General features: G+C 40.4%; 2 protein-coding genes across 4 annotated transcripts; one reads left to right on the plus strand and one right to left on the minus strand.

Moving 5' to 3' along the window:
* Nucleotides 1-23384: 23384 nt before the first annotated feature.
* macroh2a1 (macroH2A.1 histone) lies at nt 23385-48967 on the minus strand. Of its 3 annotated transcripts, XM_030745684.1 has the most exons (10): nt 48934-48967; nt 46739-46830; nt 42277-42477; nt 41846-41952; nt 41555-41746; nt 40673-40780; nt 36611-36710; nt 32491-32580; nt 27015-27189; nt 23385-24991 (listed from the first exon to the last, which is right to left on the minus strand). In XM_030745684.1, exons 3-10 carry the CDS (start codon nt 42446-42448, stop codon nt 24826-24828), a joined length of 1110 nt encoding a protein of 369 aa, XP_030601544.1. In that variant the 5' UTR covers nt 42449-42477; nt 46739-46830; nt 48934-48967; the 3' UTR covers nt 23385-24825. The 3 variants fall into 3 exon arrangements, with proteins under 3 accessions (XP_030601544.1, XP_030601545.1, XP_030601543.1); XM_030745685.1 differs by lacking the exons at nt 36611-36710; nt 46739-46830; nt 48934-48967 and adding exons at nt 34562-34652; nt 43713-43864; XM_030745683.1 differs by lacking the exons at nt 46739-46830; nt 48934-48967 and adding an exon at nt 43714-43846.
* A 101-nt stretch (nt 48968-49068) lies between these two features.
* On the plus strand, nt 49069-59584 carry faxdc2 (fatty acid hydroxylase domain containing 2). Its single transcript, XM_030746066.1, has 9 exons — nt 49069-49161; nt 50143-50186; nt 51853-51950; nt 52639-52742; nt 53673-53794; nt 55298-55503; nt 55949-56054; nt 56600-56766; nt 58388-59584. The coding sequence occupies exons 1-9, from the start codon at nt 49137-49139 to the stop codon at nt 58542-58544; spliced, it is 1029 nt and encodes a 342-aa protein (XP_030601926.1). The 5' UTR covers nt 49069-49136; the 3' UTR covers nt 58545-59584.
* Nucleotides 59585-60978: the final 1394 nt, after the last annotated feature.

The following is a 60978-nucleotide window of genomic DNA, read 5'->3' on the forward strand; positions in this document are numbered from 1 at the left end:
AAAGCACTGTTTTTAAGTGCTTTTTCTCACATAGTGCCTCCATAGTGCAGTGATTTACACTTTCACCTAACAAGTGAAAGATCCCTGGTTTAACCCTGGGAGACACGAGTTGATTGAAACTGATTGATTCCTCTATCGAATAACATGAAGTTCTGTGTCCATTTCAAGTGCATATGATGCTCTATTTTTAATACTGGATTTTGTATTATATCTTTAGTTACTTTTTCAGCAGGCAGCTGAAAGGTTTTACAGAGATTAATTAAGACTGAATATGAAGAAACAGACATTTGCTGGCTAGTGCAAATGTTTTACCAAAACTTGAAGCTGCTTATGATTTCCCACCTCCTTCTTATTAGATTGATTTTGAGATAGAGTGGGGGGTGGGGTGGGGTGGGCAAGTCTGAGGAAATGAGAAAAGTATGAATTGATGGTTTGGGGGCTGAAGGAAGGAGGATGGGGTGGGGGTGGGGGTTGGGGGTGGGGGCTGTGTTGGTTTATCTTGACCAGCTTTGAGTGGTTGCCCCCTCAGTCAAATATACATGTCTGACCCAGATGCTTTCATCTCCCCTCACAGAGTTGGAGTCACGCTGCTGGCCCAGATTATACAGTGAAAAACAAGCTGTCCTCAGCTAAAATATGCAGGGATCACTGGCTGACACGAGAGGGGTAAATGGGAGGGTGTCATAGTGTAAACACAACTCAATCCTCAGAGGCCATCAGCAGAGGGAAGTCAAAGTCGGGGTAGCATGCCGCCATTTACAACATTAATGTGATCATCTCTCACTAGGTGAACAGAGAAACACAATAAAGCTGGCATTGGTTAAATCAGTGGGCGATTATTGTTGCTCCTGTGATGGAAAACAACACGATTATACTGAGATGTCTCCATCCGTTCCATTCTCAGTGTTTCCAACAATCACAACTGTGTGTTCCAGTATGGCATGTCTGCAATTCACAAAGAAAAACAGGGCACACCTATCACACTTATGGAAGACTCTGAGCATTACATCTTTTAAAATAGAGAAAATTAGTACAAGTCTGATCCACACACACATTCATACAGTGCTTCTAACTATGCCCAAGTGCTTTCTAATATTTGCGGACACACTCTGATTGCTGCATGGGGAGCAACAGTATCTGGCCCAAGGGTACTACAACATGCAGCCTGGAGGAGTCATGGATCGATCCATCGACCTTCTGATTAGTAGATGACGCACTCTACCCCACAAGCCACAGCTGCCCCAAAAACAAGTATTTGTTTTAGCTGGCCCTGAAAATGGTGGCCATTACAATTATGACTTGTTTGTGGGAGCAAAGGAGAAAGTAAGGTAACATATGTTAGAACAACAATGTAAGAATGGGTGGTTTTCAAGCATGCAAATGAAGCACCCCAACCACAATGTTTTCTGTATACCAAATAATACAATAATATAAATGTAACAGTGAACGACGTTTGGAAAGGCACAGATAAACTGGACATTGTCTTGATGGATTTTATCACATTCATCTTCATGAACTGGAACAATATTGGCACAAAATCAATTCAAGTTTCCCCAGCAGTGACTTTATGTGTTCCCTCTAATGTTTCTTCTTGCACCACCAGTTCAGCTTTGCATGAGCACTTTAGCAGAGCAGCAACTAGTCATTTCCCCCCCCCCTGTTTGGAAACACTTCAGAATTGTAATGTAAAGTTTTTGTGTTTCAGAGCCTTCATTGACTTGGGTTTTCATTTGCTTTTGATTTGATCGATGATGCGGTTTCCAAACAGGCCTGCTTTGTCACAACACAAAACTTTCTCTGTCTGTCTACAGCGTTTGTTTACATTATGGCTGGCAACAGGCAGACATGTCACAAACAAAACCACAAGGCCTTTTTACTGAGCAGATGCAGCGTATTATAATGTTTGCTGCTTCTGCAGAGCAGGTGTTTTTGTAAAAAAATAAAATAAGGTGATGAATGTGACTTTTGCTGCTTTTCTGTTGTTTCTGCTTCTTAATTGTGGAATACATCTCAGAATAACACATCACTTCATAGACCATGCAGCCCATGGTAAGGCATATCAGAAAAATATTGTTGACACAGTACTCTAGCATCAGTTGTTATAGAATGACCCACTGTGTGTTTACCTTCAAGTCACAAAGCCATCTGTTGGTGATGGGATTTATGACTTTTGTCCATTAAGACCAAAGCTGAATATAGGGTGACTTTGCTTTCTCTGTTTCGCTTTTTTAATTCCTAATCCCAACCTAAATATGACTCTGTAACATTACTGGCCTCCAAAAAAAGCAATCTATTGTACCTGTTCATCTACTGTTTATTTCTAAGGACAAAACAAATGTGAATTTGTTATAAAGCCAAAAGAGACACAGTGGTTGAATCGGTCAACAAATGACTGCTTTCCACCTCTAATGCAGCAATGGTTTCTTTTAACCATGACTGAGAGTGCCATCCACAGTCCACTCCAGCTGTCTGTTGTACTTCTTTTGTAAGTTATTTGTGGGTTTCCGAAAACAATCCAGCGATGGTATTCACACGAAACTTGCCGTTGAATTTGATCTGAACATGCACTATATTGCCAAAAGTATTCACTCACCCATCCAAATCATTAAATTCAGGTGAACCGATCACTTCCACAGCCACAGGTGTATAAAATCAAGCACCTAAGCATGCAAACATTTGTGAAAGAATAGGTCGCTCTCAGGAGCTCAATGAATTCCAGTGTGGTACTGTGATAGGATGCCACCTGTGCACCAAGTCCACTCATGAAATTTCCTCACTACTAAATATTCCACAGTCAACTGCTAGCGGTATTATAGCAAAGTGGAAGTCATTGGGAATGACAGCAGCAAGGATGCTGGGATAGACTGAGATGGAGGCAGATGATCCACTGTGGTGACCTCTAAAGGGAGCAGCCAAAAGAAGAAGACTGATCAGATATAAGTGGGGAAAAGTATAACTGTACAGCTTAGTTATTTGGGGGTGGGGGTGGGGTGGTATCAGACTGTTGTGAATCTGCAAATACTCAAAGTTGTGATAGTATCACTACTGGGAAATGTATTTTCAAGGTGGACAATGCACTGCATATTAAAAAAAATAATAACAGAAGGCATGTTTTCTTTTTCTTATTTTTAGTCTCCCTTTTGTAGAAATGAAATTATTCTAGACATTTCTTTCTATGCCGCAGCATGTGGCTCCAAGGTTTTGGTTATACATTAATGATCTTCCCTTGATTCATCCTTATGCAGAAACTTAACAACAAAGCTCAGAAAGCAAAAAAAAACCAAAGACAAATAACACGTGTTAGTTACATGGCCATAATGGAGTGTCATTTCACCATCATCCCTCAACGTTGTGCTGTAGAATGAGTTAGAGCGTGGATGTAAAGATGATCTGAGGTCTTGAGATGTAGATATCGCTGACATTCTCACTGGTCACCTGTCACCTCCTCACCATGTGTTTCTGCTCATCAACATTTTTCTCCCATTCTGCTGCTCTGATTGCATCTCATTATTGATTATTGGTTTCTGCTTTGAAGTGACAAAATCAGTTGTCACAAGTATCTGACGTAGTACAATCTGCCCATCATGGCTCCAGTTATTCTTCCACAAGACATTCCAGTGTCCGGGAGAGATTTTTTATGTTGCTCTCGTGTGGTTTTTGTTTTATTTTGTTTTGTATTTTTTGTTTTTCTACAAATCAAATGTGTGGCTTGTTTTTTTTTTGAAAACCTTGCATATAGTTTTATTTACTGAATGTCAGCTCATTAGTCTGGTCAGTAAAATTTAGTGAATTTTAGAACTTGATAAATACTCAATGAACAGTTATTTATTTAACAGCTGTTAATGCATTTTGAACTAAATCGATAGCCTAACAGATGCATCCAAGTACATTTAAAAACATGATTGGTGAAGTATCTGTGTTGCAAATACTTCAGTCAAAATTGCAGTTAATTGGGTCCTACGCCCCTGCTTCAATTCCTATTACTGCTGCTTTGTTAATGTAACTAACACATGTACAACTAGCCATGCTACCACAACTTAAACCAGTACATCAGGCTAGTCCTGGTGCAGCTATGACGGCCTGTCTGCTGGTAGATGTCTGTTATTTGTATGTTTGTCCTCACAATGGTTGTTTGTGTTGTTGGGCTGCTAACAGAGGTGACAGCAGCGCTCTGGTTTCAGATTGATTCAGCTGCATGTTTCTGAGGATTAGAGGTAGTAGCCAGCCAGTCTAGACTGGGCTCCAGTTACAGTGGACGCACACAATGACTGGGATGCCGACAGTGGGGACACCATGGACAATGTGCTTAATGGGTGGAGGAGGGTTTTGTGTGTGTGTGTGTGTGTGTGTGTGTGTGTGTGTGTGTGTGTGTGTGTGTGTGTGTGTGTGTGTGTGTGTGTGTGTGTGAGAGAGAGAGACAGAAAAAACAATTATTACCTTCTACCAGCTTCCTCAATGTGAGTATTTACTGCACTTCTATTTTTTGCAAATTGAGTATCTTAAAATTAAAAAAATTTTTTTATAAATATAATAGAATATGGGGTATTCAAAAGTTGGGGTCTGGGAACTGGATGTTTATCAACTTTTTGAAGTTTTATCAACAAATCAAAGCAGTGGGAAAATAATTGTCTCCTGTAGCTGAGCTGAGCCAGTGGTCATCAAGGCAGGAACACAACATACTTGAGCTCAATACAACCTGAATAAAGTTAGTTACATTTTACCATGACAAGCTCATGAAAGCTTATGTTAGTAGCATACATTTTGTTTGTCCTGATTAGACTTTAATGACATCAAAAAAATGTTTTTTAACACAAATACATTTACACTCCATAATAACATGATAACATGAATCCATTTCCTCTGAGACTTTAAAATGATGTTAATGGTAATTAGTGAAGACTCCGGATCTTTGCCAGTCTACAAAATGACAACATTTGTCTTAAGTCTGTGCTCCTCTGTCAGTATTTGTTAACTCAGCAGCAAAAGGCCCAGATCCACCCAGTAAGCTCCTAATTGTGCCTCATTGTTCTGCTGGACTTTGAACTCTAAGGGGTAATAGATGACACCCAGGGCTGCTGTTTGACTCCTGCACACACTGTGTGTGTGTGTGTGTGTGTGTGTGTGTGTGTGTGTGTGTGTGTGTGTGTGTGTGTGTGTGTGTGTGTGTGTGTGTGTGTGTGTGTATCCCTTAACCCATCCACCCATTGTGTGGATGGGTTAAGGCCTCAGATCCTGAAGGTACAAAAGGCAGAGGCTTAAAGCGTCAAGACCCTGACACCCAAGACACACAGACAAAGACGTACATATGTGGCCCGAGAAAGCACCAAAACCTGACACATAATTATATATAGAGATTCAAAACTCCCATGTAAAAATAAACACACAGCTACATGGATCTAGAGGTACAACTGTCATGCCCAAAGGCTTTTTGATTTAGAGTCTCTCAGCATCCATCCTGGCTGAAGACCACCAGGTTGGCTCCACCTGACCATCTTCCTGTCTCCAGGGTCATTTTCTTACCTATCTTACCTCTTACAGTTGAGTGAAGGGGCTGAAATATCTATGGCACAGGTTTGCTTCAGCAATATAGGAGGGTTTTTTAAAAGTATAATATAATTACGAAAATAGGTGGAGTTTCTAGTGTAACATTTATTTCAATTCTTTAGCAATTAAATACAACCATATCCTCACTGGGATGATTTAATTCCTCAGAATTCTACACGACTCCCTGTCGCTGTGCATCGGAGCTCACATAAACTCTTGTGGTCGTTTATGTGAGCCCAGATGCATCCCAGGATGTCTGAGGATCAGTGAGCAGACAGGTCATGACTAAAGCCAGCCTGAGATGTTCTGCATTGAAAAATTCTTTTGTACCCACAGGGTCAGATTTATTTTCCACACGTGGGAGTGCAGATATGGAAGAAGCAGTGCTTGGTGCAGCATCTCTATGTGTGAACATCATCTGTTGTGTGTTTGAGTCAAGTGATCTGGAGTAAATCCACCCTGGTGTCTTGGTTACTGTTTGTTGTGGCACAGTCTCTGGACGTGTGTGATTGTCTGAGTGTTGGAAAAGAAGATGGTGTATTGTGATGGAGACGTAGAGTACTGGCACAGGAAGTTTTCATTAAATTTTAGCGCAAATCATTTTCTTTCTTTCTCTTTGCCAAAAGATGTGCGCTCTGCAGATCACCTGATAGGTAGTTTCTGTAGGCTGTTACAACAATATACAGCTGCGTTTTGAAACTATGTGACCTAGAGTGACCTTGTGAATATAGTATTTGCACATAAAATGTGATCAGGTGTCATCAGCTTTACACTGGGTGGATTTTACTGCCCTGAAATCCTAAAGAATGGAAATTTGTAGCATATTTGATGTGTTAAATGGGTGTAAATTTAACGCAAACCATGATCTTAGTTTTCTGAAATGCAGGTAAAAACAAAAGTAAATAGCAAGTGAAAATCAACTTGAAAGTGGCAATTATGCTGCCTTCAGCCAAGGTTACAGTTTGTCAAACCTTTTAGTTGAAAATGATCCTATATCTCATTAAAGGACTGGCATAGTTGTGTTGTTACAGTTGATAGAAACAGCACCCAAGTTCTTTCTGCAGTTCATGATTATACCAGCTTTGCTTTATAAAACAAGTGATTCAGAAAGGGAGGATCACAAAGACCTCTGATCTTTGGCCTAAAACCAAAAGTAAAATCAAATACAGACAACTTCCTATTGGTACCTCAAGGATGATCAAGTAAGCTAGCATGTGTACACTTAATTGCATTTTCCATCTGTGCATGTGCTGTTGTCTGTTAGTGCCAGTAGACTTGGATATTTATTTGTAGATGCCAGATGTAACTGCTTTGGATCCAGATTAAGCTCATTATAGATCTTTGATTTGATACATGTGGAAATAAATCTGACACCACTTTGATCCCAGTAATATATTTTTTCAAAAGTCTTCATGTAGTTTTGTGGTTTTAACAATGGTGTAAGGCCATAAACACAGAGAAGGGCATTCCAGCACTCCAGCCTGAAATGTCACTGTTTTAACGTTGATGGATTAAAAATTTTTCAAGGAGCCCTTTGGTGTGTGGACCTACTCTTTTTTCATAAACACGGCGCACAGATCACCTGCTGTGTGATCATAAGCAGTTGTTCTTTGATTTCTACTTAACTTTTTACTATTTTACCTTGTGGCTAGAGACACGTACGTTAGAGGTAGAGGAGAAGAGAATTTGAAGGTATGCGTATGGAATGGAGGGAAATTTTAATTCATGTCTGCACCTTGAGGCTCAAAATATTAAGGATCATACCTATTTTTCATCATCTGAGAACAGGTGCCCTTCACCAAAGAAGCAAAAATGCAAAGGACAGAGACAACATGACCAGCATCTGAATAAAACCTCATCCTCTTCCTCCTCACCTCAAGCCTCAATATTGTGACAATATCCCTGATATTGTCACAATTTCTTATTGTCAGCAAATTAGACATACAAACTCCTTGTCACCGGTTAGCTGCCAACAAGCTGGCTGAACAACAACAGCTGGTTATAAACTAACATTACGCCAGCTAATGTTGGGCTTGAGTATCCTAAAAATCACACTTTCTCTCTGATAAGCAGTTTGATTACATTCTTACATCGTATGAGAGTTTATTTGCTAATTGTCAGAGTCCAACAATGTTAGATCCACTTCAAATAAAGTTTCACTAACATCATCTAACAGCAGCTAACAGCAGCTAACAGCGGCTGACAGCGACAAAACTAGCAGTGCTTACCAACACTAAAGTTCAGCATATCCTCATTAACTCATCAAAATATTGCTGTCATCAAACAGAAGTCAGCTTCACTGACCCATCAATTTGTATTGCTCTCCTTTTACAAAGTTTTACAGCCTCTTCCGGAGTAAATTGACATGGATGCTTCTCACCCAGCACTGACAGCTGAGGTAAACAGTGAACTGACAGCCTACTGGGGCAGATCCGGCCGAATAAATGGTAAATGGACTGGTTCTTATATAATGCATTTTTACTCTGCTTGAGCACTCAAAGCAATGTATACAACATGTCTTCATTCACGAGCACGTCTAATTGCTTTCAATCTAATATTTGCACACGCATTCACACTACAATTAGTAACTTGGGGTTCAGTGGTTTGATCTCTGGCAGCTCCAGTCTGCATGCCAAAGTGTCCTTGGCCAAAGATGAAGTGAAACTGAACTCCCAAGCTCTCCCTGATGCATCCATCGGAGTGTGAGTGAGTGCATGAATGTTAGACAAGATGCTTCAGGATAGAAAGAAAAAAATAAAAACCTGCTTGTATCAGTGTGTCTCTGATTGGGTGAATGAGGCTTGTAGTAAGGTGAGAGTAGAAAAGTACCAGTCCATTCACAGTGCCCACCACTTCACCTCCATACCCCCATGTGCATACAGAATGTATTAAATGCTAAAATTAATATTTTATCTCTTTTCTTTTTGTATTTGTCCAAACACATATTATTTCCTGATATTGCACATACTTTTCCTGACTGGGAACATAGAACAAATGTAACATTTTGCCCTCACAAAAAGTACATGCAGTTCAGTATGTAGTACAGTTTGTTTTTTTCCGCAGTATTTTACTATTTAATTCTTCAGGAAAGTTTTTGTTTTTCTGCTTTAAATCCAAACAGTTATACAGCTGACAGCTAACTCCATATTGGAGGGTTCTCATGGGTTTAATCATTTATTTCTATTCTTACAAATGATTTCTACACTGTTAATTTAATCTAATTATTTAATTTTTTTGTTAAATAGATAATCTTGGCATGTTAATCATAACCCAAGCCTTTTCATAAATAGATTTCTATGATCTGGACATGCTTGCTGATGCATATTCTAAGCTAACACACTATTGTCCACATTTACCGCCATGCCTCCATCTGTCGCCATCTTACTCCTACCCTCGGGAGATTCAGGAAATCAGTTGGCTGTGGAAAGTGGCGTCAGTTGGGCTGTGTGGCTGAGACCAGCTTCAGTGGATTTAAGGTCACACCCAGTGTTTGAAATTAACACCAGCCTAACACCAACCAAATGCTGATAGATGCAAATCTGCAAATAGTCTCCAGCTCTCTGACAATATTCTAGCTGGAAGAAGTAAACCTTTAATATTGTCCTTCTTCTATCATAAAAATGATTTCAAGACACAAGAACAGAACTGAATAAATATTTTAAATCTCTTTGTTATGAAAGATAAATTTAATATGAAAATACTTTATATGTAGTACATTTGTTAATGCATTCATATCCAGTAATATTTAAGGCTCACTCGAGTCATCCATCCTTCCATCCATCCATCCATCCATCCATCTGCTTATCCTTTTCAGGGTCACAGGGGGGCTGGAGCCTACCCCAGATGGCATAGGGTTATTTCGTTTTCGGATGGTAGGTACTCTTACAGTATTTATTTTATTAGAAGTAGCAGTTTATTTGTTGATTTTTGCAAATTATAAATAAACTGCTACTTCCAATACAAGGGCAAGCAAGAAAATGTTGTGTCATTGCAGAGTTTTGTTGTCAAAGTTTTTTGGGTTTTTTTTTTTTTTGTTTGTTTGTTTGATCCATTATTGTGTTAATTGAGCTTTAAGAACTTTTGAAAGGATTTGTCATTCCTTTGAGTGTTTCCCACTGTGCTCACACCCTGTTACACACCCTGCTGAATTGCAGGAATGAGCAGTCGGACACACAGAACACACATTCACCTCCCTGTGTATTGAAAGTGTGCAGGCTTCCACATGTGCATACATGAATAGGGATGGGTATACATCATATATACGCATACACACATACGCTAAGAGACAGGTAAGGCAACACTTCCACAAACACAGAGGTGAACCTGAGTCATAGAGCTAAAGCTCGCCCTGAGGTGAACCCTCATCTTACCTCCACCCTTCTCTATCCTCCTCCTCTACTTCTTGGGTGGCGGGGTGGCCTGGCACCACCTGTCTGTTTCTGAAGGTGTCAAAGCACTGAGGTGAGGTGCCCTCTTGCTGTTCTGAAGAAGGTAGGGATCCTACTTAGCTGGAGGCCAACGTCCTCCTGCTCCACCAAACATCACAGTAATGAAGAAATAAAGGGACCCAAGAGGCTACAGCGGCAAGTCCTCTTTTTAAAAATCATAATGGCAGCTTCATATTTTTTGTGAAAACATGAAGCTTTCAGTTTTCCTGAAACTCTGCCCAGCTGCTGGTGCTTCTCATTTCTCCAGCTTTTACTGCTTTTTTTTGGTTGTTATCTCTCCTGCACTTCTCCTCTCTGCTTCTTTTTTCCCTCTTCATTCTGGCCCTCCCTTCATGCCAAACCCCCATGCTTTGATACCCTTCATTTAGCATGTCAGCAGCGATGACACATGTACCCATTCATCCACCCCTGTCTACATTGTTAAAAGAGTATTCCAAATCAAGCAGCAACAAGCAGAGTCCTTTGCTTCCCATTGAAAATTTTCTGCCCAATAAAGCCTCCAGACATTCAACTGGCTGAATATTTGGGCTTTTGAAAAGGATTCCTTCTTGGAGGGCCCTCGTACAAAGCCATGAGAGAATATAATTTGCGCGGTGTGTTTACATCGAGATCCCATCCTGTCAGGGGTGAAGACTCTTTTATCTCTGGGGGTGTCTTAAGCACGTCTGGTTCAGAGCATGCAGAGGCACAAAGCTGAGCGACAGAATAACGTCAGGATGAGTGGCAGTGGGCTCCATAGCAGTGGCTCTGACAAATCCTCCTCTATATGGCCCAGAAATCCTACTACTTGAACTGCACTGAATCAGACTAGGCTTAATGATTTGCAGATATGCACAGAGAAGAAAGCTTGAACCTCCAGGGCCGGAGTTTATCTCCTGGACCTGACCCTTTGATCTGGCCCACAGATTAACCTCGCAGACAAAGAGAGAGCCTGTGCGCGTGCATGTGTGTGTCTCATGAGTGTATATCTCATGTGTGAATATGTGTTTGGAGATGGGTGAGTGGTGAATAACCTTTGCATAACCCTAAGACCCTGGAAGGACCAGTAAAAGCAATTTACAACTGACCAGTGATGCATTACCTGACCCTGTTGTCCTTTTCCCAGGCAAAATTCACTGTCATGTTTGTCTGTCATGTAAACACCTTATCTGTGATTCTGCAGCAATGCTTTTCATAAATCACAGGAATAAGACGGAGATGGCAGGCACATGGCTGGGCTCTCTTCCCCGTGACATACTACACCATATCTCATCAACAATTGGTATGATTATCATCCAATTTAACCCTTTAGGTATTGCAAATAGTAATTATATTAATAAATTAGTCATAAGAATACATTTGTGTGTGTGTGTGTGTGTGTGTGTGTGTGTGTGTGTGTGTGTGTGTGTGTGTGTGTGTGTGTGTGTATATATATATATATATATATATATGAATCCAAATTTACAGTAAAATGTATGAATATTTTTTATGTAATGAACTGCACACTGTTAAGAATCATATCAAACTTTAACTGATTTCATATATTTTTAAGCAACTGGTTAATACCAGGATGACCAACAGCTTTTTGCTGCCCCCTCTGGCTTTAAGTTGCAAGCCTCTGCTGACTCAGCTACTGTGAGCAGCACAGAGTTTTTTGGGACTCCCTGTGTAAACAGCAGCTACCTGAGCCAAGAATTCCTGTTCTGTTCACCAGTCAGTTGAAACCATAGCCAGTGGGTTTGAGACTGCATTCCAGCAAATGGAGCACCCCTTTTTCTCAAAAGCATTTACCTGCTAAAAATACTAAATGGTACTAAAAATATTTCCATCCATCCATCCATTTTCTTCCACTTATCCGGGCCGGGTCGCAGGGGCAGCAGCCTAAGCAGAGAAGCCCAGACTTCCCTTTCCCCAGCCACCTCCACCAGCTCATCCGGAGGGACCCCAAGGTGTTCCCAGGACAGCCGAGAGATATAATTTCTCCAATGTGTCCTTGGTCTACTGGCCTCCTCCCGGTAGGACATGCCCGGAACACCTCACCCAAGAGGCACCCAGGAAGCAGCCTAGTCAGATGTCCAAGCCACCAAAACTGGCTCCTCTCAAACCCCTGCATATTCATATTCATATGCATCTGTTTATTGAGATGACACCTGACTTACCTCAGCATCAGTCTGGCATCTGTAAATATACCTAACAGTGATTTCAGGGGCTACAAGAGTACACCTTTATATCAGTGCAGCAAGCAAATGTTTGTAGCAAATTGTCAGTATGTAACTTACTTTCCGCCTTAAATTTTACACTCTAACCGGAGAAACTAATGAAAGTCTAGACTTGTGTTTTTTTGGTGACCCCCACTGATCTGCAGCTGCATCATCTGGGTGCACAGAGGATGAACTCTTTCCAATTTGGGAGTCTTGTTGAGCATGCAGCTATCACCACCTTGAGGGCAAAACATCAAATTTGATCTCAAGAATAATGGCGTTGTTAATGGCCACACAGCCTTTCCTTTAGTGTGGCTCTCAGGTCAGAGACTAATATTAGCAAGGCCCTGCAAATTGCACAGTGGCAGTATATTTGTTTCAACCTTCATGGAAAACTTTCAGGGTGTAACTGGTCATTGGCCAGCTGGTAAAATTATTAAACAAAAAACATCATGCTCACTCCAAACAGTTAAACAATCTAATGGGTGCTGAATCATTAAAATGCAAAACTATTAATAAGAACTTCAGCACTCACAATTTCCTCAGCGCTGAGAAAAGCCACGGGCTGACACAGGTCAGTTTTTTCTTACTGCCATGTTATATTAGATACATTTTATACGTAACTATGAGTGCTGAAGTTCTTATTAATAGTTTGGTCTTGTTAAAATCCCAGCGTGGTGTCATGAAAGAACTATCTGTCCTTTACCACCTTAAAAACATTCACATGTTGCATTTTTTTTTTTGGCATGTAAATAATAGAGTACATCTGATTGCTGCAATCATTACCATGTCCTTCTCAGAGTAGTGCTAAAACTGAAAGGTTAAACTAATTTGCCTGGCAATAAAGAGAAAGCCTAATGACAGGACCAGGTTTGGCTTAGCTGTGTGTTAACATTTAAGCCAGTGATAAAGTTTATGATCTTCAGATTGTTATCAAATGTGAATGTGAAGTAAAGTTTATTTTGGAAGGTCCAGTAAAAGCTGTTTGGAGGCAAATACCTGAAGATTTTTTTTACTTAGTTTATTATTAATTTGTTTTCTTCTAAATAAGTTAGTAAAGGTATTGCATTAAACCAAAAGTTATAAAGCTGTTCACCATACACAACAGAACAATACTAAAAGTGGCTCTACAAGGTCAGCATTCTTTGCACTAAAACCCAGAGGCTTCATGCCCTCAGTGGACAAAACTGGTTTCGCTTTATTCCCCTATAATGAAATTCTGTTCCGGTTTGACTGCTCACCAAACGGTGGATGAAGACATCACAGGGGCCACCCACCGCTGCTCATGTATCACACAGGAACAGCACACAATCCGTGTTTGTCTGCTGCTGACAGACGGAATCAGAAGGAAGGCAAGAAAGAACCCGAGAGCTAGCCACACTGTACGTCTCCATCCACACTTTGATGTTAGCCTGACATTTGATGACTCATTTAAATTTATAATTCGACATGGCTGGTTTGGACTGCACTGTGAATTCCTCACCTGAAAGCTGCATTACGCAAGAGTTTTTGATACGCCCTTCTTGTCGGCCTGATTGACAAAGAAGAGCCGCATAGAGAATAGACTGCGAGCCAAAAGATTTGCTCTTCTTTACATAAAAACATCCTGGAGTTATGGATGTACAGAAAGTTGAGAGAAAACTCTTTCCCCTCTCTTTGATATGAAGCAGCATAGACTGTAATATTTCATGAGTTTGCACTGATGTTATGCTGCATTCTCTGATCACACCTTTCTTGAAGTTTTGGCTCTTTTGGAACAAGAACTGAAATGATAAGCTGTTAATGAGGATTATTGTTGACTGACTGTTGAGGAAACCTTGTGAGACCAGGTTTTCACTTTTACAGAAATATTCTGAAATAGTATTTCATGGATTGCAGATATAAAGTAAAATAAAGATGTATTAAAGCAATAAATTAACTATGATATCAGGGATAAAACAGTTGAAAACACATGTTTACAGCATGTATGGTCAGCCAGAGTTTTTAGACCCCCTTCCACATTAACTCTTCCTTCCAGATGAGGGAACACAGTGAGGTTTTGCTGTATTCTGCAGCCTCAAGTTGCCCACAGATGTATAGAAGCAGATACATCGACATCAGATGCAAGACCTGATCATTGTACTTGGTACTACAGTATTACTCAGACTACACTTACTTGTTTTATAATATTTTATAAGCAAATATGCATCACATTAAATTTATTACTTTATGTTAAAACTGTGTAATCCATCTGGATGTAAACTCCATATGCAATTAAAATTTATATTCTGAAATATAAAGCTCATATATTTTTCAACTGTATAGTGTATCTTTCTATTGTTTTGAAAAGAGAAATATTTCCTTATTAGCTTATGCAGCTTTACAATCTGATCTTAACCGCTGTTATTTTTCCCATTTTATCATCCTTTAAGCCCTTGTGCAGCTCTGCTTGTCAGAGACACGGGTGACACTGACTCAGATGAGTAGAATAAACGTATAAATCCAGCTTGTTCGTTGTCCATAAGACTGGTGGCTCTACTAAAGCCCCTCACGCTGGAACAAGGCATTGGGATAAAGACTGAATATTTGGAATCTCAGACTCTTGAGCCACTTGGGGACACATCTCCACATCCCTGTCCTCTATGTAGCCATACCTCTGCTCTCCTTCTCTGACTCCTTGCAGTGACTGACAGCTGCACTGAGCCTTCTCACAAAAGCCATCTTTTATAAACCATATTTACCATTTTTCTGACTGAGGTGGAGATTGATGGGGGGAGGGGGCAAGGAGAGCAGGAAGGGAAGGAAAAGCTCCCCAGATGAAAATCCTAAATCAGTATGCCCTGCTGCTGCAGCTGAGGCCTAGGCTGGGATTGCATTTAATTTATTCTCTTAAGCCTGGGAATCAGGCCATCAAAAGGAACCAAACTATCAGGTTTCCTGCACTAAATTGTCCAACAGTGTGATGTGGCCAGCCTGGGATCTGACTTAACCCTTTCGAGGTGGCAGACAAGCATCAGAGGCAGCAGCCTTGCTTGTCCAGACTAATTTATCTCCTGACACTCGGAGGCTGCAGACTGAGAAACGCTTCAGCTCACTTGTGTGCGCTGACGGTGACACGGTGCATGGATGGCACTCCCTCCTAGTGTTTGGTAGATGTTGGAGATCCCTTCTTTAGCCTTGTTTAATGGTTGTGGATCATGGGATTAAGGGACACAGGCGCACGGTAGGCCATAGGAGTATGGCATACCCTCCCTTTTAGCAAACTGTTGAAATGCCAGCCCGGTCTCTCTAGGAATTCCCATTCAGCGTGGCATATTTTAAAACCAATTCAGTAACCATACGAGATATTGTCTGCTTTTTATAAAGTGAGGCAAACACACAGGGGCAGGTGATGCGGGTGGTAGATTGTTATGAAAACTCCACCTACAAGGGACATTTCTATACCACACAGTTTAGGTCACTGTTCAGTTCCAACACAGGGAGCAGTGCACAAAACTGAAACACTGTGTATGTGCTGAATGCAGCCTTTGTTCAGGATGTGAGCATTTTCACCTTATTAGAGACCTAACCTTTCACCTTTTCCCGAGCTTTCCCTAACCAGGAAAACTGAGTGTTTTATTTGTCTAAGCCTAACCAGAGTTTATTGTTAATAAATTAAATCTCAACCATATTGAAGTTAGAATGTACAGACAGAAAGCATGAATATAAAAACTGTCATGTTGAATGAAAGCCTGGCTCTTGTCTTGTCTGGTGGTATAATTCATGGAATACTGCACGTATCTCTACTATGACATGAACCAGTGTTTGCCATAATAAATCCTTAAGTCTTAACCATACTGTAGCTGTAGGAATTTAGTACTGAACAACTTCAGTTGTGATACTAATACAGTATTTATTTATATAGACTATTTCTGAATAAAAAGCTAGATAAGGAAAAGCACAGAATACACAGTTTTGAACTAAATATAGAATTAAAGTAGCCTTAAAAGGAGTTTAAAGAGACTTTTTCAAATATTAAAAGATTGTATCATTACTTTCGGATAGAGAAGAAGAAGAGCTGGACAGCTTTACCAGGACTGCGTGGGTGTGATTTGAACAGATGGTGGTATTTTCCTGGTGACAAAGGCAAAAAAAGCAGCAACTGCCATAAGCTTCTGATTCCTCTATTGCTAACATCTGCTATTCCCAAATGATCACTGCTTACTTCAAACCAGCGAGGAGAGCACAAGAAAAATGACAAATTTAGAAAACTCTCATGTGAAATAAGCAAAATTGGCAGAAATGTGTTCCCGTGGGCCTCTAAAGAGGTTGGCAGTGATAGTCTGAAGATTTTAACTGAATGTAATGTAATATTGGCTGAATCTGCATTCAGATTCAGCCAATATCAACATTTTGTCCAGTGAGTGGGTTGTTGCAAAATGCAGAAGTAAAAGCAGCCACATGTTATAACCCCCCCAAAACAACAATTACATTCAAATTTTGGATGTTTAGCCAACAAATGCTCTTAACTGGGTCACTCAAAATAGTGAAAGCTATGCAGTGAAAAAGAAAGTTGCCACAGGACTTTACACAGTGATGTGAAACGCTAAGAACACCCTGACTGCTTCCATAGGAATTAAACATGAATTAAACAGGTAAGTAGCTAATCAAATGCACTTGATTAACTGGTCATCAGCAAGTGTGAGCACCTCTATAAAAGCAGTTTTGGTGGCTTGCTGTCCTGGAGCATTCAGGTGTGTGTTAATACAAACTCTACAATCTTCACATGATAGACATCCCAGCAAATTCACCCCAAGGTTAGATCACTTAATGCTCAGAGAAACTTAAAAAAAACAACAACAACAAAAAAAAACCTAAGAGCTACATCTCAGATTCTACAGTCCTCAAATTAGAAGAAGACTGAACAAGTATGACTTGTCTGAAAGGGTTGCTAGGAGGAAGCCTCTTCCCTCTAAAAAGAACATGATAGCAAGCTACAAGGCTTCTGGAACAATGTCCTTTGGAAAGAGACCAAAGTAGAGATGTTTGGCTGAAATGCACAGTGTCGTCCTGTCTGCCTTTCCCTGGGCCTCATTCTGCTGGAGGTTTCTTCCTATTAAAAGGGAGGTTTTCCTTCCCACAGTCACCAAGTGCATGCTCATAGGGGATCGTCTGATTGTTGGGGTTTTCGCTGTATTATTGTAGGGTCTTTAGCTTACAATATAAAGAGCCTTGAGGTGACTGTTGTTGTGGTTTGTTGCTATAAAATTAAAACTGAAAATCATGAACAAATGCCTACAAACCTCTGAACTGAAGAAATACTGTAAAGAAGAGTGGGCCAAAATTCCTCCACAATGATGTGAGTGGCTGATGAAGTCATACAATTTAAGTTATTGCTGCTAATTGTGGTTCTACAAGCTACCGTAGTGGGGGTTAATTTAGTTTTTCATAAGACTGCACAGAGCTCTGTAAAAACTTTCTGTACATAAACTCTGTACATAAAGGATTCAGATAATGTTTTCATCCATGGTCTACAGTGTGACTGGGAACCAAAATCCTGTAGATTTAGTTTTACCTTAATTGAAATTCACCCATGTTACCAAGAAGTAAAAAAAAAAGAGAAATCTTTAGACACTAAAGCTTGTGATTTTCAGACGAGATCATTGCTGTCTTCATGTGATTAAATTCAGACCATCCCCTCCACCTAAGAAGTAAAAATTTACAGTATGCAGGAAGTGATTTTAAGTGAGCCTTGTGCCGAGTTTGCTTTGAGCCCAGATTCCACGGTTTCTCAAAATAACCCATTTGGGTCACATGAGGTCAGATGCAATATTTTTTTGCTCATGTGTAAATCCATCTCATGAGTTCTTGGAAATTATCAAATTTCTCGCTGCACTTTTGTCCCCGACCACATGAAACCCCAGCTTGACCAAAAAACAACCAAAGGCTACTGTTAAACCGTCTCTGAGAAGCACAAAACGCCAACCACGCTCACAAATATACTTCACAGAGGCTTTATTTCCTGCTCAACTTGAAAACCAGTTTCACCACAGAGGGTTTAGGAGGTTTTTATTAACTTATTCAGGCATGAGAAGCAGTCTGGTACACAGGTCTTTCAAAGTAATGTCCTTGGAGCTTTGAGAGTCACCGTGCAGATGTAAACTGTGTGTTTACGCTGCAAAACTGATGAAACTGAAAATCCTTTTAAAAAAAAAAAATAAATTTTATGTTAATGCACAGTGTTTTTTGTTTTATTTTGTTTTTTGTTTTTTTGTTTTGGGTGGGGGGGGGGGGTTGCAACTAAAAATGTTTAAAACTGCAGAAGATTGTGACAAAAACATCTGAAAGAAATCAGAAGTCTTCATAAATAAATGCTGCCGATGAAGTTATTTATTTGGAGCAGTTTTTATGCTTTTTGCAGTGCATGGCAGTTCATACTGTTTCTACTGTCTGCATTGTATTGTATTTTATGATGCCCCATGGGCCTGAACATGGCTAATTAACACATGTTTTGAAACATGCAGAGTACATGGTCAGAATGTGACCAATGAACGGCCATTTATTTTATTATTAGAATAAAAAAAATGAATATTATTTCTCTCTGATGCCAGTTTTCTGAAACAATCAAAACAATAACATACTTAATGCTTGTTGGCCTTTTCTTCAACCTCTCTTGTGTTCGACTCATCTCAGTGCCAACACTTGCACTTGAATGTCCAAAACCAGTAGCAGTTGGAAGCAGACTGTTGCTGTTATCAGGCTCCAGTCAGGACTCTCGACTATAAAGAACATAATATTGCTCTCTTCTTATGAATACAATGAAAAGCAGGGCAGATCTCTGATGACCAGCTCCTTACCCCTCATCTCCTCTACTCCTTGATCTTCCCACACTGTTTGCTTTACTTTATTTTCTGTTTTTTCTTTCCCCCCCCCTCCGTAATTTTTTCGTGCAAAGAATAAAATTTCATCTGCGCGGGCTCTGGGAAAGACGGCCCTCGGATTGGCCCTTGCCCGTACAGATGCTTTGAATTTATGGGGCTTTTCTGCCTGCAAGTTGAAGCAGGGTTGGATGGAGGGATGGATGGTGAGATGGAGGAAAAGAGAAGGGAGGGGTTGGAGAGGGTTGAAACCTGCCTGTATTTCCTGGGGATTAGGCTTCAGATGGGCGCCCTCAGAGGAGGTCTCAGGTCCCGGCCTCCCTGGATGGCTGGGAAACTGACCCCCATCTGACTTCCATGGTCTTCCATGTTCCCTACCAGCATGTAGCCCCAGGACAGGACCAAAGCCTGGGCTCTATCGAATAACCAGCCAGGCTCACCTTTGCCTGTATGGTGGACCAAATATGAAATGATTATTCCTTTTTATTCTGTTTTCTTCAAAGATTTCAAGTTTAATGTGATGGTTTTTGCAGTTTTCCTCATCATTTTTATCTGACACAGCAATGTGATCACTGAGATGGCTGATATCACTACAAAAATATCACTACAAAAGACAGTTTTGGGTGGGTTAGAGAAAATGTTTATAGAGCTACTGGAGTTACCTTTAGTAGTCCAGATTAATTGGACCAGATAATAGTGAGCTTGTTTGATTTTGTTGGTGCAATTTTCCTTGAACTCCACAAATAAGACTTACCTTAAAATGAGTGAAATTATTTCCTGTAAAAACTAATAAAATGTAAATAAGAGGGGTGATAGGTCTGATACAGACACTCATCATAATAGTTTGAAAACACATTAAATGTTGATTTTCTACCAGTGTTTTATAATGACCAAAGAAAAAAAATACACATTAGAGCCAAAGAAGCATCTGTGAATATTTGTGACCACAGAAAAGCAACTGTGCTTTCTTGCTGCGACTTGCTGGATGTCACAGTAGGAGTCCATATATATCATCAACATTTAGGCCTCAGTAACACAGGCCTAAAGACTGGTCAGTGATCATCTGGCAACCACAGATTGCTGAGGAAATTCCCCGCCTGTCTGGTGAGGAGGTTGGACAGTGTGACATAAACTGGGCACAGAGGAAGTTCGCCTTCAAAGTAAAAGTTATGCCTTTTGAAATGTGTCGGCTGCAGCGTTGAGGCACAACTTTTATTTTTCTCCATGTCCAGTTTGTGTCACACTTTTTTTTTTTTTTTTTTTTTACAGTTTCTCTGCTCACATTTGGTGTTTATAGACAAGTTGGTGTTGTCTAATCTAAACTACCAGCAACTGTGAAAATGGGATAGCAACCAAAGAAATCACAAGGTTTTTGGTGCAGCACCATACACCTCTTTGCAACCAGCTTCATCTTGCTACAGCCAGCAACCTCCAACAACCAACCAATTGAGGAATACATATTTGTCCCTAATGACCTGTGGTTGCCATATGGACATTGACTGGTCTCAAGGCCTATGTCACTGGGGCCTAATGCTACAGTCACATGAGCGAGAACAGTGGTTGGAGATCGTGGCACAGCCAAATTTATTGTGACAGTGTGCAATGAACTTCTTACCTTCTATATTGTTGCTTCAGTGACGAGGACCAGGTCTGCAACTTCTCACAGTCAGTTGCTGTCTTCAAAGGAACTTTGATGCATCAAAATGGCGATACAATGGCAATAAAATTGAGTCAGCCTGCTATCAGTTTGCAGTTGCATGGGGTCATTACATGCAATCTGTTTGTGATGATATGGTGATTAACTGTGATGTCAATCAGTGAAAATCACATCTTTTGCCATCTACATGCACAGAAATTCATATTAACTACTTTAATGTGAATGTGAGTCCAGCCAGAACCTCATAGATTACAGAGAAGTTGCTCGGCACAGACTGACTCAGATTGATTGCAATCTGTGTTTATCAAGTAGACACAAATTATTTGCAAACCTTAACCAATCTGTCTGAGAACGATTGCAGTCAGTCTGAGTCAGACCGCAATTGTTGAGGGTGTTGCACACTCAGCCTCTGGGCACCGCAACTACATGCAGTCACTGAATGCAAAAAAAATTTCAGTTCAATCATTGGGCAACCACCAATTTTTCCTAGTTACAAGGAAGCTGCCTTGCTTATTTTTACTCCACTGTGACTGAGACATATGACAACTTCTTTAGCAGCAATTTTATTGCAAGTTTTCAAAAAATAAGAGGACACGCTGCTTCCCACCGTTTAGGACATTAACATGGGTTAGAGCAGCTACAAGCAATATTTTTTGATCCAAGGTGGATCACATGATTATACAATATCCATTTCCTTAATTTTCACCTTTCAGTTAATTGCTTTGCTTTTGCAACCTTCAACCTGCTTTGCATGCCCAGCAGCACACAAGATAGAGACATGATAGCACCTAGCTGTTGAAATTAATCGAGCATGTCACTTCAATTAATTCAGTTTTATTTACAAAGCACCGGTTCACAATAACAGTCATTTCAATGTTTCTTTTAAATGGATTTGTGGTAAAGAGCTTTTATTATTAGAGTGAGAACCCCAACTGTCTGACAGTCCCTTTTGAGCAAACACTCCTCTTTAACAGGACGAGATCTTGGGCAGAACCTTCAGCAGCAGAGTCAAGAGACCAAAAAAAAAAAAAAAAAAAAAAGGAAAGTGAAGATTTAACTTCTATTTACCAAGTGCCAAGTAACACAGCTCTAAATGACTCCAAATGTTCAGTGCTTGCTGGATGAGTCGGCAGAAAACATTCACCGCTTTAAAAGTGATGACATGTCATTGTTGCACATAGAGGCAGGTTTTTATGTTCAAAACAATGACTGTTTGGATATGAACCACAAACTTTCAGTGTTGTTAAAACAATCTTGTATTGCTGGTGAAGAAACACTATTAGTACTGCTCCCCTACTCCTCTACCTACATAAAAAAAAAAAAAAAATACCAATACCACAGCATAAAAAAATGTCACTACACATAAGAGTTATGGATTCAAGTAGATTCCAGTAAATTATTTGACTGCTTGATGACATTATTTGATTGGAAAGGTTTTTACTTTAGGGACAAAAAGACAGAAGGCTTTTTGGTGCTGGAGGTGGATGCGGAGGATTGGTGTGACGGATTTGGGTGCTAGGGATAGGGTGAGATGGAGGTAGATCATCTCCTCTGGTGACCCCTAAAGGGAACAGCTTAAAGAAAAAGACATTACACATAGTCAGCTAGTTTAGCCGTGTTTGAGGCCTGGGGTTGGAATACCTACAAAGGGTGCCCATATAAATCTGAAGGATTGTGAGAGTACATATAAAAAATGAAGATGTACACTTTTAATTTTTCTTTGATATTCTTGTGAAATATTGGATAGTTTTTAATTAATCTAAAAAGCCTAAAAAAACATAATAGTGAATAATTAAGGCTGATAAATGTAGTTATGTTAAAAGGGACAGTATTTCCCTTATAGGTACTTTATTTGGATGACAAGAGCCTGCAATGGAAAATTAAGTTATGTTCAAAACATCCAGATAATTACCACAAATGTAACTTTAATAACTTCGACAAAAAAATTGTAATTCACTTGATCACTAGTTTGAACTTTACACTGGACTAGAGTCTTCTCTTATTCACTGTTCTTTGATATATATATATATATATATATATATATATATATATATATATATATATATATATATATATATATATATATATATATATATTATTTACCTTTCAGGATGTTGAGACAGCTGATGTTTTCCTCATGCTCCACCTCAAACTGATGAAAATGGGATCAGATATAAGAAGGCCAGGTGAAAAATCTGTAGAGGTAAAAGTTAGGCAACAATGCCAAATTCATCCCAAACACTAGAGTAAAACAGACGTTAAGTTGCTTCAAGTCTCATGGATTATTGTGCAACTTCAGCCAATCCTAAACTTGTGACTCTAAAATGGGACAGAAATGAAAGCTACTCAGGAATTCTTCCAGTGAAAATTCATTTGGTCTTCCTAAGTACAGACACGCATATGGTCAACGAGCCGAGGCTTTCACTGTGGATCTCAGTCAAATCAAATAAATGTAGCGTGTCATCTTTTTGCCATTTGTTCTGCAACACTTCTGCTCACTTTAATACAGCGGAGAGGGATTTATTATTACATCCAAGACCCACACACACACACAAAATTTGTTTCCACAGGGGACAAACGAAGGCTTCTATTTCAATTAAACGTCACGCTCACACATGCATTTTTAATCATGAGGCTCACAGTTACTGGCAGCATCCCACAGATCTGCAAGAAACAAAAAAATGATCTCAGAATTTTTAAAGGTATTTTATTACCGGAGTGTGTACAGACCTTTCATAATCATCAATTGTAGCAATTACTTAGAAAGCACCTTAACATTGGTTTTTTTTTTTTCCATAAGAAAGTTAGGCTGTTGAAAAGTCTAAATGCAGCAAAACAGTCTGGTTCCTCGTATTTGTTCATTAGTCCCAATTCAAATCCAACTCAAATCGACGGCTGTCTGTGTGAAGAGGTCTGCTGCTGCACAGAAAATGGCTGAGATGGAGAATCCAATTTGTGAGTACAGGGAGCCATCTGGTGGTGGCCGAGTTAAAAAAAACAAACCAAAAGCAAAGGCAGACAGCCTCCATTTCCAGTAAGAAAATGAGTACATACTGAATGTTTTATGGCTTAACAAAGACAAAATACACTCACGAAGAAAACAAATCTACAGTTTTTTTCTTCCAAATCCCATGCCATTTAGAATCTGTCTGAAAACTAAAATAGAAAATAAAAATCTATGTTACAGTCCATTATTTTACTATAACATTTCACAAATACTCCATCTATTATAAACACTTATAGGAACACACAATATAACCCATTGCTGCTCTGCAAAGACCTCCAATCTCCATTTATTGTTTATAAACTTTGATTTTTCTGGTAAGAACCAAAATCCGCTCAGACTACAGTATAAACTCTTAAAAGTAGTATCAAGACATATGTTGCAATAAACTTTTTTTTTTCCCCAATTAAAGTTTTTTGTGGGGAGAAAGTGAAGGTATCTGCAGCACACTGAGAAAGCATCTTTTGCCTGTGGAATCAAAGGCAAAAAAAGAGGAATTTGCAACACACAACACAAAAACAAAAACTCATTCCTTTAGTGTTTTATAGGGTCTCATAAAGACCAAATCAAACTGAACTTTTCTTTATGCTTTTCATTACACAGTGTAATACCAACAAACGATCCAAAACGCAGAACTGATACCAAAAAAACAAAACAAAACAAAAAAACAACACACAATTAAGTGTCCTGTGTTACTGAGCACGGAAGAATGAGTGTAGCGGTTTTTATTTTCTGTATTGTCTTTACATGCATTAACCCGTATTCATCGGACTTTTCTGGAAGCCTTTTGTACTTGAGGTGTAGCTATGTCCTGTAACGTCTTTTTAACTGTATATATATATATTCTGAAAATTAAACCTTCGAGTGACCTCACTTGTTGAATCTGTTTTGTGCGGCACTGTTTGTGTTAATAGACTGCAGAATGAATAGTGCACATCTACATTTAAATGCCAGTGGTGACAAGTAAATAGGAAATTAAAAACAATATAGGAAATTCACAAACTCAATGCAAAAAAAATCAAATAAAATAAAATAAAAGTTCCCGCCCTTTAAAAAGATTCTTCTTTTTCTTCTTCTTTTCAAAATTAACTGATCACTAGTAAACACCTTCTTCTTTCCTTGCAGGTAAAAACAAGGAGGGGAATATTCCAAACTTTTAGCTCGTCTCCAGCTTTGCCATTTCTTGCACGTAGATCCCGATGCTCTCGCTGTCAAACAGCACGAAGTACACGGTCTTGATGGTAGAAGACATGGTGGCCACAAAGTAGCTGGAGATGGCCTTGAGGATCAGCTGGGCCGCCGTCTGCTTCGGGAACCCATTCCTGGCAGGAGAGTTCAAACACACTCAGTGAAATGTGGTCTCACAAATTCGAAACTGTTAAATAGCGAAAGGCGAGGGAGAGATTTTTCCCATAGCTTTTTAAAACTCATGACACTGAACTTTGGCTGCCCCCTGTTATTTGGAGGTTTTCAACCCATGGTTCCAGGCTCAGCAGTGGTTAGCAGGCTCAAATCTGAGCTGCTGATGATCAAGATAGAAAATTTAAAAAACAAACAAAAACAATGTAGAGCTGTGCCCTGTGTTGATTCGAGATAAATGCAAATGAGAGCATATTTAAAGTAAAAGTGCCAATATGCTTAGCATGCTAACTGCAGACTGTAAGCTATATAAAAGGTGGACGTAGCTACTATAGCATCAACTGGTTTGTGGACTACCTTTTTAAAGCCTTTAGTTTGTCATTTTGTTGGTATCTTTGGATACTGAATGCAAACATATTTGGATGAGTGGGTGGTGCCGATCTGCTACAGCTTATGCTAGCCATCTTGTTTAGGCCTTAGTCATATGTCTAAATGTGTAACAATCTGACAACTACAGAGTGCAAGGTTTTCAATTTAAAAAAAAAAAAAAAAAAGCAGGGATTTGGCCTGATTGCTGTAGGTTGCTGGCTGATGCTGGGTAAAACTGGTGGCAAAGAAGGTGCTGCACCAAAAACCTCCATGTGATTGTTTTAGCAGATTGCTGCAGTTGCCTGTAGTTTGCATGAAGGATGCAGACCTGTCTGCAAACACTTGCCATTTTACTCTCCCAGCTGTAATGAAACTTGGAAATTGTGTGACGCAAACTGGAAACAGAGTGTTTGTCTTCAGCAGCTCTGCTGTGGCAACCAACAAGTTTCAAGAGGCACGTCTTTTACTCTTTTTAGTTTGAAGGTGAACGGTTTCCATTTCTGGTTTGTGTCCCTGTTTCACTACTGTTTGATGAGTAGTCAGAGTCTGCCATGCAAACTACTTTCAACCACAGCAACCAAAGAAACTGCATGGAAGCTTTTGGTGTAACTCCATGTAACTCTTTGCAACCAATTTCACGCTAGCAATTCCCAGGAGTTGACAGGAGTCAACTCCTGTCAGGCATGCAGGTTTAAGGCACTTCTCCATTTGCTTGACTTTCCAGACCAGAAGCCTCTGTTCATCTTTTATATAAAGTTATGGCCAAACTGACCTAATGTAAAGCCACTAACCTTCATGTTAATAAGCTTGTGTTTTACTTTGGCAAACATTTCTCTGTTGCTTGATTTTGATATAATAACATGCAATGTTACCTTTTCAGTCCTAAAACCTTTGATTGAACTGATACTACATATTCAGTCATGTATAACAGATGGACTCAACTTGCAATTCTGGAAAGCATGTTAAAAAGGAAAGGCACTAAAAGCTCTCTGGTTTCCATTTGAGCACCACTGCTCAATCATGTTTAAGCAGACTTTGGTAGCATGCAGATAAACAGTCTGTGTGGAGGAAAAAGACATTTGCCAAAAATGTCAAGGCTTCAAATGCAACCTCACAAATAATGGGGATGTCACAGTGGCCATCTCCATCATTTATATACAGACTATGGCCTCAATGTGCTGCTTTTACTTTTTTTCTCTGTGATCAAAGTGAAGGTGTTCACCACTGTTACCACAGAAATCATTTCAATTCCCATTTTAAGTTAAGAAAAAGCATGGGCAGGCATGTTCATGGAGACATATGAACATTATTTTATACAAGACACCCACTCAGAGATCTTATAACGAGATGTGAGGCAACTTTTCCCCAGCTGGAATGTTATTTCAGGAGAACTCAGTGGAGTTTCTTGGTATGAAACCAGGTTTGCAACGTGTTCATATTATCAGATATTTTTTTTGGCAAACCACTTTTAGCTTTAGACTAGAAAAAGTGAAAATGCCTTTAAGTGGATAATCATGCTGTATGCTGGTGATATGCAGGATGTGGATCAGATAATGTTATATTTTCTAACAGTCTCTTGCTTTTACGGGTGTCTTTCATCTGCATGCGTTTTCTCACCTTCCACTCCCAATGGAGGGAAATGCCACAGACTTGAGCTTCTTCTCATCTGCCAGAGCGAGGCAGTTCTTCACCGTCTTGTCTAGCATCTCCTCGCACTTGTCGGAGCCCCAGCCTGGACTGTTACAGTGGATAACGTACTTAGCAGGCAGACCAAAGCCAGAGGTCAACACAGCTGAGGGGAAGAAAGAAGAGGGGAGGAAGAAGATCAGTTCATTAGTATGAAGGAAAGAGGACAGAAAATGGGGATAAAGTGGAGGAGGAGGGGAACAGTGGGATCAATAGTGGTAAAAATTGAAGATTATACAAGTATTAGGCTTGCACAATGTATGCCAGTATTTCTCAGTTTTGTGGCGATGATGTGACTTGTGATTAAAAGAAAAGATAAAATGTTTATATTAGCAATACAGTTAAGACACATCATCATATTTTGAAACGCAGTGCCACATTCATTTAATCTGAGGGAGTCATGGTCTAACGTCAAAGTCAGCTTCATTTAGCTGGTTTTGCCAGAAATCAAAACCCACGAGCTGAGTTTGGAGGCAAAAGATGCTAAAAGATCACTGCTTAGGGGAAAATGTATGCAGCAAATCTCCAAACGCTTAAACTGGTTAGACCAAAGTATTACAATGAGGTGGGCTGCAGAAATCACTTCTCCAGACAGCAGGGGAGGAGAAAAGAGGAAGAAGAACAGCAAAGAAGAAAAAATAAAAGAGTAAAAAGGTAAGAGAAAGAAAAATGAGAGACGCCTGTACTCTGGAGTTTAACATTTAGTTTAGTCCCCTATCAACCCAGCAGCTGTAGAAAGTGTAACTCAGCCAAAGCCTCTGATTCTGTGAAGTGCAAAAGCCTCCAGTCAGAGTTTATTAGCCCACAGCGAACGTGTGACTGGACTGAAGTCAAAGCTGAGGAAGAGTTCATTTCCAGATGGCCTGCAGAGAGGACGGAGAGACTTCACACAGCTGAGCGAGAGCCAGTTACACTGCGTGTGTGATCTGGCTGTGAGGTAAAGTCAAAAGACGATGATGATTATGGTTTTCATGACTGCCTGCCGGGTCCAATTTGTTTTATGGTTTGGGTGGGAGGAAGTGGTGGTGTTTGTGCACTGCCAATCAAACGATGTGGAAATACGGCGCTAATGATCGTCTTCTTTTGATCAGTCTGCAGCTGAAATATGACTACCATTACATGCTGCAAAAGATGAGGACCTTCAGGGGCCTAAGATGTACCTGTGTGCCAGTTTTGGCTGCTGAACTGGTGATCGTGTAGTTCACAAAACAAACAAATTGTGGGGTTTTTTTTTGTTTTGTTTGCTTGTTTGTTTTTTAATTGGTGACTTTGCACTTTTCTATGTTTGAACTGGCCCACTTGCAAATGGTAGCATCAGAGCCTCTACGTGTTCTTTTAATTCAGTGTCCTCACACCCTTTATTAGGCTAATCAAGCAGCTCCAGCTGTTGGTGGACAACCTAATCATAGTGTGCAAGTTTTGACATTCTGATGTTAGAATTATGTGCATCCACTGGAAACAAGCATCTCACTGGCTGCAGATGCTTTTAATTTGTCTGCAAACCATCCCTCCTACAGCCATTCCTCCCAAATCCACTCATTCCTACTGAAGACAAAAAAACCACAACAACTTTAAAAGCAGCTCACAGGTCCATAGTTTCATTTTTAAGAAAGGTTCAGGGGTTGCCTTAAACAGCTGGAGACTGTAGTTTTTAGCAAACAGCGCTGATGTAAACAGTGCAATGTTGGAGATTACTGTCAGCAGCACACATTCATTCTTCATTACTCATGTAGGAACATGTGCAAGAGCGTGGCCAATTATTGCAATTTTATAGTCTCGGACAACAACGCAGCTTCATGGCAATGATGAATAAGTCATATCAAGTTTTGGCTACTAATAGATAAACTCACTGCTGGTTTTAATGCTGCGTGTATTACTAATGAACCAATATATCCTCTAAGAACAGCAAATATAAAAGATTTAATGAGCCAACTGTAAGGCATGACTCTCTTCCAGAAATGAATTGAATGATTAGCGCTGCTGCTGTTATCGTGACCCCAAATTCAACATCTGAACTGCTCGGTCCCCAAAAACCAGCAGAGTGGGAGAAATTCAGGCTTTGCAGAAAACAAATTAAACACAAGCCAAGAAACAAATCTTTTATAAACAGCGAAGTAATGTCCTCAGAGGCAAGCTTAATCCACTCTGAGCTTTGGTGTACAAAACAAAACAATTCTCTTTTCCTAAGCTAACGTTTGATTTTATTTATTATGTAGACAATTTCAGAATATTAAACTAAATCAATTGCCTTAGGTTTGAATAATTCAATGTGGCACCTGCTTGTTGGTAAACCCAAAAAAAAAAAAAAAAAAATCATCATGAAAAACTCGTCTGACAGCCGTTCTGAAGCAGGTCTGGTCAGGGTGACCGCTGGGCCGATCCATATCCCCAGGATCCCTGTCAGGCTCCGCTGGCTTGGTATTCAGTCACCTGGTAATCTATTTACGAGCTCCACGTAGAAAGCAGGATTAGGATACTGAGCTAACTTGGCTGAAGATGGGGAGCATTTGAAAAAGTAACTGTGAGTGATGAATAACCAGAGAGATAAAGAGAGAGAACGAGACACAGATGGAGAAAGAATAAGAGAGGGGCACTAAGAGGGAATGGAGACAAACAGACTGAAAGATAAAATAATCTTTAAGGACTAAAATAATATCCCTCTCTGAAGACCAATTCCTGTAGCTGCAGACTAAAGTCGCCAAGTACAGATGTGACGTGCCACTGCTAAATGTCTTTGATCACCGTCATGACAAAAATGTCCCAGGATTCACCGTTTCAAGTTCAACACTTAGTTTTTAAGAAAAGAGTCAATTAATCCAAGTGTATAAAATCTAGCTTTCCATGTCCAAAGACCTAATCCTTGCTGCAGTATTTTTTTCTTAAGCTGGAAGGCTAAAAGGACCCAGGCCTGTTTTGCGTGGTGCACGAGATGAGAGATTTATGGGACACGCTGACATCACTGTCACACGAGCTGGGTGGTGCTCGAGCAGGTCAATATGCACTTTTTCAACCTGCTTCAATCATGTAAATCAGATGAAAGTGTAGAAAAGTCTGATGCCCACAGTGTGTGTGTGTGTGTGTGCGTGCGTGCGTGCGTGCGTGCGCGCGCGCGCCTTAAAACAATTACAAATTTAAGACGCAGAAGAAACGCATCGTTTAAGCACACACTTCCTTTTTTTGGTTGGCTACAGAAGTTCACCAGTTACAGAAAACTAAATGCAGTTCCTGAAGTCTAAATTTCTTTTCAGTTTCATTTTTTACAAAAAGAAAAAATAAATAAATAAATAAATAAAAATCTACAACACCGCTCAAGAATGTTTCTACAGTAGGTTTGAAATATGAAAGTTTATGAAAAAGTTGTGAAATTCCTGTTATATAAATTCATATTTCCTATAAAACATAATGAGCTACAGAATAGAAATACATAACCGGAGGCACATTTTAAGTAGCCTATACAGTGTTGTCACTTTTCACAAGGACAGGGTTTGAAGAGCCAGTGACAAGGAGACAGTGAGGACAGCACTCTGCTGTGATTAGTGGAGGGGGTCAGAGTAGGTTGGGTAAAACAGCAGAGCTCATCCAATGTAGTAGCAACAAAAGCAGACTCCACAGAAAACTTAGCCATTAGCTCTGAACCTGCTGGCCTGCCACATGGTCTCAAGCAAGCTCACAATCATTACGAGTTATTGGTACCATTTCAGTATTTTGACTCATTAAATCCTCTCTACCCACACAGAGGCAGTAAACAAGAAGGGTCTGAGGGCTCAGACCATTCAAGGTCTGCAATAAGATGCTCCAGATGTTCTATGAGTGTGTTGTAACAAGCACCATCTTTTTTTGCTGTGGTGTGCTGGGGTGCAGGCACCAAGACAAAGGATGCAAGCAGACTAAACATACTCAACGGGAAGGCTGAGTCTGCTGTCGGCTCAAAGCTTGCACTCTGGAGGCGGTGGCTGAGGACAGAATGCTGACGAAACTGAAAGCCATTATGAGCAATGCTTTCCACCCCCCACCCCCTTTCACAACACAGTAGACAATCTTAAAAGTAAATTTAGCAATAGATACTTAAAACTCCGATCCTCAAAGGAACGATACAGGAAATCGTTCCTGCCCAGTGTAATAAGACTGGATAACCCACACATACACACCTGACAAATTCTGAGGACATTTGACTGGACTGGTCAAAACTTTATCATAACACCGTACACACACACACACACACACACACACACACACACACACACACACACACACACACACACACAAACCCATGCTCAGTGCACAAATACTGTCTTGGTTTTTGTGCAATATTATTTCCCTCACTGCACAAACTGTCAGCTGTCTTCTGCTGCTGCCATAAAAACAGGATTTTATCCACACATACACAGTACCAGTTAAAAGTTTGGACCTTCTAATTCAGAGACTTTTCATTCTTTAAAAACTCTCTGCATTGTAGATTAATACTGAAGTCATCCAAACTATGAAGAAATGCATATGGAATTATTTAGTAAACAAAGTGTTTTATGCATTTATATTTTAGATTCTTCCAAGTAGGCTCCTCTTGCTTAGGTGACAGCTTTGCACATCTTGGCATTTTCTCAGTCAGCTTTACGAAGTAATCACCTGGAGTGGCTTTCAGTTAACAGCTGTGCCTTGTCAAGAGTTAATTTCTTGCCTTCTTAATGTGTTTGAAACCAACAGCTGTGTTGTGAAGAGGTAGAGTTGGTATACAGTGAATCGCCCTATTTGAGTAATGTTCTCATCCATATTATGGCAAGAACTACCTGGCTCTCATCAGGACCGCCCCAGGAAAGGAAGGCCAAGAGTTACCTCTGCTGCACAGGATGAGTTCATCAGAGTTAGCGGCCTCAAACTGCAAGTTAACAGCACCCCAGATAAGAGCCCACCTAAATGCTTCACAGAGTTCAAGTAGCACACACATCTCAACATCAACTGAAGAAGAAGACTGCGTGAATCTGGACTTTATGGACGAATTGCTACAAAGAAGCCACTTCTAAGGAAGAACAACAAGAGGAAGAGAATGGCCTGGGCCAAGGAACACAAGGAATGGACATTAAACTAGTGGAAATCTGTCCTTTGGTCTGATGCGTCCAAATTTGAGATTTCTGGTTCCAAACATCATATATAAAAATATATATAAAAACACTGAATGAGAAGGTGTGTCCAAGCTTTTGATGGGCACTATATATAATCAATAGCATGTACATGTTTATGAGTATGTGCTGGTAAAATAAAGTTGATGTCACATTAGAATGATTCAACATCTTATTTATAGCACCACAGCCAAAGCCTGAACTTGGCAGATCTTTCAGGCCTGAAACAACCTCTGCTTTCCGTATCAAAAAAAATTAAATAAATGCAGGAAATCTCCACTCTGTGCACTTACCACCAGCTACCTCCAGAGGGCCATTTTTCTTCTTCAGCTCTTGCAGTGCATCAGTGAACTCTTTCCCTCCCTTTTTTTCCAGGGCAGAGCCTGCAAGTGGAGAGAGGACTGAGGTGAATGCATCCTAACATACTGCAGAGAGACAAACAGCAGGAAAAAAAAAAAAAGAGCACTGATTGGTGATCATGCAGACGGGCAGGCAGACTAGGAGATAGACACAAAGACAATGACGCTGTCAATCATTTCCCCTGGTCTCTCTCTGAGCTCACACTTCTAATGAAACACACTCTGTTCCTGTTACTTTAACTGTAAGACTCAGGGAAAGTCTCCCAAATGAAGTGTAAGGACTCAAAACTGCCATTTTCAGAATGACTCATTCTGAGTGAGTTAAACTAATGTATTAAAGCTTCAGTCTCTAATTACTTTCCTCTGTCCTCCCATGCTGGCTTATAAGCATCGAGCAGAGTATTTTCACTTTCAAGCTACAGAAAAATGGGTTAGTAACACGGTATTTGTCTGCAGCGCTTACGCTTACAATTCAAGTAAAACCGTCCTAGCAATTTAAGTTTAACTTGGGTACTTAATTTCATGTGTATTCATGCGTCAGTGATGACATTCATGCCACTTTAAATGCACTCAAGAGCTAAAGAGAGAAGAGGGGAGGCAATTTAACGTCACCAGAAGCAGAGGAATGACTGTTCTGGCTGCAGCAATATTAAAAGCAGGCAGGAGAGGAAAAACAACATCTGGAAGTAAGAGCAAATGTCAGCATTTTAAAGAAAACCTCTTCAAATCATTTAACACTCATTACAAGAAAAGCAGACAAAGGACGATGGTCTTTGTAGGTAAAGAGGTAGTTAATATTTGTCCACTCATTAATTCAAATTATTGCCAAATCAGCCCTCATGGGTTTTGATAAGAAGCTTCGGGAAACAGCATTTTAGACATTTTCTCTCTAACCATCTGAAGCAACAGCACAGTCAGAAAGGTTAAATGTCACAGGAAATGAAGCGAGTCCCAGACTGTCCGCGTTTCAGTCGGGTGGAGCAAAAACAACAACAAGCAGCGGCACCGTTTTAGGATTTCACTGAGGAAATGTGTGTATGCGTTACCCGATGCACTCAACTGCTCCATGTGGATCATATTTCGATCTTCTACATGACTAACAGAATTTAATCACTAAGGGTAACATGCATATTTTCTTTAGAGGAAATAACCGTGAAGGTCGACGTGGAGAGCACGACAGCAAATATGCACTACCCAGGTTAATTATTACACATTCTGCTGGCCAGCTGGAACTAATACCTGGATGATGTGATAACAAACTTGCAAAGGCTTGAAAGTTACCTGAGACAGTGGATATTTAATGTAGTCTGCTTGAGATTGTGTGGCAGGCAGACTCACAACACAGGAGGAACAATTCAGGCAGAAGATGTGACATGAGTCTGAAGGCTTCTCAAACACTCAAACACACACACACACACACAAAAAGCTTATAAAAATATTATAATGCACCACAGACCAGACACATCTCTGGAAAGCTTTCACAGAGGTATGTGGCACTGTCCTGTGGCAGTTCAGCTTTTCATCCAGACATAAACCTCAGACAGTGCGATCTGCTTCGACTCACGGTGCTGACGTGGAGATTTGAGATCATCCAGCTAACTACATTAATGCTGGCACATTTTGCTTGCCTACTGGGTTAGGTTTATGAAAAACATAGCGTGCGAATGCAGAGCAATTTTTGGCAGCTGGCTTTCAAATCTTGGCAGCTCTCGTTTGCATTTTTCAAGCCTCCACAAGTTAATTTTCACCGATGACAGGGGATAGGTTTTTTTTTCCTCTCGATTTTCAAGCATTAAGCAATTATGAACATATATTCTGTAGTGATCCTTTCACAGTAGGAACATCAGGGATGTGGTCTAAAAACCTCTTCATTAAAAGAAAAAGAAAAAAAAAACGGTGCCGCTGCTGTGATGTTTGCCCACAGGCTGCAGCGCTGACCATCTGGATATGCAGAGGGAGAGCAGACAGGCAGTCGTGGTCTCTGCAGTGTCAGTGGTTCCTTTACCTACTTCACCACCTGTATAGAGGGAGGAGTTGGTCGGGTGAACGACAGCGTCGCTCTCCACGATGGAAATGTCGGCTTGGACAACTTGCAACTACAGACAACAACAACGACAGGCAAACAAACATGGTGGTAAAAAGACAGTGAGTGACCAGGAGTAATAAGATGGCAAGAAGAAGAAGAAAAAAAGGATGAAAGAAGAAGAAGAAAAGAGACAGAAGTGAGCACGCTCCTTATTGGCTGAGGACATCACAGGGAACAAGGAGCCAACTGAGGAAATGGTGGGTCATGTTACAGTATGTAATTAGGAAGCAGGACTGCACAGTTGGCTGGATTTGCTTAAAAATAACACAAGAGTACAGTAAATAATGTTAAGAGTATAGTCATCACTACATATAACTGCATCCAATATACTTTTATTTCTACAGTTTCCAACAGCAGAAATTAATCCATCCAACTGTGTCGTCCCGAGTCCTGAATTTTATGATCACACTCCAGGTGAACAACCTCACAGTCAGGCTGAAGTGAGCGCCTAACGGAGGCCTGTGTCAGTTTATTCTCTTGCTCTATTTCAGCAAACTACAGTGATCTTCAAGCATTACAAAAAGTCCTGCAGCCCTTTGAAAAGGAGGACAACCTGGAATGAACCCTCAACACATTTACACAACAGGAGGAGCAAGCAGGATCACTGCTCTGAGGAGCTTTGACAAAAATCCTTGAACGTCTCCACAGAAATCACTTTCTTCTCCTAGAAGCTGAGTTTTATTTGTGATTTTCTATTGATTTGCAAGAAAGTTTCCACCTTTCTGCTCTATGTACGAGTCAAAGAGCAGGAACAGCTCCTTGAGGAATCAAAGGATCTCATCATTTATTCACACTGTGAGCAGTTCTTTTATTTCCAAAGGGGCTGACCGTCCACAAAAGCTTCGAATAAGTCTACTAAGGAAAGTTTACAGGAGCATTAATCATATGGATTGTATGCATAATCAAACACAAGATGCAGTTATTTAAACCCATACTAAAGGGGAAAAAAAGACTGCACCTGTCTTTTTGAATTTACTAAACTTTAACATAACTGAGCTTCTATTTCTATTAAATATAACAAGATACCAATTATTTTATTAAAATATAATTTAGAAAACTGTGTTCAGTGTTTTCAGATCATTCTGACAAACACTGCGTCTTCCCATGAAACAATAAACAAAATTAAATAATTGACTTTACTTTATTCTCCTAATTTGTGTGCACTTGTTTATTTCAGTGCAGCGTTACTGCGTACTGCTCTGCTTTAAATGCCAGTTTATCTCATTCAATCCTGTCTGGTGTGTGCACGAGCCGGGGAGAAGCCACTGGCTCCGTGTAGCCGAGGAGAGACAGCGTTACTGTTTGCCTAATGTAAGCAGAAAATAATGTCTAAGTGTTAATTTGTCCCAAACCAAAGATGAACGGCCAGTAGCTGATGCCTCTGAATGGCAGCTGAACCACCCGGCAGTGCAGGGGTAACCGCCGCACAGGACCACCCGCCACATCAAAGCAAACAACCTAGGGGCACTGTGGCTCTGATCACCAGGAATGACAGAAAGAAAAAACCAGCTTCAGCACACAAAGTGACATAAGAAAATGTAGATTTAAAAAACAATTTAATGCAACAAATACCTAAACCAGACTGAGTGTACTTTAATATAAAAAAATAAATAAATAAATCTGATTTCACCCCCCCCCCCGGCTCTTTAGTCACTTGTAATCAACCAAAATAAAAACTATGAGAATTTTCTTTTAAACTGAAACCTAAGATGAATTGCAGTGAATCCATTCATGTCAACATCTGTTCCACTGTCCAACATCTGAATCGAGCTGCCCACAGTGTGAAAGAACAGAACGGGTGGAAAAAGGTCCTCCAAGAAGCCTGAAACTTTAACTGTGATGTTTTAACTCACTGAGGATTTAAGTCAGAAAAAGCTGTGCTGTTGAACCTTCAAGGATTCTGAATATCTCCGCCCACAGGAACCAGAGGGGATGGAGGAGAGCAAGGCAAGGGTCTGAGGAGCTCACCTAGATCATCTTTAAGTTCAAGTTCAGCATTGGTGGGGTTGATGACCCCCTCCACGTCAAAGCCAGCCAAGTTACTGACCTCACTGTGGATGAGGTTGAGCTGCAAAGAGGGGGGAGGGGGGGAGGGGGGAGGGGGGGGCATGCCAAGGAGGAGGTGGAGCAAGAAGGAAGAGGTGAGGAAGCAAAGCCATTAAACGAGAATCACACTGCAGCTCAGCAGGGATACCTTGACTTTCTGATAAATAACAGAACTGGTGCTCTTTATTTTCTAAATTTAGAATCTCAGCCAATTTAGCACAGGACATACAGGAGAACGCAGAGTAAAGAAAAGTATGTAATCATTTGACTGATTATAAAAAAAATTATGCACTTAAACACTGCTTTAAAGTTGAATGTCATAGCCAATTATCAGCATTTGCCCTTTTCACACTTTCATATGCAACTTTTCAACACCTAAACTATCTAAATTGTTACCATTGCCCTTAAAAACAAAAATAATGCGTATTGTCCAGAAGGCATGCAGCCTACGGTACTCTACATTTAAATGTAATGACTTTATTTTTAGTGCCCTCACTGCGTAGCAATCTGATATTAGTAAAATCTCCTCCTTTACATAACCAGCTAACTTCCCCTCGGAGTCAAACTAAAAGCTAGAAGTTGCAGTTTCTGAGCTGTGGGCTGTGCATCGTTCTCCTCCTCGCTGCTGCACTAAGTTTACAGATGTTCTTAATAACATGTGAAGTTGAAGTCACAGCAGCTGACGGGCAATCATAACCCCCCCGCCGCCCCCACCCCCACTCTGCATTTCGATCAGTCCCTGCCCTTCAATATCCATGTCAAACAGCTCTCCAAATCCCGTTTTCTGAGAAAATTATTGGGAAATTGAAATCTCTAATTTCTAAAAAGCAGCTGGAGATGCCCAGTCATGCTTTCATCTCTTCCCATATCAACTTCTGTTATTCTGTTTTCAGCACTGATTAAATCTGCCCTGGATCACCTGCAGGCAATTCAAAATGCTGCTGCTAGGCCGCTTACTAGATCAAACAGATGGTTTGATCTAATGTCATTTCTAATGTCCCTTCACTGACTCCCCGGATCATCAGAATAGTAAAAATAATTCCTTTCATTACCTATTACAAAGTCATTTGATTACTCTAATTATTTTGGAAAGCTTTAACCAATTCCTACATGTTTTGCAATAATCTGTGTAAATTTTATTCTACAAAGAATAATACAACTATATTTACTGGACAAATTTCCTTTTTTTTTTTTTTTTTTTTTTGACTTGTGTTTAAGTTTTATTTACAGCTAGCAGTACCAATGCTTTCCAGCATCCAGTGAAGTGACAAGGCACAGAGAAAAATGATTCTAAATGTCAAGGAATTCCTCTGAATGTTAATCAGATTTTCAAATAGACATCCAGCTTAAGATTCATTAGTCATCGGTATTCTTCAGACACCATATTTCAGCAACAAGCATTTGAAAGCAAGAGTTGTTGATAAAGGCACAGATCATCCCAAAGAAAATAGTGAGGACAAAAAAAATGAGAAAAAGAGAAGCCAAAGGATCAGAAAGGACAAGTGGAGTTACACCAATTAAATCTTAAATAACACACAGAATAAAAGACTCGCTTTTCTATTAATGGGTTCATTATCACTGTCAGTGGGAGTTTATCTGCACTCGTTCATCTCATTCAGCTACGCAATCACGTGCTGCTCCATTATTTTTTAAATACTCTGCTGCTGCTGAGTTTAACCTTTCCGATCCACGGATCAAAAGCTGCACGCTTTCAATAATATTTTCAGCATCTGAGCTCTTTTTTTTTTTTTGTCCTCACTAAAACGCTACACGGCTCATCAAGGAATGCAAGCACTTCTGTGTTCTTTGTTCATTGTTACAGCTCATAAAAGATTCACGAGCACGCTGCCAAGAGTCATTATGTTTTTAAAGTATCAGCAGTAGCAGAAAGACGGCGGCTAAATCAGTGCAGAATCAATTCTAATTTACTAACAACAAAATGTCGAGTTAATTAGTATGAAATAACACATTAGCATCAACATATGCAGGGCAGAACAAAGCATGCAGAGCCACCGGCTGTCACATGACAACTTGAGCCTCAGTCACGCAGACAGAGAGACCAAGCACCTCCCTGGCACATTTTTCCCTTGCAACCAGTGGTTGCCAGACGGTGGCTGACTCGTTTCTAGGCCTGTGAGACTGAGGCGTGAGCTGAAACCGTGAAGTCAATTTCTTCTCCACAAGGGATTTTTTTTTTTTTTAATTTAATTACTTAATGCATTACAACAGCATAATTAATAATTTTACAATTCAAGAATTTATAAAATAAAAACAGTTCTACACTGGCCACTTTGTTAGGTACACCTGTTCTGCTGTGACATTCAGATTGTAGGGTCAGAACATGAAATCAGAACATCCTGCCTTGTTTCAATGATTCCGGCTGGTGGTGGTGTGATGTGCAGGTGATGTTTTCTTGGCACACTTTGGGCCCCGAACTGATTGAACATCATTCAAACACCACAGCCTACCTGAGGATTGTTGCTGACCATGTCCATCCCTTTATGACCACAGTGTACCCAGCTTCTGATGGCTGCCTCCAGCAGGATAGTGCACCATGTCACAAAGCTCAAATCCGGTTTATTGAACATGAAAATGAGTTCACAGTACTCAAATGGTCTCCACTATCAGCAAATCTCTATCCAATAGCGCACCATTAGGATGTTAGCAAGGTGTACTTAATAAACTGTCCAGATGTTCTTATGTCATTACAAATTTGTCTTTAATTTGTAATTAAGTACCACAGCTTTAGCAAAAGGTGACAAATCAGATTGGTGCTGCCTAACAGGAATGCTGCCCATTTCAAATACTGTATTTTCTGTGCACATTAGAAAATAGTTCAGCACAAAGGGTGAGCACAAGAGCCAAAATCATATCAAATCAGCAATTATCTTCAATTACCACCATGTAAAACTAATAAAAGGGAACCAGCAGCAGTTCTTGCATCATTCTTGAGTCACTCATTCTCTAACACACAGTGTCACTTCAGTGCCTTTTATGTGTTTTTTTTTTTTTTTTTAAACCTGCATTGATTTTCATGAGCGTCTGATATCAACAGTCTTATGATCTTGAAATATTTTTAAAAGAGATTTTGATGGGGTTCTGAACAGGACATTTAAGCAAATTTCCTTCCAGGTTTCAGCTCAACAAAAAAGGTTAAAAAGCTGTTTTTACTGCTCAGCAGGAGCAAAGCAATGGAAGCTAACACATCTGAGACACACACACACACACACACACACACACTCACTGTATCACAATCATAGTCACCGCTACTATAAATGAAGCCTATTATTAGACCACTGCTTGATTGAATTACAGTAAAACTATCATGATGTACAATGTGAGGAAACCTACTTTTATTAAACAGAATATCAGCAGCTTCCTTTTAAGAGACAAACTGGATGGCTTAGACATTATCAAATCATCTCTGACAGGTTTCCCGTGTTAGATCTCGTTCAGTCAGAGGGGAGCAGCATAGATAAAAGGCTGAATAAAAAACAACAGTCGGATGTAATATGGAGGCAACAGTTTGTAGTCTATCAAGTCTGCTGAGGCCCTGTGATACCCCGTGGCAGCGCATGAAGGATTTTTTTCCCTGCTTTTTATCTGATCTGAGTTGTCCAGGCTGAGCATTTGGTTGCTTAAGGACAACAGGTCTTCTCAAAACACAGATGAAAACACGCAACTGAAAAACACATCTAGCATTTTCCAGCCTTTAAATGAAAAATAACAAATACTAGCCTCAGCAGTGCTTTTCAGCACAGCAAAGTCCCCTAAAAACACACACTAGCCTTTAATATCCAACCTGTGCAAACAGCATGGCTCTATGTACGTTTTCCTGCATCCATCAAAAGACTTTTGTAGATGCTCTTTGTCAGCCTCACAAAAAACATCTAAAACTTCAATCACTCAAAAGCGACTTGACTCTATTTAATTAGCTTTGACCTGTGTGGGGTTAGTGCATGTCTAATTTGACAGAGGACTGACCTTCTGACCCAGGAAGAGGCTCTTGGTGGAGAGCACGGTGAAGCTGTCAGATGGAGATCCCTCTGTAGTGCTGTCTGCTGACGCCGCCTTGCTCACCTCACCCTGCTTCTGTTAAGGACACAGAATACATGTCGACATGTGACACTTCGATCTGCAGCGATAGTGCTCTCGTTCCGTCCCCTTCTGTTGGACAGTCAGAGATCAGCCTCAGGCTCCTTGCTGAAGCTGCAGTTTTATGTCAATACCTTGTCTCAGTCTTGTGCCTTAAAGTGCATTTACTTCTGGAAGATAAAAAATAGTAAATGTAGCAGTGCCATCAGTTTATGATCACTGGCTGATGCTACCCGAACAAAAAACAGTTTAGTTTTAAACCTAAACTGCAGACACCCAAATGTTACATCTATTCCAGACATAACTGGCGTGAAAAGATTTTGTGTAAAACCTGTATGTTTTGTGTGTGTGTGTGTGTGTGTGGGGGGGGGGGGGGGGGGGGGGGGGGGGGGGTCTGCCCCTACTGCCTTTCCAATTTGATTATTTGCAGTGTGCTGTGTTTCCATATGGAAGTGAATTGAGTGTAAAGAGGGTGTATTTATCTCGCTGACAGCTGAGACAGGTCAAAACCCGAGTTTGTCAAGTGCTGCAGCTCTACCAGCTATCAGCAGGAGAACTGGAAGCACTCTGGCCAGGAATATCTTCCCTGCAATCAGCAGCAGAGTTTCTAGCATCTGTTGCCAATGTCAGATTGGATGCATTAAAAAAAACAAACAACAAACAAAAAAAAAAACAACAAAAAAAAACAACAGTGATGACCTAAAGTTTAAACAGCTGAACTCAGTCACACTTGGTATGAAAGTCATCAGTCTTGTTCACATAAAGGCATACCTTAGCCTTGCCTCCTGCCTTTTTCCCACTCTGTTTCTTAGCTGTCGTTTTCTTGACCGACTTGGGTTTCTTCTCGGGGGCAGGTGAGACGGGCGTCTCCAGTTTCCCCTTGGCGCCTCTCTTCTTGGCCAGCAGCTCTGGATGAATGTTGGGCAGGACTCCACCTGCTGCAATGGTCACACCTTTCAGCAACTTTCAGACACAGAAGGATGAAATTAGAGAGAGCAGACAGAATCCGTGACGTCCTGCACCACCTGGAAGGTAGGATTCATTATTTACGCAGCAGCTCACCTGGTTCAACTCCTCATCATTGGCGATGGCCAGCAGGATGTGCCGTGGCGTTACACGACCTTTTTTATTGTCTCTGGCTGCATTACCTGCTAACTCCAGGATCTCAGCTACATGGATATAAAAAAAAAACAAAACAAAACAAAAAGGAACACATCAGGGGAGCTTTTTGATAAATATATAAATAAATAATATACAGCTTCCCAGTGCTTCCTCGTCAGTATCCACAAGTAGTCTAATCTCTAACAGTAGCTGAGAGTTGCTAATCTATAGCACTTTACTTTCTTTGGACAGCACTGCTTTCCCAGGATCGCAGTAGCAATTACTGAATATTATAAAATATCTAAATATCATGTAACATACTTTGCGTGTGATATGTGTTTGTATTGCTCTTTGTTAGTAACCAGTCTCTTCCATTCCAAAATAAATCTCACCAGTAAGATATTCGAGAACAGCAGCCAGGTAGACAGGAGCTCCCACCCCAATGCGATATTTAGGCAATCCCCTCTTGATGTAGCGCAGCATGCGCCCCACGGGGAAGATGACCCCGGCCTTGGTGGACCGGGAGGTCTTGGTGGACTTCTTCTTTCCTCCTCGACTGGACATGGTGCTGTCACTGCTACCAGTGTCAGGCTCTGCAGGAGTACATCAGCCATGATCCAATGACAAATCCCAACAATACTCAACTCCTTTATTTCAACTATTAATTTGGTGCAAAAAAACCCAAAAACAAAATCCATTTATCTTAATGAGTCTCTTAAATAGCTGCACACATAAGGAGTCTGCAGATACAGTGTAATCGTTTGATAGGAAAAAATATCCCTGCTTTAACTTTCCTGTGCCTGGAGCCCTACTCTTGGTTTTATAGTCTAATAATTATTTATAAATACATAGATAAAGATTGGGTGGAACAGCCATAAAATTCCAGACATAAACGAGCTCTGATGTCATTGGGAATCATGAAGAAAAGGAGTTTCTGAGTACGTACAATAAGCTGGGTTCCCTCGGGACTCCTACTCATTGAGTATTTGGTGGGAAACTGCCCAGGATCTAAAATAGGCTTTCATTTAATGTCACCAAGGGGAAAAATGCGCAACCTAAATGTGACATTTTATGGTCCTGACATTCTGAGAGAGGTCATTTAATAAATGTAAACGCCAAAAGCATGCGGATAAGTAATAGGAAGTTTGTTTGTTATTTAAGTGAACCCCATTGCTTTATGAAATGTAAAGATTACTGGGACCGAAATCAATGCCGCTGCACCAGATGCAGACACCAATTAGCTGTGTGATAATCAATTAGCCCCACCACAGGCCACGCTATTTCCCCAAGCCTGCTCCAACGCAAACACTCCACGCGATACATTGTATCAAACCCACCGTTTACTGTGGCTCTTAAAATGTTTTTTTTTTTTCACTAACACCTTTCATTTCACCTGCAACATCTGCAGCATTTCTCCACTCTCCGGCCAGGTGTGAGGTGAACTGAACCGCCACTGACAGCGATTTCCGCGTGTCAACAGCCCGCCGGATGTCTGGCACGCGTGTATTTATTTCCTCCACGGTCCGTACGTCTGATCTACTGCCTAATATCGAGCTGTCACACGACCTGAGGACATTTTTATGTTCGGGTCAGGGGGCTCTTTGGTGGAAATAACCCCGGTAGAGCGGCGGCAGCTGCCCGCTCCTCCTTCCCTCCCCTTCCTGCCCGTCAGCCCCAGCAACACGGTCTCCCCGTCGGCCTCCATGCCCGAAAAACACGAAATGGCAACGTTAACGTCTCCGCCGGGGTAACGGAGACCGGCTCGACCAACAGGAAACGACCTTAACAGAGCTGACACGGTGATGTGCAAACCCGGTGGATTACTTACAGAAGCGAGAGCGCAGCGGAAAATTTCCTCTCGATCTCCGGTTACAAGCCTGGGCAGTACCCTACCCCCGTCTCCCACAATCCACAGCGAGTTGAAATATTGGAGCGAGCCAGCGCTGCTCGCGGAGCGCGACAGCTGAGAGCAGAGAGCAAAGCTGCTGAATCCGAATCTGCTACCGAGATTAGCTTTAACCCTTTGCACCTTTACTTTCTTTGTCAAGAAAACACGTGGTTAGTCAGAAATGCTGACTGTCTCCCGCGCAGATCGATGTTAGGAAATTATAAGCTATAAAGCTGATTTAAGCTGATTCTTTCACCGAGGGGGTCCCTATAAGTTGCCCACTATGCCCCAATCAATCCACTGTACCTTAGGTATTTTTAGGGGTTACAAATATTGTTCACCTTATCTTTAATTAATCCTTTTAAGACTTTGGCCTCATGGCCGTAACATTATTCCCAGTGTCCTTCACGGACATCCTTCCTGGACTTTGCAGCTAGGGTGCGCTTGTTTACCTGATTACCAAGGTGTGGAATTTGCTGTCCTATGTACAATTGGTTCCATAATCTTTTACATTACATACATCAATTACATTTGTATAAATTTGCCTCTGTACATCACCACAGCGGATTTTAAATTAAAAAAAAAAAAATCCCAATGTGATTGAAGTGCATATTAAAAGTGTTGAACTTCTGGTTAACATCTTTATGCTAGAACTCTCAATATGGGGTCCAAAGAAATGTGAGGGAGGCTTAAACCATGCCAAATCATCAATCTGGTAAAAGAATGATCGCACTGGAAAGCTCAGTAACAGTAAAAGGCTTGAAAAGGCAACCTTGCCTCTCTAACTTTGTCTCCAAACTGCTCAACCTGGTCTGTTCCTCTGATCTAATCCTGTCCATCCTGGTCATTCTCATTGAAAAGCTTAACATCATCAAGTCTGCCACCTCCAGCTCGTCCTCCAATCTTTTTGTTAGTGCTACCATCTCCAACCCCTTCATCATAGCAGGTCTCACTACCATCTTATAAACCTTCCCTTTCACTGTTGCTGCTGTCCTTCTGTCACAAATCACCCCTGACCCTCATCTCCACCAGCTCCACTCTACTTGCACCCTCTTCTTCACCTCTCATCTGCACTGTCTGTTGCTTTGGATGGTTGGACCAAGGTATTTAAACATGTCTACCTTCACCGCCTCTGCTTCTTACAGTTTCAATGTTACACCTGTCTCCCTTTCATTCACACACATGTATTTTGTCTTAATTCTACTGACTGTCATTCCTCTTCTCTCCAGAGCATACCTCGAACTCTCCAGGCTCTCTTCCAAGTGCTCCCTGATCTCACTACAGATTACAATGTTGTCCACAAAGACTCCTCCATGACCTCATCTGTTGACCTGTCCATCACCACTGCAAACAAGAAGGGGCTCAGAGCTGATCCCTGGTGTAATCCAAAGTGGACCACAGAGCAATGGAAGGTGGCCTGGTCTGATGAATCACATTTTCTTTTACATGGATGGCGGGTGCATGTGTGTCGCTTACCTGGGGAACACCTGGCACCAGGATGTACTATGGGAAGAAGGTAAGCTGGCGGAGGCTGTGTGATGCTTTGGAAAATGTTCTGCTGGGAAACCTCAAGTCCTGCTATGTTATTTTGACACGTACCACCTACCTAAGCATTATTGCAGACCATGTACACCCTTTCATGGAAACGGTGTTCCCTGGTGGCTGTGGCCTCTTTCAGCAGGCTAATGCGCCCTGCCACAAAGCAAGAATGGTTCAGGAATGGTTTGAAGAGCACAACAACGACTTTGAGGTGATCGGTGTATGTCCATATGCTACACAATGACATAAGAGATTGTGTAGAAAAAGAACAATCCAGATAAGCATCCAGTATATTTTCACTTAGTGGAAATTGACTTTTAATTTTATCATTTAATTATTTGCTCACAGGATAGTCTGAGCAGAGAGAAAGGATCAGATCATTGGTCCAATTGTCAGAAACGTGAATAGCAGCAGATTTTGACCTTTCAGGGGCAGAAAGAGGAGGCTTAGTTAATAGGCTTCATCACTGTTCTCATTGTTGGGAATCAGATTTCTGTCACTGTGATTAATTAGTATTTTTAATAGTTTAATAGGTTTCACCTGTCAGACCTAAACCTGGTCCTGCTGTCACCTCTTTGAAGGTCACTGAGCATATCAGAAAGGTTTTCTTCTGAGGTGCTGGTTTAACTCACTAGGTTGAGCAAGGTGACCAAAAAAAGTAAAAGCTAAAATGCCCATAAATTATTATTATTATTTTTTTTTTTTTAAATAAAGGTTTTCTTATTCTTTCCATTTAGTCAGGCAGGCCATCAGCTGCATTACCACCACTGGCTATTGGAAGGTGGACCAAAGTGTGTTGCGTCTTGATCTCAATATGTGACAGATTTTGCCTTTCAATCCAATTTTTTGAAGTTTGTGGTAACCAAATATACTCATAGACCAAAAATGAAACAAATTTCTTCAACATGTATGAGCTACCCCCTCAGCGTATCTCATGGTGCTCAGAAAGTTATGCAGCCAATCTGTAGGCAGAAGTCCTAAATAAGATATGGCATTTATTAAAGCATTAAAAATCAAGTGGTGTAAAAAAAAAAAAAAAAAAAAAAATCAATAAAAAAAATAAAAACCCCATGATCTGAATAAAGAAGCATGAAAAAAACAAGAAAATCAAACCGATAAAGCTGCCTGCCACACTTCATCCTGTGGCAAAGATTTTACCAGCAGTTTAGGTAAGCAGTTAGGCAGGTACTAGAATTCAATTAATTCTTCATGACTGTTAAAAACTATTAAAAAAAAATTAATTACTGACATTAAATATTTAAACTACACTGGAAAAAAGAAAAGATTATATAACACAAAGCAAAATAAAAAAAACAAAACAAAAACTGAAGGATAAAATGGACATCCAAAGACAGTCCAGGCTGTGTGCAAGAATCACATCTGATGGATGCTCGCAGCATACTGATGCAGTGGTTGCAGCTTCTCACCAGAGGTCAGACCTGAGCCGAGCAGCAAGCCGTCACTCTCTAAGCTGTCAAACCTGCCCGCTGTGTGAACTCGCCTCTGTTCACATCTGTGTCTGTGTGGAAATATGCAGTGGGGACGGAATGAAATCAGATTAATCAGGTCTCATTCAGTGTAGAGAAAACAAAAAATTCAGATCAATGCCTTAACATTTTTGAGTGTGAGTTGAAGTTTGTCGCCCCCTCCTGGAGTATCTGAGATAAACTGAAAGTGTAGACTGATAATCAAAATTAAAAAAAAAAAAAACTGCCGAGACTGAAATTACATTGTTCTGACTAATTGATAGTAACAATAAAATTGTAACAGCATGTCAGCAGACTACACTGTTGCTACAGCAGAATAATCCATGCAATATAACAGTCATCTAAAGGAAATTATGCAACTGCCTAGTGATTCTCCATTTCATCAGTACAGCATATCATAAAATGTGCCATAAATACATTAAACAATTTAGAATCCTAGGAACCACATGTTGCAGATAGATCTTACAATCGTGTTGGTCAGGGTGGTAGCTAAATTAAGTGATAACTACACAGCAGGTTATAGCAAGGAAAAATGGGGGAAAGTGCAGTAAGTACAACCTGTAACCATTCATATCCTTGTGTTGTAGAGCTGAAGTGGTTGCATGTGTAAGTACAGTACTGTGAAAATGTGTTGAACCACCCCTCATTTGTTCATATTTTGCTAGGAAAATAGGTTTATTATAGATTTACTGAAATGGATGAAAACATTCATGGAAATCCATATAAATTAAAGCAAAAAGAAAGTTCTAACAAGCTTGAAAGTCAGTATTTGGTGTGACCACATTTTATTCTTCAACACAGCCTGAACTCTCTGAGGCAGCTTTCGTGTCATTTCTTTAAGTATTCTTCAGGAACAGTTCTCCAGGCTTCTTGAAGGACATTCAAAGCTCTTCTTTGGATTTCGGCTGCCTTTTGTTCTGTTCTCTGCAAAGATGATCCACACTGCTTCAGTAATGTTGAGGTCTGGGCTGTGAGGAGGCCAATCCATGACTGATAGTGTTTCACTGTGTGTTTTTCTATCCAGGTATGCTTTTACTGCATCGACAGTATGTTTGTAAAAGCTATTGTGTATCATATGATTTCTAGATGGTATTGCATGGTGGATCAAAATCTGACTGTACTTTTCTGCATTCATAACTACATCAGATCCCCAACACAGGTCACCAGCCTGTCACAGAGAGACAGACAACCATTCTCCCTCACATTCACACCTATGACTAATTTAAAAATCAACCTAAGCACAATAACTACACATCAGAGTAGCCAGTACAGACACAGGGAGAACATACAAACTCCATACAGAAAGGCCCCAGCCAGAGAGTGGATTTGAACCACTACATCACCATGCTGCTGTCTGCATAATAAAAAGATGAAAGAAACCTGTCAACATGGCTCTTTGGGCTTAAATTGTAAGAAGTAAATGTGGAATATTTGCTGGATTATTTTCCTATTTTTTAAGGACATATACTGTTCAGCTCCTGTAGTGTTGATAGTTTTTTTTTTGCTTGTTTGTTTTTAGTTTTTTTTTTTTGTTTGCATTTTTATGCTTTGAATAGTTTAAAACTCCAACCCTCTAACCAAAAAAAAAAAAAGAAATTCCTCTGAAAATGGACAGGTACAAGGCCCGCACTGAAAATGAGTGGGGAAAAAAGCAGTCAATGCCCAAAGGCTGGAGCACTTTAATAAAATATAAGAAAGACTGGCTTCTTGTAAACAAAATATAAAGAAATGCAGGTTGGCTCAAGGCCTTCGCACAGTACTGTACCCTGTCTCTGCTAAAGAAACTACACAACAAACAACAAGCAGAGCATAAATTGTTAGGTTTCTGTAACCGTTTTTAAACACCAGTCTGCAAGCAGACATGACTGCACTGAGACAGGTGTCCAAAAGTTTCATCAGTTCCAACAAAGTTAGACAGAAAGGAGGCTGCAGCGAACGGCTATTTTGATCAATGGTTAATTTAATGAAAATAGCACATCGTGATTTCCTAAAGACATATAATTATACTGTGCTGAAAAAAAGAAAAGTATGCAAATAAGGTATTCAGAGAAGTCTCATAGCGTTTGCAGGTATTCGTTTAATGTAACAGCTATCTAATGTATCGGTTGTTTTTCTGAAATCAGACTTAGACTAACCTCTACTCTGGTTCAACCTTCACCTGGATCTCACGTGGACTGCAGGAAAAACACAGAGCACGCAGAAGCCGCTTTTTCCGGGCTTGGGTCAGCTGACAAAGATCCAGCCAATGAGAAGTCGCTCGTTGTTGTAAATAAACTGCTGCTGTCTACAGCTGCTGTACAGAGGCGGCCGGAGCGGGACTGAGAAACTGTGGGCAGACATGGCGGTGGACACAGCAGCCAGCGGTAAGTCAGCACATGATTTAACGCAGAGTGGAGTCGGGTATGGTAAGTGTGTAAAGCTGGGCACAGCTTCTTTTTTCTGGCAGGCCTAGTGATGCGAAAACAAAAACACCTGGTGCGTTCAGGGACACACGGTAGAGCTCCCAGTCGGTATATAAACACTCTATAGCGCTCCTTTGAGGTGCACACCTGAGTACTAACTTAGCTGAACTAACGATTATTTTGGATATTTATTATTAAACTACATGCCTGTTAGTTTTAGTTAAATAAAGAAGTTATAATAATTTAGGTCAACACAATGCACCTAAACTTGGACGTTCAGTCTCACGAACAGTCACGAATAAAATAAATTAAAAAAAATCATTCTACAATTATTAAAATACCGATTAAGCAGAAACTTTAATATACATTTGACATGTCCAACTTTATTCATCACACAAAAGATATATTTTTCTGCAAAAAGAAAGGGGCAGAGTGGATATAGGGCAGGCTGATCCCCAAGAATTTGACGAAAAACGTCCACACTCGAATAATAGGATTATATTTAATCCTCCTGTGGTACAAATTTGCACAAGGCTACACTGCATTCAAATTATTACTGTACAATGGAAAGACATAAAACAGTTTGAGACAAAAATGTATGTATTAATTTACAGTTTTTGATGAAAAATGGGCAGAGACAAACTGAGGTTAATTTATGCATTTATTTTTCTTAAAATTAATGATAAAAATATAATTTAAAAAAAACAAAACATCCTGCTGTTAAACACCACCTTCCTTTCAGAATAAGCAGAGGAACGTTATATTCTTTAATCTTTATTGTTCTTTGATTAGTTATTTTAAGATGGTACACCTTCTTAGGATTTTTGCTTCCAAAATCATAGTATGACTGAATTTTAAAATTTGCTTTAATGTGCAGTTTTTCTAAATATTTTCTGTAGTATTTAAATGTTTTTAAATCTTTATGTATTTTTGTGTTTTCAGGTGTGAGGAAAGCTGAGGAGAGAGGAAGCAGCAGCAGCCGGCAGGTATGAACAGGTCACCTTTGCAGCCAAACCCTGCTTTTATTATCATTCAGCAGAAACGATTCACAAGTGGCATAAACAATACATCGAGCTGTGGACAACACAGGCACAGCTCTTGGCCTGTCATGCATTACACTGTTTTCTTTCTTAGCCTTTTTTAGATAGGGGAGGTTGTTATATGTATGTTGTAAACAACATAAAAATATTGCAGATATTTTGATGTGTGCGAAGCTTCAAATGAAACCTGCCTCGTGTTGCCCTAAATTCCTCGAAATTTCTTTTTATGTACCATGTCATGAGCCAAAGCACACACTGAAGCTGATGTTTGGCTTGTACCCTGTGTGCTCATTAAAGTTCAGTAATGTTTGCTTGTGAATCCTTTAAAAAACTCTCTGAATCTTTCAGCTTTCCTATGGACTAAACACAAATCAGATTTAGTCTTATTTAGTTATAATATTTCAGAAGTGTCTGGTTTTTCTGTATACGTTACTTGTTCTTGTATATTTTTTTAAGAACACGTTTAAAGGTGTGATTTGTATTTTATAGCTACAAACTGATATATTTAATTAGGAATCTTTCCATCTGACTGCATTCCTCTAACTGTGACTCCACTGAGACTTTTTCTGTTTGGTGTATGTTGGTTACAGCAGGCTTGACCTGATAGACAAGTTCCTTTCTTTTTTTTTGAACATTTATAGAGCAGGTAGGCAAAAGCAAATAATAGATTGTGCACAAGATTATGAGAAAAGGAGTGTTTTGATCTGTGAGGCGGTAGCGACGGTTCTTGTGGTCATAGGGGCAGAAAAGCAGAATGAGGGCGTACCTTCCCCAATGATAGCTGTTACTTCATTTCCTGGAAAATGTATGGGTAATAAATGTAGTAAAGTAAATGTCCTCTTCGGGATTGATACACAAGGAAGCATCTGTGTATTTGCATCTTGATTGGATCTCTAAAAATAAGTAGCCGAGGCCTGAGACCGGCACGGCATTTGTGTAACATTGTTCTTTTGGTTGCCATGGCTTGAACGAGGGCAGCTGGGGTAAAAAGCTGGCATTTTAGAGGGTCTGGTGAATGTGACATCAATCCCTGGGCTTAATTCCTGCTGAGTGAACTGATCTGCCTTTCTCAGTGCCACTGCCTCATATTTCACTTTTATTAGTTGCGCTGTTAGAGCCATTGTGCACACTGGCTGAGTTTAGGATTCAAAGTTTTTTTGCATGTTTAGGAAGTACAAATTTTGCTATACCTTTGGCCAAAATATTCTATTCGATGACTGAAAATGCACTATAACTATAGGCTGAAAACACCTGAATTTAAAAATGAATAATTTCATATTTTCATTGTGGTCCTCTGTCCACACAGTAACTTAAGATACACAGAGAGGTTTCAGAGTCTCATTACTGTTTCCTTCCTGCTGCCTCACATTCTGGGTTATTAACTTCACTGGAAATCCCACACTCAACTTGAAGCATTCAGACCCACAGTGTTCTCATCCTCCTGGACAGATGCTCTCACAAGTTTCAGTAACAGTCTCTCTGTTGTTTTTGAGACATTTCTGCACCGTGAGAGGTTTCTGTGGGAAATGCTGATAGAGCTCGTGAGATTGCACTCTTATCGTTGAAGTAACAGAGGGGTTCAACACAATGCTGTTTCTTTTTCTCTGCCCAGGAGGGCCCTGGAGGCCTGTGGGACTCTGTGAAGAAAGCTGCGTTTGTCATTGGATCTGGAATCTTATTCTTGGCTGCATTCGGAAACTCCCTGACATGGTATGATGTCACATCAACAAATCAATTTGTCCTGACAGATACCTGAGGAGTGACATTGCCAGGTTCTGAGAATATGCAGAGTAGAAAGGGCAAGAGTGGCAGGAGAAGGAATTAAACCAAACCGATGAGCACAGGATGGGAGGAGCAAGGGCAGGTTGGTGCAGAACAGGACTAGTTAGACTATAGCAGGGCAGGAGGTGTAAGGTGTAACTTAAACACAACATTACATGAAATTATTAAATGACATCACCTGAAATTATGTTACATACAACTCTTTTGTTTCTTTTTTCTAAATGAGTGAGGGAGTCGGGGGGGGGGGGGGGGGGGGGGGGTGAAATGCAGGAAATGGTTTGGTGTGGACTTGAACCTAGACTCCTGCGGTAGACCTGCTATGGGTTCCCTGCTCAACCACGGGAGCTATAATGGCACCACCCAGTATTTCTGCATCGTTTCTGTGGTGATTAGATTTTTGTGTGGCGGGTAGGCCTGGGCTGCTGGACAGGACAGAGCATACAAGCACGGTGTAGGAAAACTCAGTTACACAGGATGGTGCGGGAGAACATTGAAACAGTATAACAAGATTTGACAGGACCACACATCTCACAACTAGGCAGAGGTTTGTCAGTGTGTTTAACATGTTATAAAACTGTTTTATGAATTTGAAACTGAACTATAATTTCTCCTTCAGGCACCTTCAAAGATTCTGGGGAGCTTCAGGAGATTTTTGGCAGAACTTGTGGACCAAGCTGTATGTGGCGTTTGAGGGTCACGATGCTGCTTTGTTTTTCTTGGGTAAGGAATAAAACTGTAGAGTAACGTTGCAAGTGACTGCAGATACTTAATGGTCTTTCATCGTTTTTCATCATTTTTGGTCAAGCTAAGCTCAAAGACTACAGTCCATGCGCTGTTCTGTTGTGAAACACTTGGGTTTCGGTGGTTTCATGGATCCATAGATTTAGTGGGGTTTTTTGTTTGTGTTTTTGTTTTGTTTTTTATTTGAAGGCAGCCAGACGAAAGCTGCCACCACAGAGGAAGTATCATGTTTGGGAAGCACTGAGAACAGTTATTGAGTTCAGTCATGATTACTGCTGTCAGCTTTCACACTAATTATCTCTCAGCTAGCAGCTTTTGCATAGTGGAAAATATTTCTCATTCAGATATCATCTACAGTACGTAGGACATAAGATGCATGTCAGGTAGGGCATGTATTATTACCACTATTTTGAGCACATAACAAACCATACACACTATAATGATCATGCTATTAAAAAATAGCACTCGGAGACTAAATACCATCAACGAGGCTAATAAAGGTATTCATTCGTTCAAAAAGTCAGATATGAGACAATAATATGAGACTCATAATCTCAAAGAATCCTTCCAAAAATTTCTGATATCAGAGGCAGATCTACTCCAAACATTGGCTCAAGTCACACCTTTGGTAATATTTTCATGCAAGCAAAAAAAAAAAAAAAAAAAAAAAAAAAACAGACAAATTGAACCAGTCTCATATCCTCCTTGAAAGAAGGACGTAGACAGCAGGGTGCACTGTTTGCAGTGAAAATTTGATATGAGTTACCCTTCATTACATTGTCATTTTAGAAGATTCTGCCATGGATATGACCTAAAATTTTATCCTTATGTGTGTAATCAAATTAATGTATAATGAAGGTCGAGGTTGAGTCAATGGTTCTCTGACAGTGACCTTGTTTTTCTTAATAGGGACCATGCTTTTTCCCAGTCTGGCATTCTGGCTGTCAAATGCTCTCCTGCTGTGGGTGGATGTCACTGGAAAACCCTCCTTCATCACCCGCTATCGTATCCAGTTGGACAAGAATAACCCGGTAAGCTCCAGGCTCACACTATGAGTGCTTTTACCAGTTATTTTGCCCATATCTTATTTAGATTTTGCACTGCACTGTCTCTGTTTTCATGCTGACTACATAAAATGTACAAGTATGCTTTTTGGGCTTTCATAATCACATAATACCTTTTTTAAATGACTGTAAATTTTCAAAAATAAAAATAGGGCATACTGCTATAGGCCATTGCTCTACTTAAAAGACCATGTAATGTGTGTGTGTGTGTGTGTGTGTGTGTGTGTGTGTGTGTGTGTGTGTGTGTGTGTGTGCAGATGTGGTTGATAACATCTGTAAATGAGGGGGCCCTAAGTGCTCTCCATATCCCCGTCTGACCAAAGTCCGCTAACTGTGTTTGATTAACAGATGTTGTTGAACAGCGCAGAGATAAAGAGTGGCATTACTGATAAGTAGGGGTTACTGTGAAAAGGGTCCACATTAGTAGTTGCTCTGTCAGTGTGCACGCGCTGGAGGCTCACTTAAACTGAACAGAAATGCTTCCAGCCGGTTGATTTCTCTATAAGTTTACAGTCAGTGAGTGTGTTATCCCTTCAGGAATCACTTTGCCCAGATTTGCTTTGTGCTCCGTAAAGTTTGCCACACTTACAGCCTGACATAAATCTCCACAGTGCTAAAATGTTATATCTTTAATGATGAGGTAATCTGTAAAAAGCTGCTGTGATGGTGTTTTTTTTTTTTTCCCCTGACTCCAAGCAGAAATACTGCCGGTCAATGATCAAGAATAGCTGTCTGACCTTGAGCTCTACTAGTCATAAACAAACCAGGATGTGCTGCTATCTAGCAAGATTATAAATTAGGCAAATGTGCTTGTGTAATTTATCAAGTAATATAACTCGTTACTTTAGATTATCTGAATTGAGACTCTGCACGATATGGTCAGAAACCAGAGAAACGAAGTCTGGTTGTGTTTGTGTTTTGGAGAACACAGTTTTCTCACGCTCTAGAAAGTTCATTATGACATGACATGCGTTTGTAGACCAGTTCCAAATATTGGCAGTAAAAGGTTGAATTCCATCACATTCCAAAGCTGCTCTGCTGGATTGAGATTTGGTGTGAAGATCATTTGAGTGCAGTGAACTCACTGTCATGTTCAAGAAACCAGTGACCCATGATTTTAGTTTGTGATGTGGTGCGTTATCCTGCTGGAAGCAACGAAGCTGAAGTTGGTCTGGAAGCAGGTGTACCTGTGTGAGTGGCCAGTGAGTGCATAAAAAATTATTTATAACACGGTTTGCAGCATAAGGATGAGACATGGAAAAAGTGTGTGTGTGTGTGTGTGTGGTGTGTGTGTGTGTGTGTGTGTGTGTGTGTGTGTGTGTGTGTGTGTGTGTGTGTGTGTGTGTGTGTGTGTGTGTGTGTGTGTGAGAGAGAGAGAGAGACTTAAAAAAAAAAGGGGAGCTAGGTAGTTAGAATTTTTGAACTTTTTGAGAGTGTATCCATTTTTGATGTCTTCCATTTGTCCTTCAGGTGGATCCAGCTAAGCTGCACCAAGCCTTGAAGTGTGTCCTATTCAACTACGTAATAATCTCCGGGTCCATGGTGGTGGCCGTTTACTACCTCATGAGCTGGAGAGGAAACCCCTGTGGCCCAGAGCTGCCCACCTTTCACTGGGCCTTGATGGAGCTAGCTGTCTTCTCCATCTCTGAGGAAATTCTCTTCTACTATTCCCACAGGTAGAGAACATTCATTTTTACTTTAAACACCTGTGATGCATCAAAATGGACTATGCAATCAGTGGATAGTTGCCAGTAGATAACCTTTCTTCCTCATTTCAGAGATGGTGGTGATTGTGACACTAACTCTATTCTGATGTTGTGCTTCTTTCATTTTGTCTGCCCCAGTCACTCAGCTTTATAGTTATTTACTGTATTTAATTCACCCTGTTAGATTATGAGTAACAGGACGTGTGCTGAGATCCATATAAACATTGCTTGTAGACTCCTTGTAGTCTGCATATAGCAATGCAAACTGCAGCCTCCTCTGTCGGCATTAATTAAAATGTTTCTTTTGAGCTCAGAGCCTGTGCCAGCACATAGTTAAAACCTCGACTTCTCCCTGCAGCTTCAGATAGGCTGCAGCAGTTTTGTGCATTCATCTTGATTCTTTGGATTTCCTCAGGCTGTTCCACCATCCCGGCCTCTACAAGCATTACCACAAACAGCACCATGAGTGGACTGCTCCCATCGGAGTCGTCTCCATTTACGCTCATCCTCTAGAGCACATCGTGAGTGATCCTCCTCCTGCTTGTCATTACATTTTTCTCTGACATGCTCTCTAGATGTGAGTATTGTATTGCTTGACAATGTGAGAATGACAGTACAGTACATCCCCGCTATGCGAAAATACAGATTATACGTGTTAAATAAAATTAAAGTACTTCTCTCCTCACTGAGCATCAACCAGATGGAGCTATCGCAGATAAATCAGACTGATTTCATTTTCATATCTGAAATCAGGACAAACCAGATCCTGAAAGCACTCACTGAACTCTCAGCCTGTGGCTTTGGTTCCGGATTAAAGTTTAGCACAGTTAGAGTTAAGCGGATCAGTCCCTGAAGGATCTCTACTACTGATTCAGTGTTTGTTTTTGCCAAAATATGGATCCAAATGTGCAGATATCTCCTATTGCATGCACTGACTGCTTTTAACCACAAAGCGTGTGTATCTCTCACCTTAAGCGTGACAGGCGTTTGCTGCTGCATAGGATAAGTTTGTTTCTGTGTGTGCCGAACTTCTCATTAAATGTGCTGTGTTTTTCTGTGCTGTTAGCTCTCCAACATGCTGCCGGTGGTATTCGGGCCAATCCTCCTGGGCTCCCACCTGTCCACGACCTGCTTGTGGTACTGCGTGGCTCTGGTCAGCACCACTATCTCCCACTGTGGATACCACCTTCCCTTCCTGCCCTCTCCTGAGTTCCATGACTTCCACCACCTCAGGTGAGTCTTACATCTTACATTTATATTTTTTGCACTACCTGTCCTGTTCATTTGAAGGTGATATCTAAGGACTCAAAGATTAGAAATTGGTCGTCAAAGTCAAAAATAACCTCACAGAGTACGTTTTTGTTTTTGGTCATCATTCTAGAAATCAAAGGCTAATTGTGATGAAATGTTGCACAAAAGTTAAATGGAAGGAAAAAATGATGAAGTAACAACATTTCATATCCAAAAGGTCAAAGATAATAGGTGTGAACTTGAACCTAATTGGATGGCAAGGTGGTGATTCTAGTTTTATGACTTTCTGTCTGTGTTGGATGCCAGTTCGGTTATCTTGTTTACCACAGGCTGCTCTGATAAGCATCTTCTGAAGACACGTGAAGGTACAAAGAACCTGGTTAGAACCAGCTGAAGCTATTTAAAATTCAGGGATGAAGCTGAAGAAGGTGTAGCTTCTAAAAGGCAAGGTCATTGTGCTGCACTCTTTAGACAGTGTTGCTCAAATAGGAGGAAATAATATACAGCCTGGGAACTATTTCTCATGGGGGATAATACAGATGGGATTAACTGTGTTTAAGGTTACATAACTGTGCGGCTCTGATGTGTTTTAATAGCAGTGGAGTTCTTTGACTCCACACAAATGGCTTATGCAGACAGACTCATTATTATGGGATTTGTTGACAGTTAAATCAATGCAATTACTGAATTATGAATAAAAAACAAATAGCTTTCCATTAATGAATCAAATGACAGTTGAAGCTGTCAAAACAGTGTGTGAGATCCTTTAAAAAAGAACATTGTTATTTCTGCAACACACATTGTCCCTCTTTGTTAACATTTGCAAATGTTGAAGCACATGTGAGTAATGCTCAGTATCATTGTCTACTGTAATGTCTAATTAAAAAAAAAAAAACCTGTTGTAGGTCTTTGTGATTTAAAAAAAAAAAAAAAAGTCACTTCAGAGTATGCTAACATTATGTCACTGTGCAAGTTATCACCGGCAGAATACCAAAATCTGATACAGATCAAAGTCGGGAGTGTATATATAGAATTTGAGGGTCTGGAGGGTTTGCCCAGATCATCGTGCCTAGAACAGGCAGCAGCCTGTCCCAGGAAGAGGAAGAAGAGTAACATTGTGTATTGGTGACACAATGGGAAGATGCAGAAGAGTGCAGAGGATTGGTTGTGGCATATTGTGTTACAATTGGAGGGGAAAAAAATGGGTTTCCTTACATTATGTGCAAATTACATGCAAATGTGAGTTTGCTTCACAAAGTAGAACACAAAACCTTCTGCTCTTCAAATCAGCATCCGAGTTTTCACTTTGAGGCTCAACAGCACGGAGTTATCCGCAGAAAACTGGCAGCGCGGTACAGTACGCTAAGAATTCACGTCAGAGAAAATGTGCAGGACGAGACTGCTGGGAAACTAGAAGATGAGAAACTTCAGTCCATTATTATTTAGAGAAATATTCACTGGATGTTTGATTGAAAGGTTTGGGGTGAGTTGCAGACCTCTGAAGGTTACCTATAGTCGTACTGCTCCATGTATGAGTTGTTTAAAGAATCATCATCTGTGCCAGAATAACAGAATTGTAACAGTTGCTCTCACTCGTCTCCAGGTTCAATCAGTGTTTTGGTGTCTTCGGTATTCTGGACAGGCTCCACGGCACTGACACCAAGTTCCGGCAGACCAAACAGTACGAACGCCACGTCCTCCTCACCAGCTTCACCCCACTGAACGAGAGCATCCCCGACACACCCAAGAAGGGCCAGTGAGGACCTGCGGCCACCGACTCTGATCTAATTCCCAATCAGTTTGAAAATGACTCAGTTTTATTTCGGTCTTTAAAAAGAAAACCAAACACCATTGGACTGTCAGTCTGCCCAGACTCTGCAGTCACACTTTTATGTGCTAGAAATGTGGTCACTGCACTTTAACATACAGGTGCCATTTAGTTTACCTGTAATTTTTTTAATAATTAAAACCCAGAATGAGTCGAGATGAGAATGTAAGCTAAACATATGCAACTCTTTCCTCTCCTTTTTTCTTCTATATCGTCTTGAGATTTGTATTTGATATCTGTATCATTTCATCCTTTTGAATTCCAGGATTTCATTCTGAACTAAAGGTATATTTCACAAGTGTTGGTGATTTAAGCTATACCATATTCAAAGACTTACTTTGATTGACGGGGTGAAAACAGGAGTGGCTCGCATTCTACAGTCTCGCCATTTCCCGGCAATCATTCTGATTCTATTTGCACTTGTGCCCACCGTCTTGAAGGCTTAAATGTTCAACAGTTTGAGGAAACCATGACAATCACACATGGTCTGAACCCCAAGTGCACCCTCGACAGGTGTAAAAGTAGTGACTTACACTGTGAGAGCATGCAAGATGAAAATTTCAAAGCACTTCTGCATTTCAGTGAGCAGATTCCAATTACTTAAAATGTTATGGTAGCAATATAACCCCATGTAATGGAAACTTTCGAGTGGTCGTGTTGCAAGAAAACACTACAAATGTTCTTTTCGTCATGAAACTTACCGTTTAATGTATTCTACTGTACTTTTAATGGGAATAATTAAATCTTAAAAATAGATCTTGCTTTCAACTGGCCTATCCAGACTGTTCTGGTGCATTCACTGACCACTCTGAAAGAAGAGAATTTGTATTCTGTGGCAAAAGACAAGCAATCCATTTGCACGTTGCATATTTGGCACTCATGCTTTCAAATGTATTTTTTTCTAGTACAGAAAAATGGCTGGGATTAATGCAATGTAAAGAATGCACTGATGTGATGGTTTAACATTAAACTCTTAAATAAAAAACGCATGTGTTCTTCTTTCTGTGGCTTTCAAAGACATTAGAAATAATCACATGACAGCTGGTGTTTGAGGTTTTTTTGTGCGTTTTGTGTTTTTTTTTCTTTATTAAAGGAAAAGCATAATTACTACAAATTACAAATAACACTAATAGCGAATCACATCAGCCTACAAAGCAGGTATTATGAATATTAAATGTTATAATACAAGATCTCATTCAAGTATTTTACATTTTTCCATTTTATATATTTTTTTGTTCCTTTTTCCTCATTTTCATCTTTTTTTCCTCATGACAAGCCTAGGATAATGTAATGAACTATTGATGGTTCATATACAGTCATTTCTTATTCATATGGCTTTATGGAACTTTGTCCTGCCCCCCCCCCCCCCCCCCCCCCCCCCCCCCCCCCCCCCCCAAAAAAAGTCTCCAGACATCATAACCAGCCATATTCCTCTGAGCAACAGCACAAACTTAAATGAGACTTTGCTCAGTTTCCTTTCTTGTTTTCGGCTCCTTCTGTACGTCCATCTTTAATCTCTGTGTCCGCACAGCTGGCCAAGTCTGTTTTTTAAAAAAAACAAAAAAAACTTGACCAGCAGTGTAGGCGGTGCCCCCTAGAGTTCATATGGACAGCAGCAGTTGTATGCTGAAAGAGAAGGATGAAAACTCCAAGCCACCTGAATCCCCCAAATGTCCAGAGCCAGGTGATGATCACATTAGAGGGAGGATTATGCGACTGTCCCAGGAAGAACTGCCCCCTCCAGTGGCAGTCTGTCATGTCTGCAGCCACACGCCGGATCACCAATTCAAAGGCTTCACCGGCTTTGGGAAATGCTAGTTTTCAGTTTTGAATTATTTTATAGCTCTTTTTTTATTTTATTCTTTTTTTTTTTTCAGTAAACACTCTGATGCTTCAACTGAAAGTGATCCAAATCTCCCTGAAGATAAACAAAAAAATAAAAACCAAAAAAAAGAGAAAAGAGGAGAGGAAGAAAAAAAAAAAAAAAAACAGCAAATACAGCTTCAATTTGCATTTTCATACAACTCTGAATTTAGAGAAAGAAACTGAACAATGTAACACTGACAAGACACTGACACACACCTCTGGGAACATCAACAAACAGGATGAATTGGAGCAACCCCCCCCCCCCCCCCCCCAAAAAAAAAAACACAGGCACGGGTGTCTGATGCAGTTTCATCTTATAAGCCAAACTTCAGGTTTTTTCCAAACTGAATTCCTCAGAGTACTAGAAGATGTTTATAGTCGTGACTGTAGCAAGAATATTAGCAACAAGCACTCGGTAGGTCAACAGTAAGCAGTTCCTTTCACATGTGCATTTCCACACGTGCATTAAGACTTTATTTTTTCCAAACTTCATGAACTTC

Source organism: Archocentrus centrarchus, chromosome 14 (genome assembly GCF_007364275.1).
Source record: "Archocentrus centrarchus isolate MPI-CPG fArcCen1 chromosome 14, fArcCen1, whole genome shotgun sequence".
NCBI lineage: Eukaryota > Metazoa > Chordata > Actinopteri > Cichliformes > Cichlidae > Archocentrus > Archocentrus centrarchus.

What these genes read in the sequence shown, in the direction of transcription:
- macroh2a1 (XM_030745684.1), bottom strand. Translation starts at nt 42,448, where the DNA reads ATGTCCAGTCGAGGAGGAAAGAAGAAGTCCACCAAGACCTCCCGGTCC. An exon ending in TGTTCTCGAATATCTTACTG is followed by an intron (nt 41,953 to 42,276) that starts GTGAGATTTATT and finishes ATATCCATGTAG; the next exon opens with CTGAGATCCTGGAGTTAGCA. An exon ending in GCCTCTTCCTGGGTCAGAAG is followed by an intron (nt 36,711 to 40,672) that starts GTCAGTCCTCTG and finishes CCCTCTTTGCAG; the next exon opens with CTCAACCTCATCCACAGTGA.
- faxdc2 (XM_030746066.1), top strand. Translation starts at nt 49,137, where the DNA reads ATGGCGGTGGACACAGCAGCCAGCG. An exon ending in AGTTGGACAAGAATAACCCG is followed by an intron (nt 53,795 to 55,297) that starts GTAAGCTCCAGG and finishes TTTGTCCTTCAG; the next exon opens with GTGGATCCAGCTAAGCTGCA. An exon ending in CATGACTTCCACCACCTCAG is followed by an intron (nt 56,767 to 58,387) that starts GTGAGTCTTACA and finishes ACTCGTCTCCAG; the next exon opens with GTTCAATCAGTGTTTTGGTG.